General features: G+C 38.5%; 2 protein-coding genes and 1 long non-coding RNA gene across 4 annotated transcripts; 2 read left to right on the top strand and 1 right to left on the bottom strand.

Annotated features, from left to right (window-relative positions):
• Positions 1-4,196: 4,196 nt before the first annotated feature.
• Positions 4,197-5,682, top strand: LOC105446260. The gene is made up of 2 exons (XR_004062117.1): positions 4,197-4,706; positions 5,172-5,682. It is a non-coding gene; the product is annotated as an uncharacterized LOC105446260 (long non-coding RNA).
• A 3,604-nt stretch (positions 5,683-9,286) lies between these two features.
• Positions 9,287-27,102, top strand: LOC575281 (double-strand-break repair protein rad21 homolog). Its single transcript, XM_030973754.1, has 13 exons — positions 9,287-9,455; positions 10,761-10,985; positions 12,230-12,354; positions 13,791-13,895; positions 14,572-14,678; positions 16,292-16,516; positions 18,633-18,770; positions 19,172-19,282; positions 20,158-20,387; positions 21,017-21,128; positions 21,883-22,145; positions 22,621-22,737; positions 24,009-27,102. The coding sequence occupies exons 2-13, from the start codon at positions 10,842-10,844 to the stop codon at positions 24,162-24,164; spliced, it is 1,833 nt and encodes a 610-aa protein (XP_030829614.1). The 5' UTR covers positions 9,287-9,455; positions 10,761-10,841; the 3' UTR covers positions 24,165-27,102.
• Positions 27,103-33,366: 6,264 nt separating this feature from the next.
• LOC575208 (death-inducer obliterator 1) lies at positions 33,367-55,152 on the bottom strand. 2 transcript variants are annotated; one of them, XM_011665292.2, is made up of 18 exons: positions 54,918-55,152; positions 53,248-54,073; positions 51,013-52,690; positions 49,715-49,862; positions 47,763-47,884; positions 46,868-47,139; positions 46,180-46,437; positions 45,413-45,593; positions 44,505-44,695; positions 43,487-43,785; positions 42,179-42,341; positions 41,660-41,776; positions 40,776-40,895; positions 40,054-40,279; positions 38,784-39,090; positions 37,424-37,643; positions 36,849-37,134; positions 33,367-36,240 (listed from the first exon to the last, which is right to left on the bottom strand). In XM_011665292.2, exons 2-18 carry the CDS (start codon positions 54,040-54,042, stop codon positions 34,220-34,222), a joined length of 7,404 nt encoding a protein of 2,467 aa, XP_011663594.2. In that variant the 5' UTR covers positions 54,043-54,073; positions 54,918-55,152; the 3' UTR covers positions 33,367-34,219. The 2 variants fall into 2 exon arrangements, with proteins under 2 accessions (XP_011663594.2, XP_780718.4); XM_775625.5 differs by having other exon boundaries at positions 53,350-54,073; positions 54,918-55,150.
• Positions 55,153-57,315: the final 2,163 nt, after the last annotated feature.

Here is a 57,315-nt window from a genome sequence, read left to right as displayed (position 1 = left end):
AGGGGGAGAAGGAAAATAAGTAAAACGGCGCCATTTTTTGGAAAATCCTGGATCCGCCACTGGGTCGAACCCCCCTCCCACCCCCCCCCCCCCCCCCCCCTTGGCAAAAAGCTAGATCCGCCCCTGCTGTGCAGTTGGGTGTAATGGTCTGAATATCTTTTTTAAAGATTTGTGAGGTCGCAGTGCGAAAAATTACATCTCATAAAGAGGAAAAAACAATCCTAATCACGAAAAACTGAAAAGATCTTTTATAAGATACAAATTATATTAATTTAAAATGCGAGCGGGCACAGCGAGCAAGCTTTGGGTAAAATTGGAAAAAGTTTATCTTAGGTCTAGAGCACATTTTGTGGTGAAAGAAAAAGGCCAGGACACAGTCATATCCAAAGTTAAAAAGAGAATTATTAGAAAAGAAAAAGAGCGCGTGTCAGAATTCGAACCTGAATTATCAGAGGTGAAAATGGGGCACTACTCGCATCTGATAAGGGGCACTCACCAGAGATGGAAAAAGGCACTTTTACGAGAACAAAAAAGGGCACTTATTACTTATGAAAAGAGGCAATCATCAGAAGGAAAATGGCACTAATTAAAAAGTATAGGGGCATGTGTCCAAATTAAAGGGCACTTATTACAAAGTTAAAGGGGGCACCTCTCAAAGATTTGAAAAGAGGCAATTATAAGAGGTGAAGGGGCACTTATCATAGGTGGTAAGGGGGCATTTCTTGTATCTAAGATGCAAACTTTCAGCACTTCAAAAAACTTGTTCCTCCCTATTATATAATTACAATGCTGCCTCGAAACCAAATAGACGCTCTATTTTTAACACTTTCTTAATACTGTGAAAACCTGTACAATATAGCCAAAGAAAGCAAAGTGACAATGCTTTCATCTTTATCAAGGGGTGGGATTGGGGCAACATATAGTTATTGTTCCCATCGCAGTAAAGCAATCGGCTTGAAAATGCTCTAACATGGAAAGTTTTACCATTCCAAAACCTTTTTTTTTTTCAATCCCACTTGGTTGCTATATAATACGATCCCTTATAAAGTCACATTGTACATGTACATCAGTGTTGGGCTCAAGATCTGGTCATTCAAGATAGAGATCAAGATTAAGATGATGATGATGATGATGATGATGATGATGATGATTCACAGCATTTGTGTGGCGCCATAATGTTTCAAAAAACATTTAAAGGCGCGAGCTCCTCCAATAAATTTAGCATTTAAATATCTGAAAGAAGATGTGAGTTCAACACCTTCGAGATCAAGATCGAAAATATTCGAGATCAAGATAAATTTCTCCCGGAGGCACCAAATGTGACGGGGCAGATTTGTTCCTCCTTCGTGGGTAGGGGCGTCAATCAAAATAATTTATGCGCCCCCCCCCCCTTTACGAGACAATACACTATGAATATAACAGACAAAGAAAGCGGACAAAATATACAGTTCCTCAGGTAGACAAAGGAACATCCCTTCACTGCTATTATGTAAAAATGTGTAGAACAGGTGTCACATGCATATTCACCTGTTCTACACATTTTTACATAATGGCAGTGAAGGGATGTTCTTTTGTCTACCTGAGGAACTGTATATTTTGTCCGCTTTCTTTGTGAGTCATGTTCATAGTGATATCTCTCTAAAGGCTATTTGCTTTTTTTTCTGTCCTACCTCAAAAGACAATGATCAACGTCGATCACATTCTGATGCTCTAAAATACCGATGTTCAACTTTATTTCTCAGTGGTCGCGTGATGCTAAAAAGTAGAAACCCTGTTCTCCTGAAGTGCCAAAAGCGAGGGGCAGACATGTTCTGCGTTTCAAGTGAACGACTCACTCTTTTTGCCCATTCACAAGCCCACGGATTTCAGTAGAGCGATTATCTTTACATAGAGACGTAATGAGCTGTATAAATGCAATTGCAATATTCTCTATTTTCTCGTTTGCAGTAATCGAATGGACCGCCTCATTGGGTCCCTCCAAAGACAAAAGAATAATTACAGAAAATAACGTGAAGTGATTTTGTTGTTTAATAATGCTGACTCTTGCTCTATAATGCACAGTCTCAACTTTCCAAACTCAAATTTTCTCTTTCGCTCGCTCCATCTCAAGTTAATGAAAACATTGTTTTCTATACTTTAATCACAAGGTGATTACAAGGCCCCGGAATCGGGGAGGTTTGGGCAGGTGCTTCGATTATATTTTCCCCGTCTCATTTAGCAGGATAAAACTTAGTATGGCATCAAGAATTTTGCATTATAACCATTATATTTAGTGCTTGTTATACTACAGAAACACATTTTAGGTCCCTCGTAACGATATTGCATGTAATATTTTTTTTCAGTATTGATAAACATTTAAGTGCTCAAAATACAGTCATTACAATTTCAACATTGCACTTAGTCGCTACGCTCCCTAGCATTTCAATCGACAAAATTGTAACTGTATAAACTCGCCATAAACAGGGGGGATGATTCCTCAAATGAAGATGGTGTGACAAAAATAATAAATTTGTTTATTAGGTTATCATAAGAATATGGTCAACCTTATATGTTCATCATAATCTTGAAGTAGGCTGTTACATTTTCTTTAAAAGGGAAGTTTATCCTGATAATTATTATGTGGTATCAATAAGCAGAAAAATGCGAAAATCAGTGAAACCAAATTTCTTCTTCTTCTTTTCTTTTCTTATTCTTTTTATTTTTCTCTTACTAGGTCTTCTTCCTTTTCTCTTTTTTAAATTTTTATTCTTCTTGCTTTTTCTTCTTCCCCTTCTTCTCTTTCTTCTTCTTCTTTTTTCTTCTCATTCCTCTTCTATATACTTCATCTTCTTTTCTCCTTTTTCTTCTTCTTATTGTTTCTTTTTCTTCTCCTTCCTCATCCTCTTCTTCTTCTTCTTCTTCTTCTTCTTCTTCTTCTTCTTCTTCTTCTTCTACTTCTTCTTCTACTTCTCCTTCTTCTTCTTCTTCTTCTCCTTCTTCTTCTTCTTCTTCTTCTTTTTCTTCTTCTACTTCCTCTTCTTTTGCTTTTTCTTATTCCCCTCTTCCTCTCTTCCTCCTCTTTATCTAACAATGTCGAACCTTCTGAAAAGCTATCTGACAATTTTCTTATTATGGTTTAATAGTATACAAATAATGAATGGTTATGAGTTCAATAGTGCGAATATTTTCATGAGTTGAAAGATTAACATTCTATTCAACGAGGCGTCAGCCGAGTTGAATAGAATCAACGTTAATCTTTCAACGAATGAAAATATTTGCACTATTGAACGAATGAAAAACATTCATTATTTGTTTTATACAACATCGAAGAAGATCTAATAGAACGTTAATCAACAAATTATGCTTTACTCCTTATTTTAAAGATAAATTAAAGTTGGAGTCAAGCCTTCTCGATTACATTGAGATTGCCTTCGCGTCAGATACACGCAGGGATACGCGCGCGCACGACTGAGAGGTACGCAGTCTGCATATAACCAAAAATGCACGGCGCATATAACCAAAAATGCACGACCGTGCAATATACCATCTATTGAATATCATGTGACCAACAATCCTCCAATCAAATGACAAGGATCCACGTAGGTGTTGTATAAACAGAAATATTAAGGTCTCGTGCTGGGCTATCGGGTTACTATGAATATTGTTATTATTACGTTTCCTTCCCTCACAGACTGGGTTCGGAAGAGGGGGGGGGGGGGGGGGGGGGGTGTGTAAAGGGAAGGGGTGTATGAAGGTGTTATGTGTTTGTTTGACTATAATGTGTCTGTGCATGAAGGGTGAAAAGACGGGGTGTCTTTTCTTTTGTCTGTTTGGTGTGTGTGTTTTTGTTTTTTTTGGTTGTTGTTGTGAGTTTGTGTTGGTCGGTTGGTTTTGAATAATACTTCTCTATCTTGGGGGGGGGGGGGTAGTACTATGTTTGATTTAAATATTTTTAAAAAAATTATGTATATTTTGAATATTATTTTTCTGTATATGTTTTGGGTGAAAAAATAACATGTACAAATTTAATTTTGTCTTGTAACTGATGTAACTTCTGAATTTTTGATTTGTACTACTTCTGTTTGGAAAAAAAAGTCCCTATGTTTTCAGTAAGCAATATAATTATAGACTTTGTAAATACGTATCAACGCTGAATGTCCGTTTTGAAGTCACTGCTTCATTTTGAAATATTTTTCCCCGTGTTATTATTATGTAACAGGTCAGAATTGAACTGTTTTATAGTGAAACATATATATCTATTTCTAATCAATATCTCCTCAGGAGGAAAGTAAGAAGTTTATATGTTTACAAATTGTGTACTTCAAAGAAGTATGACTCACACATATTCCGAGTAGAAGCTATCAATTTGGCCAAAACAAGACATTCAACAGCTATGAGAGAGTTAATGATGTACGGTCACTTGGTCAAAGGTTAGTAACTCGACCCCCCCCCCCTTTCCAGAACACTTGTAGTAACTTAGCCAAACAAACCCCAGATTGTAAACATCGGATAAGAACCCCCAAAACAAAAGACTTCCTGTCTCCCTCCCAATAACAAGACCCTTTCCCAGAACAGGTTATGTGTGGTAGCTATACCACCGTGAGAGTGTAGCTGTTATAAAAGAAGGCAGAGGTATTTGACAGATTCACTCCTGTACTGCGCCCCATCCATGGGGCAGGCAGGGAGGTCGACTCTGCAAGCTTTTGGTGTAACATGTCATTATATAGGTAAGAAGATTATTCTTTTGTTAAGTTGGATAATTATTGAGATAATTAGTACTTTTGTAGATGTATTCTGATGTTAGTTAATAACCTTGGTATCGTTCTTAACGATATAGTTTGTGTTGAATTAATATGCATTATGTAAGGTGTGGCATATTATTTGTTTAATCATCAGTATAGGTTGATTTCGTTAGTGAGTTAAGCACTAGATTAGGATTTGGTAATAGTAATTTGAGATGATTTGAATATTACTATGTTATCCATTATATTACTTGTAATCTTTAGGAGTTTTAGTTATATAATGTGTTGTTGAGGTTAACTCCGGATAATCGTATTTTGCAAGACAGTTGTAATTAAAAGTAATGTTTTTTAAGAGTTAACAGTTTGCGGACATATAGTCTGAATCTTCTTCAGTTTTTTGTTGTGGAATATAATTTACAATGCAATTTGTATTAATTATTATTCCTTCAGGTGTTGACAAATTACAATCAACATGTAAGAAGCGGGAACGAGAGGAAACGGTCCTCTAGGCCAGATTGCCAGGGTGAGTGGGTTATCATATTCAATGTATAAACCACTAATTCAATGTAGTTTTAATTGGGAATTATGTTTGATTGTTTGACAAAGTTCACTTGATGGTTGTCTTCATTTATTTGTTGGGAAAGTTATCCATAACGATGGAAGAACTTTATTGATTAGATACTTGTTATTTTCATGCAATATTGATTAAGTTTTAATGAATGTAATATAAACAACATGTTTATCATTTATTATTATGAGTCGGCTTGACGTCATATTGTTGGAATGCGTATCTAAGGGTCAACAAATATTATGTTTATCGCTATTATGTGTGTTTTTCAAACATGTCCACATTTTTATTTAATTGTTTTAACTTTGTTTATTTGTCCAGGCTTTAGCTTTGGCTTTAGCTTACTTTAGCTTTGTTCACTTTGCACCTGAAATAAAAAGAACCGCAACACAACGGATGGTGTGATGTGTCGTAATTCTCTACCAGTTTCCGCGTGTGATCGGCGTTGTTACAATTAATTATACCAAAAGTGTATAGTAAACTCAATAATATTGACTCGTCTGCATGTTGAGCCGAAAGGGTGATAAATCTGCGTAAAATAACTAAAGGCCCATTCGAGGCAGTGGGAGTTTTCGGGGAGAGGGTGGGGGATTCGGCACACATTTTAAGCCCCCCCCCCCCCAAAAAAAAAGGGGGAAAAAAGATCATGAGTGAGTGTAGGCAAAGCGCATTATGAATGCAAGAGCTCCTAAGCCACCTCCACCTCCAAATAAAATATTTTTCTCTATAACCGCGCTCCTGCTTTTGGCTCTAAACGGAGTGTAAACAAAAAGTGTAAAAAATATGACTAATTAAAGAGAAGGGCTAAATTCCATCAATGTAGGATCTGAAATATACAAACACACAACTATATAAATCATGACGTATTGTTATTTTTAATTGGGGCGGACCACCTAATCAAAGCGCAATGCAAAGTCATTAACTTTTACATTAGCATTGGCATAGGATGGATCCAGGAACTTATATGAAAACGGCATGTTGGGGGGGGGGTGCACCGGTCGTACTTGGTGGATGACATGACATTAACAAGGGCCTTGTATAATGGAAATTGATTCAATCTTTTAGACTTCATAACCTCCCTTCCCACTCTCCCTTTCTCCGCTTTTATCGTTTACATCTCTTCCCCGGCACCTTCCCCCACCGGGTGCCCCGTAACTACGCCACCGTTGTATATTTTGACATAATTATCTATTATTTCGTTTTGTTGGCTGTTTCAGTAAATACAAATCATAACTTTAATATTAAGTATAGGTCTCTCGTAAAATAAAAACCCCCTATATATTTCGCATAAAACATTTAACGGTTCCAATAAAACTTTGTACTGAGTTTATCTTGTTATGGTTGATAACATTACCTTAAGATTTGGTCCAGGGTTTTCAGACTTTGGGGCATGTGCACCACCCATCGGGGCACGCGGCAAGCGTATTGGTGGGAGGGGGGGGGGGGGGTAAAGTACAATGTCCTTGAATTTTACTGTTATGTGTTGAGTTGATTCATCTTGAATGTAGTATAAAGGATCTGAAGTGGACCTTGGTGTCAGGGGTAGAGCCCGGGGGGGGGGGGGGCGTGCAGAGCCAATGATGATCCAAGTCTCAGCCTAAAGAAAAACACCATTTGCAGGGACGGTGCATGAAGGGGGGGGGGCGGTGATGCACCTTCCGCTTTTCCCATCTTTTCTTGATTTGTATTTTCATTATTTGTATTTGATCCTATTTTCAGTATAGGTACCAACGGGAGGCCTACTCAATAACGATTAATTGTGAGCGAGAGGAGTAATCGAGTCAAAATTTGGGCCATAATTTCGGCTAGGTGTAAAAATGTCAGAGCCGTAAAATTGTCATGGGCACAACAAACATTTCGGGTAACAATCATGCCATTATAATATCTCAGCACTTTATCACGCAAAATTTCGAGACGATAATAGCTACTGCATGGGCTAGTCTATTTATATTCTCTTCTTTCATACCATAATGTATATTTTTAAAAAGACTGTGTGTTTTGTATTTCGTACATGTTCTGAGAATAATACAATGTGGAAAATAAATTTGAAACTTGCGTAGGCTATATGAATTTCTATAATTTTTTGGTATTTTTTTGGTATTTTAAATTGGTTGATTTATGATGTTTATTTGGTTTTGAGGAAGTAAGTAGATAGAATATTAAGATTAAATGAGATAAACTGGAATCAGTTATAAACATCGCACATAAACTCCACAAATTCAGTCATCAGACGCATCATGTTCATCCTAGCCGAAAGACCTATTATGACGAGAAACCATTAATTAAATTCACTTTAATTTTATTTCATTCAGTTAAAAAGATAACATTTACATATAACCGCAATCAGATGTATAACATAAAATACACAAACATATTGGACAAGGACATAAAATAAACTGAACAGGTTGCAACCTGAAAGGAAACATAATCCTCATTATAAAGGTTGATTTTTTTTCATAGATCTAGGATCATTGTAAACAAGTTCGTATGTTAGGCCTACCAAAATTCGGGAAAGTATCACTGTATTAAGTTTAAATTAATTCCTCACGATAAAAACTTTTCCAGCTAAGTAGGCTTACTGCATAATAATATGGAGCCATTTCAATTATGTTCTCATTGCTATCTGCGACATGGTTCGGTCAGAGTGAGGGGGAAGTCAATCCTGAGTAGGTTTTAATAGAAGCGGGAAATGATAGGGCAGGTCAGTGACAGTAATTTTGAGCAAAATCCAATTAAAATATGAAAGTTATACAATTTTTGAATCAATCACACACAATGTGCAACTCTGTGACGTATCTAGAAAGCTCCCCTCCCATTTGCTCTGCCATTACTAAAACATTTGAAAGTTTAATTTTTACCATAACGAAAATTGTCAGTCCTGCATGCACTGCCCGAAATATATTGTTGCCAGGCGCGTACGCAGGGGGGGGGGGGGGGGGGGGGTTTGGGGGGTTAAACCCCCCCCCCCCCTTTGGAAATTTTTTGTGTGTAAACCCCCCTAAAAAAAACCTAAAACCCCCCCCCCCCCCCCCCACCCCCCCCCCCCCCCCTTTGGATTTTTTTTTTTTTTTTAATTATTAAAAAAAAAGAAAAAAAAAAATTATTCCCATGGCCGACCTAAAATAGGTGACCTTACCCCCCCCCCAACGGAGCAAAATGTCAAATTTCCAAATTTCGAGACCAAAAAAAAAAAAAAAGTGTCCTCTTACCCCCCCCCCCCCCCCCCCCCCCCCCCCCCCCCCCCCCCCCCCCCCCCCCCCCCCCCCCCCCCCCCCCCCCCCCCCCCCCCGCTTATTCAGCGGCTGGCTGAGTCGTTGCGAAATTTTCGGACCGATTTATAAATGTTAAAACCCCCCCTTGAAAAAATCCTGCGTACGCGCCTGTTTGTTGCAATATGTTTTATACAACCTATGTCTGAAAAAAAAAAATCTATTCCTTCATTAATAACTAGGAAATTGAAAGTTAATGACTTTTTTTTGACAGATTGAGCAAATGGGAGGGTAGCCGTATGTGTCACAATTTGTATGCCAAGTGTGTGTTTGATTGATATAAACTTTTAAACTTTATACTTTTCTGTATAAAGGAGACAACCTTTTGATTGTTAATGGCAGGATTTTAGGGACACTATCTTCACAAAATAGTTTGTATTGTCTTCTTCTGCTTAGGTTTGAAATGTTAAGATTAAAGAATATCACTTATTTTCCTAATAAAAAGTGGCAATATATCGGGGAAAATATATTACGGATGTGAAAATTATTAGACCGTGTCACACAAACATTTCTTTAAATTCATGCGCATATATGTTGTGTGCAATCTATTTAAGAATTGAAATAAATTTTAAAATTCAACCTCAATTCATGCTAGTACTGTTTCACATGTTAGATAAGACTGGTGGAATAGAGAAGATTTGTTTTTCAATGAATACGGTACTAGATTATTGAGATGTGTAATGCCTGTAGTAGCCGCATCACTCACTATTTCAAAAAGTATGTTTGGGCGGGAAACAAATTAGGGACGCCATCTTGAGCGTCGGTACTCAAAAATCGTCTGGCTGATGTTTTCAAACGCAAAAAATCCATGTTTGGTGAAATTGTAGCTGCATCTTAAACGTTATATAACTTGATGTTGTGTATATGTATGGATATACACTCGGCATATCATATTGTGTAAGTAATATCCCGAAAGGAATGAAATTTTATCGTTATTTTCACATGATTTTCTGAGTGATTGGAAGGGTGCCGTATGTGTACTGTGCGGATATGTGTACAGTGTGTATGTGTAGTAAAGTGCGATTTGTCAATGAGAGTGGAGTGCAGTGTTCGTGTGTGTACTGTAGAGGCTAGAGCATAATGCACGCAATTTCTAATGCATGGTGGCGCCGTTGCTGCTGAAATGCAAAGGCGAAGATGAGAGATTTGGCGAAGACTGCGCCAAAATTTGATTTTAAAATAACTGTAAATCTTAGCTTTGTTACAATATGTAATATTTGAGAATCTCCTGGAAAGCTAATGGGTCACTTTTTGCAAAAATTCCCTACCAATTTGGTATATTTTGTTGGTAAATCACAACCGCATTCATGGCATTTCCTCTAGAAAATGAGAAAATACCATTGCATTGCCATTGGCAATCGGCCTACCACCACCAGATCAGTGTGAGTGAGACCATATTAATTCGCGCATGTCTTAATTTAGTTCGCTAGAAGATTTCGAAAATCTGATAATGATATCACCAATCCAAGGCCAATGGAAAGGTTTGCATTAAATTACCCAGAGTCAGAAATGGAATTTTCTCTGGAATTGAGTGTGAATTAAATTATGAAAAGAGATTGGCGTATTTTGCAGTTATTTGGCTTTTGTGTCCATTGCGAAAAATTATTATCAACCTACCGATAATGCCCTTATTAGTTAAGGGTCTGGAAATCTTCATTTTGAGGGCAGATATCCTCAAAAATACTAGGACTAGACTAGGAGAAGTGGTACCAGCTGATTGATTGTATAAACCCTGTGCGCGAAGAAATTTGTCATTGTTTTTATGACTTTTTTTAGTTGCAGCGCGCATGCCGATCCGACATCAAATTTTTAGATCGCGATATCTCTGGAATCCTTTGACAATAAATTTTCTAGTTGAACCAATTTGTAGTAAGAAAACTTTGCAGTCCATAGACCTCTAGATCTAAGGCTCTATCAATATCATGATATGATTTGGTTATTTTGGTAATTTTATTTTTTTATTTTTGCCGACTCCGTAGGCAGCAAGCCAGGTCCTGTGTATATATTAAGACGCACCCCCGACTGTCAATAAATTTGTGTAGAATAGGAGAAATCATAGATCAAAAATCACATTTTCTAATATTTTTCAAAATCTTCCGCTAACTTTGGTCACCCCTTCATAGTACTAGACCAGCTACAGTTGAGTTGTGATAATTGACAATTGATTAATATTATCCCCCATTTTAATCAATTTCCTACTAGGTACCGGTAAGAGACAACATACTTCTCTGTAAGGGCTGGAAGACAAACTTTTGAAGAGGAGCTGTAGCACCAGGAGGCGTCATGTTTTACGCACATTACGTGTTGAGTAAGAAGGGGCCCTTGGCCAAGATTTGGTTGGCAGCCCACTGGGACAAGAAACTGACTAAAGCTCATGTATTTGAAACTAACGTTTCATCATGTGTGGACAGCATCATTCATCCCAAAGTAAGTGAACACTTGACTTCTCATTTACTCAATTTAGGATGTAAATTTTACAAAACCAAAAGTATTTTGGTCTTATCTTAATATATATGGAATCAAGGGGGAAATGGTTTTTCTTCCATCATAGATAACTGTACATTATGGGTAACATCACTTACTAAGTTCCTTTTTTCTCAAGGCGTTTACTTCCATTCTTGATATCATTTCTATTAATCCACTATCATACATGCCAACTGTTCAGATTAAAGAGGAACATTCCTCTTTTTGGGAGAAGATAATTATCATTTTAAAGGTACTATGTCCCTTTTGCAGCCAACCTCAAATGCTGTAGAACTTTGCAGGAATTATGAATATGTCATGTATGTCCTATCTGTGAAATTTAAACGTTAGCAGTGTCCTCATATTCAAATTTTGCAAGGAAACCCGTTTACTTGCTAGACTTCACTGTCAGACACTATTGAGTGACTGACTGGCTTTTTTTCTTCTTTGGTAATAACATACATGAAAAGAGTTGTAAAAGGTACATGACTATTTGTCTACATCAATAACCCACTTCTTTTGATGGCCAAGATTAAACTGATTGAATCTTTGCGCAGCATAAAACGTATGACCATTCGGTACAATTGTCTGAAAATCAAGACTATTACTTTTGGGCTCTATAGCCCTAAAGTCGATTTGACAACTAATAGTCATTATTTTCCCACTTGAAGACATTTTCAAGCCCCACCTTTTTAGGGAAGTTCTAAATAAGTATTATCTTTCAAATGCAGTTGGAATTTAACTTTTTCATTTTTTTTTGCCTGCAAATGGGACATAGTACCTTTAATGCAGGTGTTCCTCTTCCTGTACAAATTTGTCTGTAGTATTGAATAGGAGAGTTAGGATTGTTCCTCTTTTTTTTTGAAAATAGCATAATTTGTACAGATTTCTGATTTTCAAATGTTGGCATGTATGCACTATGTTCGTTGTAACTAAAAGAAGAACTAATAAATGATATCAAGTACATTTCATTGACTGTAGTCACAGCAAAGAAAATACATTTTCAATTTAGATTTTAAAGCTTCAGAGCCGATGGTAGTGTGAAAATATATATACCAATTCATATACCAATTCAAACTGGGTATTTCAGTATGATGATGGAGTTTATCATATGAACATCTGGAAAGTGAACAAGCTGAATAAAACTCTGTTCATGTTCTCTCTGTTTGATTCTGTGGTAAATAACTGCTATTTTTGTTTTGCTTCAGGTCAAGATGGCTCTACGAACTTCAGGTCACTTGCTGCTTGGAGTCGTGAGAATCCACAGTAGGAAGGCAAAGTACCTCTTAGCTGACTGCAATGAAGCCTTTGTCAAGATCAAAATGGCCTTTAGGTAAGTAATCTTGACTCATAGAAGTTGTATGTTTCCTCTCGTGGTGTATACTATATACATCTCCACGGTTGTATTACAGTCACAGTTTTGTGCATTTTTCCGGCAGTAAATTTTTTTTGTAGTTTGTACAACTTTATTGAGTTGATAAGTATGTTTTCTCACCAGTCATCCTGCTTTTTTATTTTGTCAAATGGTAGATAAAACAATTTACTTTCTGTCAAAGAAAGGGGAAATATTTAAGTTGCCTTTTATACCCTTTTCACATCTATTTTTCTTAACCCCGGACTATCCTTAACCCCATACTATCCTTAACCCCATACTATTTTTTTTGCTGTTCACATCTATTTTCTTAACCCCGGACTATGTGCTTAGCCGGGTTAAGAAATTTCACGCGATTCACACTACGTTCGCCTTAGCCCCGGACTATTCGATAGCTCATGAATATTAATGCTTTTGCTACCGCGCAAAGCGTTTTCCCTTTATTATTTTACCAATACAAATCAATTACCCATTTTTCATCCAATTCACTTGATAAATTTACCTACGTAAATATGACTGATAATGATAAATGCAATAAAAAATTATGAGCTACATGTTCTTTCACTATTTTTTTAAATCAATTTTATAATAAAGATTTTTTTCATAATGACCTCTGCCTCGTAAAAGACTAAACGTCAATACAGAGAGCATGCATGCGTAACGTGAACTGCATGCATAGCGCGCGATAAATGCAAATTCACGACCACACGACCACGCTGTCTGTGATTGGCTGTTGCTTAGCCCCGCTTCTCCTTAGCCCGGTTCGGATTCACACTACGCAGCTTAGCACCACAATTGCCCGGCTAACCCCGCAATTGCCCGGCTAACCCTGCTATTTTGCAGGGCCAGATAGTCCCGTACTATTTGTGGGGTTAGCCCACTTTGGCAAAACGTAATGTGAACAGAAAGCCGGCTAAAATTACCCGGGTAATTGGTGGGGCTAAGGAAGGAATTGGTGGGGCTAAGAGCCCCCTTAGCCCCACCTATTTCCCGGGGTTAAGCAATATTTGGTAGATGTGAAAAGGGTATTATAGTGGAATTGGTTGTGTTTGTATCACTTTCAAATTACATGGTAAACAAATATTAAAAATGCTGGCAGAATGGTATAAAATAAGGAAGGCAAAGGCTAATATTTCTACTACTGTTATTATTAGTCATTGTGGTTTTCTGTTGTAAATTGTATTCTGATAGAAAGACAGCAGGACTCCCCCCCCCCCCCCCCCCCTACTCACATTTAATGTAGGATAACTGCAAATGTTACAAAAGTAATGTTGATCTGTTTTTGTAATATAATTTGCCTACTAGGCCTAATTTTAGTATTGAATGTTTGCAAATTACTGTATATATGTGTCACAAATTTGTCATCGTATATTTCTATCTTCATGCTTATTTCTCAGGCCTGGAGTTGTGGATTTACCCGAAGAGAACAGGGAAGCAGCCTTCACAGCCATCACATTGCCAGAGGTCTTTCATGACTTTGATACAGCTGTTCCAGACCTCAAGTAAGTAACTTCAGTGACACAGGGAAACAAATATTTTTTAAACAATTTCGGGGGCTACTTTTCAGCTTACTTGCATGCTTCGAATTCGATGCCAATTTTTTTTTTTTTTTTTTTTTTTTTTTTTTTTTTTTTTTTTTTGGGGGGGGGGGGTCTCTTTTCCCTGCAGTGACAGTACAAGAAAACGCACCATTTCTATCTACAATCTTGGAATTATCTATACATACATGTGTAAGTAAATATTTGCAGGCTGTCACCTCTCAACATGCTACACAGTTTAGCTATTGTTGCTGTTTGGCAGGATTTAACCAGGATTGCAAAATTTGGTGTCCTACAAAGAGGTTGCCCTACCCCCCCCCCCCCCCCCCCCCCCCCCCCCCCCCCCCAGCAAAAAGAATATATTTCGCATCTGCAAGAAATATGCATCTTTTGGATGCCTGTGCCCTGTGCACCTCTGACTAAACTCTGTAAAAGCCTGGTATGAGGTTGTATACAAACTTGCTCATACTTCTGAACACTATTTACAGTATTTAGGAGAAACAAAGAAATTTATAAAAACTTCTTATTTTGAAAGTGAATCCTATTTCAGTGAAAATTTGTGGATTTGAATGAATGCATTTTGGGACCCTCCTGCCCTTCACTCAAAACGAATGCTAATTTGTTTTTTGTCCTGTTTCAGTGATGCCGAGGTCCAGAAGCAGTTTGCCCTAAATCAGAGCAGAGTAGAGGAAATCACAATGAAAGAAGATCTTGGCAACATTACTCTCACACAAGATGATGCCTTTGGTAAGTTCAGTATAAGAAAGGTGAACAAGATTTTATTTCGGTATTCTTAAGCTGCTTGGTTATTGCAGGTTCTTTCAAGTGCCTGGCAGCCTCCGTGCTAATAGGAAACGCGAGTGTTTTCAGGGGGGGGGGATTGTAAATTTTCCCAGATGAGGGTAATAATCATGTCGATACATTCTTTGATCCTGCAAACTGCTTCTCAAACCATCCCCTTCTCAAACCATCCCCTTAAACGTCTGTCATGAAGTAGGACCAAGGGTACTCAATTTCCTTCTGAGAAATCTGGCACCACCATAATGTGGTGCCAGTGCCAGAATCATGTTTAAAATATTAATGATAGTTTACAAAGCTCTAAATGGTTAACCTAGTTATGTTACTGAATTGTTGAATATCAAGTCTCAAACTCATGGTTGTAACCTTCGTAGTACACAAGATACTGTACATTTATCTTGCAAATACCCCCATATAAAACCACAGTAACCCTCGGAGACCGGTTATTTCTTCGTGCTGCCCCTAGATTATGGAATAGATTACCACTAGAAATAAGGAAAGCCCCATCACTAGGAATTATTTAATCAAGACTGAAAAACTCACTTGTTCATGTAGGAGGTATAGCACAGCATTTACAAGCTCTTGCAGCGCAGTAGAATATATCCACATACAGAGCTGCCAAGTAGTACCAGCATATGCATAGTTTTGCTATTGCTTTGTGTTGGCGATTCCTGCAGCGCGCACGCATGTACATTGCACACAATACAGGGGATGTACACCACTAAAAGACGAGCGCATTTCCCCAGGCCATGCATACACACGCTAATGACATATCAGTGCACTGCACTACACACACAGTGTCAGTACAAGAAAGTCCCGATCTTACTTCCAAAAGCCAAATTTTGCTGTCAAAAATGCGGAATCAGGGCCATATTTCCAAAGCTCATGGGGGTTTAGCCCAGTTTTAAGAAACAGCTTCACCCAAAAAGCGCTAAAAATCAAGAAATAAGCTATTTTGTTACCAGTTTTTTCGCCTATCGCAAGCCCTTCGAGTGTGATGGTAATCATGGTATCTTCAAAAAGCCAAATGAAAAACGAACACCGGACCTGCTGATGCATTGACTTTATGTACAAAGTTGATTGCAATTCTAGACTTGCCTTGATTCGACCGCAATGAAGCACCAATAGGTGCCCCAACTTCGGCATAGAACATCATCGTGTGTTGCGCCGCAATTCAGTGGCCCTCGTACTCATTGACTTAAATTCTTATAGTTTTAAATAATGGATTTTTCTGATAAAGTAGGTAAATATATTTAACAAATCGTTTTTTTTTTTTGTATTAATTTTTTTTTTGTATTAATTTTTTTTTTAAGTGACAGGTCGGCAGCTCTCAATGATAGAAAGCGTTTTTATTCAAAAAAACATGATTGCAGTAGCATTTTATAGGGAAAAAAGTAAAACAGGCAAAATATGTTTTTTCACCTAAAAATATGGTTTTTCAAGCTGAATAATATGTTTTATGAAAGTGACAGGTTGGCAGCTCTGCACATACTGTAGTTATTGCGCTTTACAAATGAATGTTATTACTATTATTATTATTACTATGTCCATTCTTTGTGTAGGTGACATCACTTTTGATGACCGTGAGATGATGCGCGATGCTCCCAACATTGATGACTCCCTCTACAAGCGAGGCTCCGATGAGTCGACTATGCTGAGTGAGATGGATAACAGGAAAGACCAGACCATCGACAACACCATGGAGAAGCCCATGGACCTGGGTCTGGATGAACCTATCAGGGATGATGGCTTCGGAGCAGAGATGGGCATTGGAAGTGGTATCCTTGGTAAGATGATCCTCGTTATCTTTTATATTTTATTTTCCTATTCATCCCAGGTAATTTCATATAACCCGTTCTCAAAGTCACCATTAGTCTAAGTTCTTGGATGTTTTAAAGCCTGTCTGTACTAATTTGGCCAGGAGGGATTAGACCACCCATGGTGGTCAGTGACAGGTGGTTATCTCATCAACTCAGCTCTCAATTAACATAAGAAAAAGAGGATCATGGGGGATCAACTAGGCATTATTTTCTGCTACAAGTAGTACAGTGGGGCTTTAACTGAAGTACATGTTAATTCTCACGTTTCCATGGGATGTCCATGAATGCACACTTCTGTAGGTTTCAAGATTCTGCCCCCTCGACTCTACCTACTTTGGTCAACTAATGGAAAATAAAAACTACATTTGTTGACTCGCTTTGCACATACACATCACCTGTTGAAAGCAAGAAGGCCATTTACATAATGTGACTAACCCTGTAAGTTGGGGCTCTGATTGGATTGGAAGATCGGAGCGACACCCTCGCACCTTTGATCGGTATCGGATCGGAAGAGCGACAAAAAAAATCGGCCGATTTTTTTTTTTTTTTTTTTTTTTTTTTTTTTTTTTTTTTATGACGAAATTTTTCAAGTTTTTGGCTATCAAATGCTCAAAAAAAGTTCATGGCTGGGAATATTTTGTCATTTGGAGTTGTTGTAGACCATGTTTGTTGATATTTTGTGCCTTTTCATGACTTTGAAATTAATAATATTGGTCTAAGAGCAGAGGCAAAACATGCAGGCCGCCATCTTGGATTATAATGTAGGTTTTTTTTTTTTTTTTAATGACGAAAACTTTCAAGTTTTTGGCTATCAAATGCTCCAAAAAAGTTCATGGCTGGGATTATTTTATCATTTGGAGTTGTAGACCATGTTTGTTGATATTTAGTGCCTTTTCATGACTTTGAAATTAATAATATTGGTCTAAGAGCAGAGGCAAAACATGCAGGCCGCCATCTTGAATTATAATGTAGGTATGCATTATAATCCAAGATAGCGGCCCGCATGTTTTGCCTCTGCTCTTAGACCAATATTATTAATTTCAAAGTCATGAAAAAGCACTAAATATCAACAAACATGGTCTACAACAACTCCAAATGACAAAATAATCCCAGCCATGAACTTTTTTGGAGCATTTGATAGCCAAAGACTTGAAAATTTTCGTCCTTAAAAAAAAAAAAAAAAACCTACATTATAATCCAAGATGGCGGCCCGCATGTTTTGCCTCTGCTCTTAGACCAATATTATTAATTTCAAAGTCATAAAAAGGCACTAAATATCAAACTTGAAAATTTTCGTCATTATTAAAAAAAAAAAAAAAAAAAATCACTGATTTTTTTCCGATCATTTTAATTGATCGGCGATCGGTAATTTTTCCCCGATCACCCCTGATCGGATCGGTATCGGCGGCCGATCCGATGATCGTTTACAGGGTTAAATGTGACAGTATATGAGTGCGGCATTCTGGCTCCATGTAGACATAACCTGGGGTACATACATTAAATTATTTGGCAGTCAATGGTTTTGTCACAAAGCAGATACATAGCCTACTAGAAAGAAAGAAACCAAATATTGGTACTTACGCTGCGTTTGCAGACTCTCCTCCCAGTCATATCTTACATCTATCCTTTATATATTTATTTTATGTATATTACTTTGTCATTGTTTATCATTAATTTGATGCATAGAAAACTTCAAACAGGTGATTAATTCTTCTCTTACCTTGCTATGCACCTAAAAGAAATCCATCCAGGAATATGCAACTGGGTACACATATTGTCGGACCTTTTGTGCATGTCTTCCCCAATGTTATCAATCTCTCTCTCTCTCTCTCTCTCTCTCTCTCTCTCTCTCTCTCTCTCTCTCTCGAAGTGCCATTTCAAATGATTTTGGCGATCATGCTGTTCCACAACCCTCGGTTCCTATCCTTCTCTATTAGCACCACTCCCAGTTCTTTCACACTCTCTCTCTCTCTTCCAACAATTTTTGCTGACTGTCCATCCACAGTATCCTCCTTCTTTCCACAATTTTTCAATCAAACACTATATATAAACTGGATATTTTTTTTCTCTCTCTCTCCATCAGGCAATGAATTCATGGGACCTGAGGATGGCTTGTTTGATGAACAGCCAGAGATCCATGCTGGTGAGGTGCCCATTGGAGGTACTGCATCGGGTGAAAGCAGTCCAGAAAGGCCAAATGAAGAGGAGAAACAAATCAGAGGTAATACTAATTCAAACTTAATATTTCCATCTATTTAACTAAAAGTTATATCAAGAAGGTTCTGGGAATGTGACTAATTGAAAAGTATAGTTGATTTCCTGTGAAGGGTAGAAACAATTGGCCACCCTTCCAAGTAAATAAATAAAATTACATGTTATTAATGGTAAGTGCATAATAAAAGGAAAGTATCATTTTATATCAAGGGTCCACAAAGACATTAACTTGAGTTAACTTTCTTGCCAACCATTTTTTTTCTGCTTGAGTGTATGTTGTGTGATTTTATTGACTGGTATACTTTCAGCCTTCAAATGCCCCATATGAAGGCTGAGTAAAGTGTGTATGAGCATCCGTACGACAGATTATATGAACTCATGTTTTATTTTCCGTTACATTTTGCATAGGACAACCAATGGAGCAGGGCGAGGATGTTGCAGAACAACCAGCTGCAGATCAAACAACACTGGTACAAAATGATGAAGATGCATTTGCCCTAGAACCCATTGACATCTCGGGTAAGCATACATAGATATTAAGCAGAAAGTTGTTGGGAGCATTCAAAGTAACATAAGGATACAGGGTATTGCATCAATTTTAAGTTAGAATGCCAGCCAGGCAACACAGAGACAGTTGCCTGGGTTGTCAAATTCAGCATCTAGTGGTCACTGACCATGGAATTAGGACAAATCAATGTGAATTATTTCATTTGTTAATTTTTGGGGGGATCTCCTGTGCTAGAGAAGCAGGTATTGTTTGTTTTGCAAGAGGATTTTAGACTATAAGTTGTTCCTGGGCAACTGCAAATTATTTTGGCCTGGAAGGAATTTTATGATGTGTAAATCGTTAGGTTTGTAGATTGAAAAAATGTATTTGCTCTCAGTAATTGACAGATATATGGGATTTCAAAAATAATATGTGTCCATAGTTAATTTAATTCCCTTTTATTTTTACCAGCATTATGTAAATGGTTTCATACAATAAACCACTTTTGAGATACTATCTGTGAATGGGCAGATAAAGGTCATTTGTAAAAAAAACGAAAAAAAAAACGCTCTAAAACCCTTTGAGATGACTACTGGATTCATGTTCATGAGAGTTATGTAGTCATTCATTTATGCACCATCTTTACATTCTATGATACACAGGTAGAAGTATTCTTTTCAAGAGAGCAAACCAAAGAGTATTCATGAAGCACCTTTATCACTTTGGCAGTGATTATTCTAAAAAGCGCAAAGTAGGATGACTCCATGTGTCAAAGACCTTGGGATATTTGTACAAGTGTTCTCTCTGAAGTGGCTTATTCTTTCACCAGTAGTGTATATTATACAATGTATTATTCCATATGAAGTCATTAGAAGAATATCCAATACGATTTGATTTCTTCTTGCAGCTGGCATGAAAGAAACCAGACAGAGGCGCAAGAGGAAACTGATCGTCGACGAGCAGAAGGAGCTCCAGGGCGACATCATCAAATCGCAACTCAAGGACACGTCGGACATCGTGGCCACCCTAGACCTTGCCCCACCCACCAAGAAACTCATGCTGTGGAAGGAGACTGGTGGTGCCGAGAAGCTCTTCTGCTTGCCAGCACGGCAACACACGTCAATATTTATTCTATCTGTAAGTCTGGCTGGCTGGCATGCAATTTTCCTCTTTATGTCATTTCTAGATGGTGCATTTCCAATGATTGAATAGCCATAGTTAAATAGCACAGATGGAACACAGTGACCTTTAAAGCCCCACCGTACTACTTGTAGCTACTTGCTCCCTCTATATAGAAAACAATGCCTAAGCGGTGCCCGTTGGTCTCCCATGAATATGATCCTCTTTTTCTGTTAATTGAGAGTCAAGTTGATGAGAAAGCCACCTGTCAGTGACCTTGCTGGGTGGTCTAATCCCCCCTAGCCAAACTATTACAGACAGGCTTTAAAGCCGCTCATTGACATCTACTCATTGAAAGTCTGCTCTTTACTAGTGTTTACATCTATTCTAATTGAAAGAAGTGTTTCAATCAAAATACTTAGTCTGATGAAAGAAAACCTCTTCTACTGACATTTGGTGAATTCTCATCAATAACAAATGTGTCACAAACTTTACCTTATTTACAAGATAGATGTTTATTTGGTGCTTATGGCTGCCAGGAATGATTTTAAATGGTTTTCCGATACGTAACTGTTGATATTAGATTCATCTTATGTGGTGTTGCTTGGACCCTAATAGTATCTCATATGTCGCGTTTTTGTTGACAGATTTACAGACGGAATCTCACCGCTGACATTCCAAAGGATCTCAAGATTGTCAGAGATGAAGACTTTGAGCTTGAGGAGCCTGAAGTACAGCGAAGAGTAGAGCATCATGACTGTAAGTAACACAACTCTCCCAAGAATGTACAAAGAATTCAATAAATGGCAACTATCTCTCCTGTTTAATTGCATATAAAAGCTTTTTTTTTGCGCAAATAAACAATTTCTATGTTGAATCTCCCTAATTATTATGTACTAACTAACAAAACAGCAAGAAAAAAAAAAATCATTGGTTGATTCGTCTTAATGTCTACAAAATCACCTCCCTACCTTGTGCAGCACCTTCTGCTAATACTTTGGACTTGAAGGGTAGGCATAAGACCATATTGATCACAGGAATCTGCTTTTGTGCAGACATGATTCAGATATACAAAATAATGCAGGGCCTAGATGAGCTGGTTCCAGCACACTTCTTTGACCATCCAACTGATAGTAGAACCTGTGGCCATGGATACAAGATCACTAAAAAACAAGTCCACTCAAAGCTGAGACATGTCTCCATTTTTCAGAGATTTATCAATGAATGGAACAATCTCTCCTCTGTAGTTGTGGAGAGCACGTCACATAATAGCTTTAAATCCAATTTGTCAAAATTTTGGTAGTCAGGAAAAGATCAATTTGAACCAGAGAGTCCTTCGCTTGTCCATGTTCGTCAACTGCTGTACAGCGCCACTAAACATGTGTCCCAACATGGATTCTTCATCCTAATGTCAACGAGAGGCAATAAGTTGTTAACTTTAAATGCCTTCTTCCAAGGTATATTTCCAAGGTATTGTGAATTACAACCATTTTGTGTCTTTCTTACCCTACAGTCACCTTGGAAGCCTCCAGAGACCAGACATCATTGTCCATTGACGAACCCTCCAGGATCGAGGACCAGCCCAGCACCTCAGCCACACCCGCTCCCCCTACTCCAGCCCACATCCCCATGTCCAGGAGATCCTCCTCATCGGACGGTGGGGACTACGGCGGTGACCTCTTTGCCGCTGACTACGACGATGATTACGATATTCCGTCCGTCGCGCCGCAGTCCGTCGGACCACAGGCCGTTGAAGAACCAGAGGAGGAGGAAGAGGTGAGGAGAAGCATACCACTACTTAGATTGAAAATTTAGGAATGGAAGAGATAGTGCTATATGAATGACATTGCTCTTGCCATTTTGCACTTCTTTTGCATCATCTTTGATAATGATTTATAATGTTACCCACAGCTCACAAGTTTTTAACACAACCCCGGTCCCTTTAACTTTGATGAAATACAAGTCCATAGAAAATTTCATCACAGAGCAAATGTCATGTCACCCCTCCCCCATAACAACCTACAAATACAGTCAAACCTGCTTTAGTGACCACTTGTATAGAAAAGCACCTGTCTACAAAGACCACATTTTTTTGTTTCCCATGAAAATGGTTTCTCTCTGAAACATGAACAAAAGGAACCTGTACATAAAGACCACTTTTCTTGTCTCCCTTGGATGATCTTGTAGACAGGTTTCACTGTACTTTATTCAACTGTTTTGTTAACATGGTTCTGGTTGTCTCCCTTGATAGCTTCAAGAGGGTGAAGACCAAGAAGCACACGAGGAGAGGAAGCTGAACAAGAGAGCACAAATCATGTTGACAGCAATCAATACCAGACTACAGACCTCATCGGAAGTATCGTTCAAGGTAAGACTCTTGGTATTTATTCAATTCTAGTACTTTGTAGCTGAAGAAGCAAGTACTAGCTTATTCAGAGATGCCAACCCTCCCGATTTCATCGGGAGGTTCCCGATAATTCACCCCAACTCCCGACCTTACGATCACCATCCTTATCCTCCCGATTTATTTATTTTTTTTTTTAAAGTTTTTTTTTTATTTTTTTTTTTATAATGTTTTTATTAATGATTTTTTTTAATATATATCTGTGAGTTGAATGAGAAATATCGTCTGTTAACTTTAGCATGTAGTAATTCCACTATGGTAAAAGACAAATTAAGAGTAGCAAAAGATTGTTTCAGCATATGGATCGCCGTAACCAATGCGTGGATATTGACACAGAATCCAAATGCCGGAAAATCAGCAAAAGAAGACCAAGAAATGGTCTCAGAAGTATAAGACCGAATACAGTATCAAGTGCCAGTGTATTCGGAAGTCTGAAAAGAATTCATCATGCATTTTGTACAATTTGTATGTTATTTTAAAAAAAAGTGGGAATTATTTAACTAAATACACATGTAAAATGCCGCAAAATAAGGCTCAGATTGCACCAGAGAGCATCTAGAACCCCAGAGCTTCCAGGGCCCTAAGGCGGGCCCTGGACCCCGGCCGCATGGGTCGGGCGCTACGCGCACATTATTGGGCGTCAGTTACAAATCCTCCCTATTTCTGTTTTTCAAAAGTTGGCATCTCTGCTTATTTAGCATCTTTGCATCGTGAGCACCATTTTGTTTCTGAGAATCACTTCAGAAGGACAGTTTATAAACTAAGATGCTTTATCAATGATATAGAGAGGTGTTTTTTTTTTCATTTTAGTTCTCCTTTCAATTTCATTTTTTAGATGATTTTTTAAAATGACATCTTCTGTACATGAGTAAAAAATCTCTCTCTCACTCTCTGTCGCTCATTTTCACGATTGATCTTGCTTTGCATTGGTTTTGAGCAATTCTGCAAATTTGATCCTGCAATCTAATTATTGATCATTAAGACACATGGGCGCTCAAAGTCTAAGTCAGGACCCCCCTTCCCCAATTTAAGAATTTCTACATAGGACTTAATGCATATAGGCCTTAAATTCAAGTCCGGACCCCAGAGAAAAAAGTTATTGTGTAGTCCTGATTAAGATTTTAAGAACACTTTAAAGATTAAATTCAAGTCTTTATTGGCTTTCAGAATGCAGAAGAGTAATAGAACCCCATATGTAATATTAATCCACATCTCTCTGGCCCTATTTGTTACAGCATGATGTCACAGCGAGACTTTACAGGAAGCAAGCTGCAGCCAAATTCTACACCCTTCTTGTCTTGAAGAAGCAACAAGCCATCGATGTCTTCCAGAACGTCACGTATGGAGACATCACCATCACGTGTGGGCCCATGCTGGAAGGTGTTGCATAGGCCTCTTTGGATTGGAGCAGTACTCTTGCTACAAACCCATCCAGTTTTCACCTCGAACAATCTCAGAGACATTGTCACTATAACTAAGCAGTCCCTTGGCATATATTCCATGTTTTTCACGTTGAAACAGTTTCCTTGCTACGCCCGTTCACCTTGTCACTATGGATAATCTCAGAGATGCATCACTGTACAGGCTCATTTTCATGTGCCGTACTGAATGAATGGCAAGTGGGGATACAAAGAAGTAGGTGCACCCAACATAGGTCCTGTGCATAATCACCTATCTGTATATTATAAGATACAGTGATGTAGAGCAAATTGTGGAGTGCTATATGCTCAAAAATTATCCGCCATGGTTTACTGTGATACATATGGATCAATCTTCTGGGAATTCCCACTGTCTGGGCTGTTGCGTACTGAAAAACCCCAGAAAGTCTCATGTGCATTTGATTTCATGAGTGCTTCAGACTTGCAAAAGTTTCTTATGGTGAAATAACCGAGTCACATCTGAAGTCGCAGAATATTGCAATTTACAAAAAGTTTTGTGTCGCAAACGTTTTTTGTTTTACAGTAGGCTTTTTAGAGTTGCCAACCGCTATGAAATGTCCTGACAAGACTTTCTTGTATTTCATTCAGTGGTAGGAATTAATCAAAGCTATAATGAGTTGCCCCACATTGTACTCTGTTCATTCAAATGCTCTGTTCCATCAACAATTTTATCTTACATTGACTCTCAATAAAATCTCTCTTGATGATAAAGTGTTTTTTGACCAATATTCTGTAAACAAATGTTTGATCAAAGGGACTGGAAGGTTGAAATAGTTGGCTTAACTTTATTATTATCTTTCCAATGGAAAGCATACCAGTTGGTATATTAATTGCGCTAATGTCTGCTTTGTTCAAGAAATGTTAGTATGTTTCAAGTAGTTGTTCTCGGTTGAAATAGGTCAAAAACGATTTACTGTAAGAGGTTGGACAAAATTTGGCCTGCAATACAAGTACTATTAGATCTGACAGAATTGCCTATTGGTCTTTGGTAGATAACATTTGATAAAAGTTTTCAAGAGTTTAGAATTGAACAGCAAATGACGAAATGAACATATTTTTATAGGAAATTTTAAAGTTTTGAGTGCGGAATTGACTTGAAGTAACAATTAATTCACAAACCTCAAATTACAAATCAAAGTGCTATGATCAAAATGTGTTTTGATCAATATGGAAGTCTTATTCTTGATCTTATATTGAGAATGACTATTTTCAGATATCGCAAAGAGTGCTTTTAATACCCTTTTATCATCATTTGAGCATTGTACAGAGAAGATATAAACATTGAATTTTGTCTGCAAGGTGTTACAAGGTGGGTGATTTGAGCAATTAAATTTGGTTTTATGCGTTTGAAAATGCCTTAGATAATCAGTTTGATATTTTAGAGAATTAATTTGTTCAACACCCTGATTTAATGAAAAGCTCGTTAACAGTTTTCTTAATCAATTCCCTGCCAAATTATTAACGCAAAGTGGTTTTACGTTTTCTCTTCTATTTGTGATGTCAATCTAGTATTTTACTGCAACGTCTTCTATTGTAAATAACATAGTTATATCTCAACCTCCATATTGTTAGAAGTAGTTCATTTAGATATTAATTTTATTTGGCTGTCATTAGTATTATTGAAAACATTACTTATTTCTCATTTCTCCAACGATTCTTGAAATATTGTTCTAAAATATGTTTGATGTAATTCTGTAAAATCAGCTCAAAAGACCATTCTTTCTGTGTCATATTTCAGCATTTCTTAGACACATTTTTTTTAATAGCTCTCTTAGATTCACCCAATAAATCAGTAAAACGTGAATCACACTACAATCCTACTTCGATCTGCGTTGGAAGAAAAATGAAGTCGTGTATTTATTAAATGCAAACTCTTCTCGGTCAAAGTTTTTGTTTGATTGTGCAGACTATTGAGCGTTGGTAACATCACAACAAAGTCATGGACTTCTGCCATCTGGTTTAAATAACGGGTTTTAGTAGGATTGAACATGGGCAAACAATATGTAACCTTGAGGCTCATAAAACTTCTGTTCTGTATAACTTAATCAAAACGCGTCTTAAATGTGTAAATGTTTGCCTTTTGTTACACAGAGATTTTACTTGCACTTCTCTTCATATATATTATACACATAGCACATGCAACAAGTTTAAATGAGCACTTTTGTGGAAAAGAATGCCAAACAAGATCTGTATACAGTCAAAAGTAGCATTTAGAGTCCTTTCTTTCATGACTGTTCTGTAGCTAAGTGTGTCTTAGAAAATGTGAATACAAATATGCATAGTAGCCTCAGGATGTGTGTATTTGAAATATAGCTGCAAAATCTAAATACATTTAAGCATGTCCTCCACTCTTCCTTTATGCACCTGGGTCATGTTTCACGAAACCATCACAGGTACAAGTTTACCAATGTCCCATTGAAACGTGTGTAATTTAATACATGCAGTGCAGTGGGTTATCAACGAACTTGTACTTAATGACCATTCGGTGAAACGCTGCCCAGATAGCATTGGTCTACACAGTCTTGCAACCTTTTTGTTTCACTTAGGAATAAATCATTTTTAAGAAGAGTTCTATTTATATGCTTGTCTTATGTTGTGAGCAGTTTACTACCAAAATGCCATTTTTGTTCATCAAAACTTTCCTTTTTGCTTTTTTCTACTGATGTAAATATCACTTTGTAAATACAGATACTCCTGTACTATTCCCTTATCATAACAGTAGCTTTCATTGAATAGTATCATTTTTTTTTGTTCCATGTTCTTTTTTAATTATTATAACTCTGTCATGACCTGTCCCGTATTTTTGTTTTTGTATTTAAGTTGAAATGTGTAAATAATAAAATGAATATGATAAAAATTAAAAGGTATTCCAAGTTGGATTTACAAGTCATATTATGTGTCTAGTGAAGAATTTATTTCTGTTGTGGATGTGTTTAATGAAGTGAGCATGCTATCTAAGCAAAATGAAAAATTACAGATTATATCTTGATATGATTTTGAATGTATTTCTATTTATTGTATGTACATGTATTTTATCATTTATTAAAGTCAGTATTTCCCCCTTCCTGGGGGTAACTGACTTTCACACCATGAGGACACTCCTTCCCTCCACTTCTTGTCCGTAGCAGCCTCTTCATTTAGACCAACCTTGTTGCTTTCCATCAAATCTTTGATCTTCCTTTCCCTCTTATGCCGTCCACTTCTCCATTCCATGCTCTTCTCACAGTTTCATCATCTTCTCTTCTAAACACATGACCCATCCATCCATCTCAATCCACTTCTCTCTATCACTTCCACCAGTTTCTTCTAGACCAAACCTTTCCACGATCTCCCCGGTGTTCTTTCCATCGGACAGTTTCACACCACATATCTTCCGTATCACGACTCTTTCGGTTCACCTCAAGATACCTTTTTCCACTGTCTTTATATTCCAGGGGGTTATTTCACAAAGATTCTAAGTCAAACTTAACTTTTAAAGTTGTACTTTAAAATTATGGAGAGCCATTTGTAACCTTATAATGAAATATGTTCAAAAGCAAAAAATTTCAAGTATTTTAGACTTTTCATAAATTCCACATCAAGAATATAAAATCTCCCATGATAATAGAAAATATGAATGATTTCAATCAACATTTTATGCCTTTTAAAATAACTTTTACACAATATTTTCAAAGATGCTAACGGCTTTCCATAATTGTTAAGTCCAACTTGATGATAAGTTCAACTTAGGATCTTTGTGAAACACCACAGGTTTCTGAACCATATACCATCGCTGTTCTAATAGAGGACTTATAGATCTTTCCTTTTATTCTCATCGTAAACCTACTACCAGCTAGGGATCGAGGCCAGAAACTACATCCATCCCAATCTGCATCTTCTTGCTATTGCAATCTCACATCCACCACTATAGAGTACCAAAACTGCGATATCATACAAATCTGTTTTTAGAATTTCTCAATTTGAACTTCATTTCCCGAAAGAGCTTCAAAAATAATGTCCAGAAGTCGAAAACCAATTGAATATAGTATTGGCTGAGATATGACCATCTGAATGAATATATTTCAATGGGAAGTCTGGTTCACAACATTACGAACCAGAGCAAAATAACAGTGATTTCCCATTGAGATCTATTTATTTGGATGGTCATATCTCAGCCAATACTTAACATATTCAATTGGTTTTCAACATTTGGACATTATTTTTGATGCTCTTCCAGAAAATGAAGATCAAATCTGGGAAACTATAAAAAATTCTTTTTAATGACATTACACTGGACCACTCTATTGAATGTATCTCTAAGATAGCAAAGCCTATAAACCCTCTTAACATCTCCCATATACATCCCTTCTTGCTCATCCACTACTCTATTATTACTAATCTCTCTACCTTTCTTGCACTCGGAAGTCTCAGCCACTCTCTTGGTAATTTTCTTCACTCTACCACATCTCACATGAACCCACTTTCGACATGCCGTGCATCAGAAAGAGTTCAACACTCTCTTGCAATACACATCGAACGTTTTCAGCCACCTATTTTGTATATTTGTTTATACATGTTCTTACTTATTCTTTCATGCTGTTATGAGTTTATGTTCATGATTTTGTTATTGATTTTTTTTAAATATTGTTCCTTATTATGTTTCATAGGGCCTCATGGAAGACCACTATTTTGGTGATGAGTCACCCTGTCTAAATATCAGAAATAAATAAATAAATAAATAAAGCAATGGACAAATCAATCTCTGGGTTTCCAACATGGTCGACATGTATTATTTCATATACATATATATACATTAAACATGTATCAACACAGTTGGCAAAGCATATACAATAACTTGTACATAGGAAGAAAAATATTCACTGCTTCAAATGGAACAAAGCTATAGTTGCATATACAAAAGCATGTAATAAGCACCTTTTACGGAATAAAATGTGACTACTTGCACGATGACAGAATGACTTGAAATGACATGGCACTAACAGTTCAACAACTAAATTATTCATACCCTTAAAATGTTATGTAATATTTTAAAGTATCGGGTATGTGTAAAAATGCTTTGTTCCAATTCACGTTTCTTGAAAATGTGACATAACACTTGCATCTATTCAACAAAGGCTCTAATTCAACCAGTCCACCTTTCATTCTTGAGTTCCCCCCCCCCCCCCACACACACACACAAAAAAAAAACATCAAATTTACAAAGAGTATGAATAGTTCAGTTGTTAACTGTAAACAATTATTTGAATATTGAATGGAAACAAATCTGACCTAACAATACAATAGCATCTTGAGAATAATGATGTATGCTTGCATTAACGTTATAAACAATTTATGTTTTCTAATCCAGGAAGAATGAACGACTGGAGTTGTAGACAATGTACATACATGTGTACGTCTTAAAGGCTTACCTACCAGCTCTAGAAAAAAACACTGAAAATTGATTATCACAGATGAAATACCTAAATGGAAATCAAAAGAAACTAGAATGATGCAATTTCCATCACATTAAATGACTTGAGATATAATTGAGTTTACATCATGGATTCATATATTCTATAACATCCATTAAAAGAATATCTCTGGTTAACGCCTAAAGCCCTAAAATAGCTCCTGTACATTTAAAAAAAAGATTTTCTACTGCAAATAAAACTCGTACTCCTGAAGAGTCGGGTCGAGTGGGTTCAACGAGCTTTACAATAGATCATTTCCAGTTTGCTCAAGAAGTTCACAACCAATGAATGAAAAGTCAGTGAGATGATTTGATGCACAAAAATTTACATTATCAAGTATTTATGAATCAATGATTATTGCCACATATTTGGCTGGAAAGTACATAAGCTGCAAATGATTCTAATTACATCGAAGATTGAAGACAAATGAAGAGTGAAATAGTTAAGATTTTTGTGTGATAGTGCATCATAAATCGATTCATATGACATTATGGAGTCTTGATATTAGAAAAAAATACTTAAGTATTCAATATTTCCTATTCATTATTCACAATACCCTCACGTTAGAAATTCAGAATCATGATGTAAATTCCAGCAAAATTCAATTCAATTCAATTCAATTCAAAATGGTTTATTTCAAATAAAACTTTCATCGCGGCGTTTAGCCGAATTACAAAAGTTTACAAACAAAATTAATAACACAATGTAATATATAACATAGCATAACATGATATATTGAATTTGTAAAATAAATCAGTATAAATACGAGAAATATAGCTTATTGCAACATATGGGAACATAATTTAGAAAGAAATCTGAATTAAATAGCATTAAATAGCACTGAAATTATGTGAAAGAAGGAATAAAGTAAGCAATAAGCGGTAAACGGAACAAGTGCAGGTGGTGGAAAAAACGAGAGTACAACTGAAAGGTAAGGAGTAACGTTTGCAAATACACTGTAACTAAGAGTGGGGGAGATTTACAGAGGGAGAGTGTTAAAAGGCTGAGAGGGGGAAGATATAGGAAGTAGGAGTAGAAAGCGACAATGGAAAATTCATATAAGAGGATACGGAAAAGAAAGGAAAAGAAGAAGAAGACGATGATGATGAAGAAGAAGAAGAAAAAAGGAGAAGAAATGGAAGGAGGGGAATATACAACCATGCCTAAAGTAGACAAGAGATGGTGGTGAAGAGGGGTGATAAACTATTGTCACATGACAGATTCAGTTAAATTCAATTAATTTCAATTCAATATGGTAAAACTAGACTAAAATGGAGTAAAAAAAATACTTTAAAAATCATGAAACAAATACAATACTTAATTGGTAAGAGTGTAAACACAGGCAGGGGCAAGGCAATCAAATCAAAAAAATGAACGAAGAAGAAGAAGGAGAAGGGAAAGAAGAAAGAAAGAAAAAAGGAAAAGAAGAAAATAAGTCTAGAAATAAAGAAAAGAAGAAATAAAAGGAGAAAAAAGGGGAAAAAGAAGAGGAAAAAGAGGCGTGTCAAAGAACAACAAAGCAAAACAAAACAAAAGGGTGATGAAATTGCTGAGCCTGAAGGGTACAAGAAAAGGAGGAACGTTCATCGTTTACTTTGGTTAAGTGCACGGATGAGGTACGGAATTGGACTATTTTGCATTCGTTTAGTTTTACATCTAAGCTCAGGAATTTGGGGTTTACGTCTTAGTGTTCTAGTATTATTTTCCGGAGGGAAATACTGTTTGAATTGATCAGTGTAGAGTAGGGTCTTTTTGAAGAACGACAAGCACAAACTCTTTCTTCTATCAGAGAGAGATTCGATTTTCAATTCATCTAGGACAGTGTCATAAGTTGAGTAACGGGCACCGATAATCACTCTCAAAACTCTCTTTTGGACTCTTTCTAACCTGGTGATTTGGTTTTTGGTGAGGCCTCCATTCCATACGGGGGCTGCATATTCAATGACAGGTCTTATGTAGCACATGTATATGGTCAGCAAGTCATCATAGGGTAGACCATGACGTTTCAATAGTCTAAGCATATGAATTTTACTGTTTGCTCTCTTTATGATATTATTTATGTTTTGATCCCATTTTAAGTCATTCTGAATAATGACTCCTAATATTTTGGTGGCTTTCACAGTAGCCAGTTCATGATTTCCAGTAGAAACTGCAGGATCGATTTGGGGAACCCGTAGGAAACAAACATTCATTTGAGCACATTTTGGGGGGTTCAACTTCATATGATTATGATCACACCAGGTTAGAAGATAGTCTATAGACTTTTGTAATTCAGATGGTTGGTTACAGTTCCTACATTCAACAATTGAAAGGTCATCCACATATTTGAAGGTAGTTGAGTTCTGGAAAGATGGATTAACGTCATTTACCATTGCTAGAAATATTATTGGACCTAATTTAGTTCCCTGAGGAACACCTGCATGTAATGAAACCCAATCAGAACATGTTGAATGGTATCGTACACACTGCTGACGGGAACATAAGAAATCTGCAATCCATGGAATAATGGCACCCCTGGTGCCAAGGTCGATAAGCTTTCTAATGGCTATCGTGTGGTCAACCCTATCAAAGGCTTTGGTAAAATCAGTAACAATTACCGAAGATGTAGCTTTTGGTTTATCCGCATTTTGGAATAAGAGATGTAGCATATTTATCAAGTAATGGTTTGTTGAGAGGAACTTTCTATTACCAAATTGATTAGGGTCTATTTTGGATCTTATATCTTGTAGAATCCACTTTGCCATGAAACCTTCAGCAATTCAGCAAAATTGTTCACAAATCTTATCTGAAATCCAAGAGTCATTTCTATATTTACGTCAAGTGTCAAACGAAATCATCTAGTAATCATTGAATAAAATGGTGACACAAAATGTTGTCATCTGTTTGGAGCCAGAAGGGCACTGACCCATATAGAGTGGTGAAGTGTGACGTCATCAAAAAAAAAATCTATTTTTGGAATTTCTCAATTATTTCTTCATTTTCCGATAGAGCATCAAAAATAATGTCCAAATGTCGAAAACCAATTGAATAGGTTGAGTATTGCCTGAGATATATATGACCATCTGAATAAATAAATTTCCTATGGGAAGTCAGTTTTATATTGTTCTGGTTCATAACATTACATATCTCAGCCAATACTTACATATTCAATTGGTTTTCGATATTTGGACATTATTTTTAATGCTCTTTCGGAAAATGAAGAAAAAAAATTGAGAAATTCAAAAAATAGATTTTTATGATGTTACAGCTTCGGTACTCTATACTTTAAAGGGATCGTTTAACAATGGTAAATCTGAGATACACGGCCCTACGTGTTACCAGTGTCTGTGGTATGGTGTAATATTGAAGCCCTAAAAAAATTGCGCTTCAAAATGATCAAGAAGTGCCTCAAAAAAGTAAAAATCTTTGAGTGACCGGTTTTACCATACTCGTTTTCCCCAATAGACTGTAGTGTAATGAAAACCGTCAGGCGAACGGTTTTCAAAATTTGTAATTCCAATCATAAATATCTTGATAATCAGACAGGCGATTGGCTTGTAAAAGTCATGGGGTTCCTGACTGACCTAAAGGTTTATAATTATCATTGCATCATGAATTTTATTTCAGAATCTGAGACAAAGTTACCGGATCCCTTTAACAGAGTTAATGCCCTTCTGGCTCTCAACACACAACACATCATCTTTCAATCATAAACAAGTTGTTGCTTTATTATTTTGTATATTAGTATTACAAATAATACTTCAGTATATATTTTTTTAATTAATAGACTTTTGAAACATATTAATCAAATTTGCTTCTCCTACTTTTATGACATGACCACAACTATGGATGGAAGGCAAGCACGTAAAAAGGGTAAAAATAGCTCTGAAGATGTACATGATTTTGATAATTTTACAGAAAGTATAACAAAGGTATCAACACTTTATACAGATATCAGGTCTATTTACAATTTTACAAGCATGAAAAAGAAAGTGCCAACAGTCCCATTATTCCATAATTTTTTAACACCGGTACCTATTTTTTTATAAGTGTAACTTTGACTGCATTTCTTTGTTTGATCATGGATACCTAGGTTGAAAGCTTGAGGTATTTTAGTAAGAGGAAAACATTCAACTGTATCTTTGCATAAGAAATACAACAGGACAAACTACATGGTTGTTTGACACATGCTCCTACGAAAAAAATTACTCTGCATCAATTCCCTACACTCGTCAAATTTGGAACTTCAGACATGGACTCAACACTATATCTAAGCCTAGCCCTAACCCTGACCCTAACCCTATAAATAACCAAAAATATTTTTGCAACCCTAACACTAACCCTATACCTTTGACAGATGAAGTTCATAGGAAGTGTCACAGGAGCCAATCCTGGGTCACTGATGAGAACAATCCTTGTAGAAAGTCCACAGTATTTTGTTCCATACGTTAACAAACACATTGCAACAAATTTAGTATATCTTGTGATTTGAATTGAAAGCCTAAACGTAGCTAGAACCTGACATGATATCCATGAAATTAAAACTTAAATGCAACCACTAAATGTCTTGGTCATAAACTATCTTGGTCGAGCCCCATGTCCGTAATCTCTTGATATAGGCCTATCATGACCCACCCTTGGGTCTTTGAGTAACCGTTCCTTTGGTCTATGCTGGTAATCAGTTGTATATGGATGACTATCCTCTCTTGACCAGTCATCATACCCCCTACCCCTGCCCCTTCCCCCCGTGGGCCCCCACTGCTGACTTGGCCAGGGTTCCTTTCCTCCCCTCCTGTCCTGCTCCCATTGTTCTCTTGCCCATGCCTCCTGAGGTTTATCCTCTCCCCAAGGCCTCCTCTCTTCAATGTCCTCAAAATGGCCCCCGCTTTCCCGCAGGTCTACATCTCTCCTGTAGTCCACTTCTCTATGGGGTTGCCTTCGCTGACCAATTGGGCCTGGATCTTGCCCATGCCCGACCCCGCCCTTATCATCATCCCCGTACTTCCATCCCTCCTCCCCGGGAGGCGGTGGCTCCAGTTTACGTTTCTTGGTGACCGGTACAGACGAAGTAGCAGCTGGTGGTGGATGATGCGGGATGAGTGGTTGCCGGGGAGCAGGTGGATGTTGTTGTTGGTGTGGTTGGTGTGGGATAAGTGGTTGGTGAGGGATGAGTGGACGGTGGGGGGCTGGTGGATGTTGAGAGATGGGTGGGGCTTGGAATGGTGCTGGGGGCTGCCCTTGGGGTGGGGAAGGGTGAGGGTGAGAGTGGCCTATAGGGGCGTGGTGAGGGGCAATGGAATGTGGATGATGATGAGCTGGCTGTGAATGTGGCTTGTTCTGATTTAACAATGGATCAGGATGCCTTGGCAAGTCTTTTTGTAGATAAGCGGTATGCTGCTCACTCTGCATCATATGATGAGGATGTTGTTGCGGAGGATGATGTTGCTGAGGATGTTGTTGCTGATGGCTAATGTCTTGGGTCCATGCATGAGATGTTGAAGAAGCTGTGCTATCTGTTGTGCTACCTGTTGCCACTCCATGCATAACTTGCAGCTCCGGTTGGTTCATATTCGGGCTTTGTTTGTGCGCAGCTGCTTCTGCATTAGCAGTCCACAACACTGCTCCCACTGCAAAGGGAGGCAGATTGGGCGGTGGGCACAATGGTTGTATCTCTTGTTTACTCTTAGACCTTTCCTGAAGTAAATCTGCTCCAGGTCCTCCTGGAGTGCTTGTAACATCATCCTTGGGAGTCATTGTACTAGAATCTGCTTGGGCTAATCGGACATCCGGTGAGGTACCTGCTTCATCAGATGTCTGTTCATTGGTCTTGCCTAATTTGCCTGTAGCTTTGTTGATCTCCGACTGCAGCGACTCTATCTGTCGGTCCAGAAGGGCCTTCTTGGCTTCCTCCACCTGCTTGGTGAGTTGGATCAGTAGCTGCTGTTGTTCCGTGAGACCCGACTGTTCACTGAATGCACTCAGAATGTCCTGGGATGCATCGGCTGCCACACTGGCAATGTCTGCTGCCTTCACCCCGCTCTCTACACCACCACCATCCCCTTTCAGGGGATTCCCCTTTTTCTCTTCTGGAATAACCACTGGAGGAACTTGAGGGAAAGCAGCTTTAGGGATCACAGCAGAAGAAGGCATGCTACGCCCTTGAAGCCAGTCATCCATCTGATCCGACGGATCATACGGCGCCTCCTGCTCCTCCCTCGTCGGTGAATACGGTTCCTCCAACTCTACTTCAAGTTCCTTCGGGTCCACGTTGGCGTACTGCGCCACGATAGGATCAACCAGCTGCTCCTCGGTCACATACATCTCCTTCGTCTTGAGATCTTTAGGGGTGATGAGATCTGAAATTTCCCGCATCGTGGGGACACTGGACCGGAATGACGACATGGTGTTCTCAGGAGGTGTGATGTCTAGAGCAGACTGATGATGGTGTTTCCTCTTAGAGGCGTGGTGCGCTGGAGGCTCCCGGGGAGGTTGGCCGATGGGTTTTGGGGCCAACTCTCCATCAAGGCTAATTGAGCGTTGCTTCTCCTTGTGTCGGACTACTATGCCCAGCAACATGTGTGGTCGATTTTTTGGCAGACCTGTGGGTCAAGAGGAGAGAGAATATAATTTTCATTCACAAGTTCACACTTGATAGATAAAATCCTCTCATTTGCTACCAAAATCATAATAAGGAAGTTGATTGCTAACAATCTTTAAAGAAAATGCTTTTGCTTAAAAATACAGTGTTGACAATTTTCACATGGTAGTTTTAGATTGCCCTTTGAAAACTACATAAAATTATGACATATAATGGAATTATAAAGCAATAAGTCAAAAATTTCACACTGTTTCTATCGATTTCAATGTCCATACCAGTTTAATTGATTGGTGCCATTGGGACAACACTATAAACAACGATGCCTTTCTGCACTGGAGTCAAGCTGGAAACCATTAATATGCTAGAGGAATGATTCCTATATTTTGAACTTCAAACTATTGTTATGAAACTTAGATTTCTGCTTTTTTTCTGATAACTAGTGAATAAACTGCATTCCTAAATTTGCCTAGAGGAAATTAAAGTATTTTGCTATGGAAGGTTGGTAGGTAAGGTGGAATCATCTCTTGTACATGGGAAACTCTGAAAGCTATAACACATGCAACCTCAGGCCCTACAGCTCTACATCCTATCCAAGGGATAACAACGTACCAGGTCCGTTGAACGGCAGGATGTGGTGGGGAACCTTGTCGCTGGATGGCAGGGCTATCAGGTAAAAGTCCTTGACGTGAGGCCGGTTCTTCCCGACCACGCCAATGCGCTGCCGCGTGTAGAAGTAGTCGAAGAGCGAGAAGAAGGCCGCTTCCTCGTCGTCCTGCCAGACATGGAAGCGCATGATGGTCATCTCCGTCGACTGCGACTGCTTGAGCTTGCTGAAGTAGTCCCATACTATCTTGTAGGGGATACGACCACACACCTCTAGTGTGTCTTGCAGGTCCTGTGGACAGACAATGGAAGCACAGATAGATAGATACTCTATTATTGCAAACCTCATCTTATACAACTAACAAAATAACGTTGGGATAACCAACCATTAAAAATTAGGAAATCACAAGTATATTCAAATAAAAACTTAGTACATATTTTCATTTAACTTTATGTTGTAGATTTAAGCACATCTGGAGCTCTTGCAGCGAAGTAGAATATATATTTGCATGGTGCCTGCACTTTGTAACTGGTTATCATTATCATTACATTCCCTTGGAAAACAGGCTGGGATTACTCACCATGGGTATACTCTCGGCGGGGCCGGACACATGGTGCGCCACGGCAACAAACTTTGACACTTCCTGCATGGAGATGAACCCTCTCCAGGCCGGTGATGATGTCATTGATGCCGACGACATCGACCTCTTGACCTGCGAGGGTCGCGATGCTTTCTTCTCCTTGACGGGTTTGGGAGCGGTGTGCACTTCTGCAGGTGGTGTAGGACTACCTGGGGGTGTTCTGCATAAAGAGCCAGTGCATATCGAGGGGTCAGTGACACAAAGACGGAACTCCCTATTTTGCCAAAATGAGTATTTGATATCAAATGTTCAGACAAATGTGGGCTCTCCAGGAAACAAAGATTTAACTAAACCCAGTCAATGGCTAGTGAAACATAGACTTAACTCCTTTAAGGCCCAAGTGCTCAGTGACACATAAACTACTTTTTACCAAAATGGAGTTACGTCTTTGTGTCACTGACCCCTCGATATGAAATCAATCTTTAATCCTCAAACCCCTTTCATATTTTATTGGTTGGTTATTGGATGTTTTTTGATGAATTCATAAAAGTTTAAAGAAACCTGGCCTTGATCAGAGCTTGACAAGAACAGAGCCAACTAATTGCTTATTGGGTACTGGTACCTTAGGCGGACAAATTTTTTGTTGCTTCAAATTAAGCAACGGTAAGACACATTTTAGGAATTGGAGTCCCAGGAGATCTTGAGTAAAGAGATAAAAAAATATTTTTTAAAGCCTCACTATCACTGACATCTTTGATGAAAATTAAATCAAACAGATTATAATTACAAGTAGCACAATCCTCATACAAACTCTGCACTGAAGATGTCTAAAAAAGGGGTAACAGCTGGATTTTATTCAGTTTGCATGAAAAGGCCAGAAACAGAGATGGCAGGTTCTGACATCTGGCAAAATCCTAAAAAACAGGCATCCCTGTCATATCTATAAATGTCACATAGCTTGGAGGCCCGTTGAGGCAACAATAAAATGAACCTTGAGACACACAGGTTCTGTTACTTCCCGTCTTCAGCTGTTCTTGCAGGGATGATAGTGAGCACCCCTCAACCCCCCCCCCCCCCTCTTGAGTAAAAAAAAAAAAAAAAAAAAGGATTTGGGGGGAAAACAATGGCATCTAACAACATTACTCTCCTTCAGAATAAGAAAATTGAGAAAAAATAGGGAAATAGGGGTAAAATCAGGAAAAATAAATTAATACAAAAATCAGGGAAACAAAAAAAAAAAAATTTGGAAACATGTCTGTCCACTACTTGATGTTATCAGTCCACATCCCAGTTGGTCTACCCCTCTTTATTCTTCCAAGATGGTCGACACAAGACAAAAAAAAAAATGCCTATAACTTACTTGGCCTCATCAACCGGCTCTCTTATGATCACTGCAGCATCCTCATCATCATCGTCATCATCGTCGTCATCGTCACCACCACCAACAGTCTCCATCAGGTCATCGTAGAGGTCTTCGGTGACGGATTTCTCTTTAGGTTTCTTTTCCTCAATCTCCTCCCCAAAGAATTTGACCGGTTTCTCCCTGACGGCTCCTCCTCCTTTCTTCTTTTCTTCTTTCACCACCACTTTCTTGATGATCTTGGGGGTTTTCCTCACAATGGCCTTCTTCTTGGAGACCTTGTCCTCCTTAGGAGCCGGTATTTTACCTACAATAAATGGAAATGTTTTTATACAATTGAACAGAGCTGTCAACCTTGTGCGACCAAAAAAAGGAACCATGATGGCAAAACAAAAAAGGAATTTCAAGGAAAAAAAAGGAATTCATTAAAACAAAATTTACAACCACATGCGACACACTTCCAATGCAGAAATGTCAACTCCTCATGCTGTTTTTTCCACATTAGGAACTATAGTTTTTTTACAATTAGGTTTTTTTGTTGTTGTTATTTTGGAATTATTGGCATTTTTAAGTATGTTTTAACCTTAGTTTTCTAATGAATTTGTGATCAAATCAACATTCTAAGGCAGTTGTTTGACGTGCGGTATGTAAAAAAATAAAAAATAAAATAAAATTTAAACACATATTTTATGGAGAAAGAACGTAATACCGTAAAATACCGTAAAAACAGAATAATCCCGGGAAAAACGTTATGGTTGGCAGCTCTGAATTGTACCATGTGCTACAAGCAGAGTACACGTCTATCACGGACTGAGCTTTAATTTCTCACCATACAAATGTGAGGTTTTAACAATGCAACAGACATTCGTGCAACTTCACTCAGACGCAGTATGACCTTGGTTCATTCTGTAATGCTGAAAGACCTTGTGCAACCTAAATAGGACACATGACTCTACTACTCAACACGACCCCAGCATATTAGAAGAACCATGTAACAGAAAGCATTCAGACTATGCCAGAGCTTGTTATGAATTAGATTTAAAGTCAGTCTGCACTCGTTTGGCCAGGCGGGATTAGACCTCCTGCAAGGTCACTGACAGGTGGTTGTCTCATCAAATCAGATCTAAATTATCATAAGAAAAAGGAGATCATGGGGGACCAACAGGCACCGATTAGGCATTGTTTGCTATATATAGAGGGCGCAAGTAGCTATAAGTAGTACAGTGGGGCTTTAACATCACCAAAGTGGGCACACGGCATTACAACTTACCGGTACAGATCTTGCAGTTCAGATCAAAGAGATGTGCCTTGTGTTGGTCGGTGGTGTCCACGAGCATGATCTTGGGAGTGGTCGGGGAGGTGGGCGTGGTCGGGGAGGAGCCCCCAGGATGACTGGTAGGAGAGGTAAAGGAGAGTCTGGAAGGGCTCTTGAGATCCGTGCCCGGCGATGAGCTGCTGGACTGCTTAGAAGCTCCCTCCTCGTCTTTGGAATGGGGCTACAAAGAAAACACAATCTTCATCAATCGGACGTCATCTTCAAACTTACTTAAGATCTTCAGTAAAATTTCATATCTGCGAGAAATTTGTCATTAGATGCTATGTTTATTGCCTACTGGTATTTTGAATTCATGAACACTTCATATAGATATAAGTAAGCCATTAAGATGCTTAAATAATACCTTTTAATACATAGTTCTTGGTGGATACTACTATATCTGCCCAGAATCAAGAAAGCTTTATGCGAGGAAATATAAAAACTCTTTTCTCAATTGTTTTGAAAAGTGCTCCAGGACTGAATTCCAAAGTTACTTTATACTAAACATGGTCTATCCTACCAACTAAATGAAACTGGTATATGAGACCCCCTTCACAAGTTACACATGTGGTATTCAACAAACTGTGCATGTGCTTGAGGAAGCAATGCAACAATCTACATTAGCATCTAGATGCTTCTATGCATCACCATGGAATGAATGAATGGATGTAGCTTACTACCAATTCTCCTAGGTTGTCCTCCTCTCCCAGTTCTACCTCTCCTTTATGTGTCTTCTTGACGATGGTCATGTGCATCCCCTTCTTATCTTCCTCTGTCTGGACTATCATGTCCAGCTCCTAAGAAGGAAGAACACAGATCAATATTGGATTGGGAACAAATGATTATCGTAATTTAAAGTTGCTCAAGCCTGGGTATATAGACGGCAGGACACGGACGTACGCACAGGAGTGTAATACACATTGGCTCAGTGTTATGTAGTGATCGGGAGTGATCGCCAAGTTCGCTACTTCACGAACGACGCTACATCCACGCCAAAATAAAATATTTACAGTTCATGAATAATGATGAAAACAAATTTTACTTTACTTTTAGATCATTTTGATACCTAAAAGAACAAGAATCAACTAAGAAAGTATCTAAAACTACATCATTGATTCTGGAATGAACCCCCTGTCAGATAAAGTAACGATTTGCAAAGAAATTAAGATTGAGCATTGAGTCTACATGAATAGGTTGCATGATAAATGTTCTTGCAATAAATGCTCCACGATTATTATCCTACACTCACCGAATTCATATCTTCATCTCTAGACTAAGACTAAACCTAATTCTAAACATAAACCTAACCATAATCCCAATTGCAAACTCAACCTTAACCCCATATCTTTGACAAAATAATGCTTGAAGCCAATGTCGGTGCACCGTATTATATATAAAGATTGATTATGTATTTTGTATTGTACAAATTGTATCATATTTACTTTGTACTGCATTTATTTAAATGTTTTATGATGTGAATTCCACTCAACTCAACTGTTAAGTTGCCATGTGGTTTTTGATAAATACCTTTTCAAATCAAATCAATTCAAATATTTCTTACATGTTTAGCCTCCTGTTCTCTCCATTTCATGAGCTCTTGTGATGCCAGCTGATCGGATGACATGCGCACCAGGTTCCTGGGAGAGATCTCTCCCTTTAAGATGTGACGAAACAAACCCTGACACACAAATACATAGAGAGTAAGAACAATGTTAGAAACATTAAACATGTACAGTGATACCTTAGGATGAACACACAAATGAGGGTTTAACTCATTGACTCATTCTCATAGGCTTTTGGATCAGTAGATCAGAATAGAAAACCATGATGGATGAGGAATGCTCAGACAAAAACAGGTTCGGAACTCCATTTTGAGAAAAAGTGGTTAATGTGTCACTGAGCACTCGGGCCTTAAGGAGTTAAGTCTATGTTTCACCTGCCATTGGAGTGAAGTCTTTGTGTTTCCTGGAAAGCCCACAATTTTCTGAACATTTTGATATCAAATACTCATTTTGGCAAAATATGGAGTTACGTCTTGAGGGGTCCTCAATTTCTTGTTCAACTTCAAACCAGTACTGACCTTGTTCTTCATGTCCTTGATGTTGAAGATGAGAGTCCTGTACTTGGCTTTGTACTTGGCACCTGTGTCATTGAAGAGCTTATAGAGCTCAAACTCCACCTGCTTGGATACCCTCTTCACATCGTCTGCTGTTACATTCTTCACATCGGGAGCTTTCTTTACCCTGATAACAAAAAACAAAACAAAACAACAAAATTCTTAGTAATATACTCAGCGTCACAAAGGACAAAGCATTCACACATCTATCAGCAGTCAATATTTCACAACTTGAAGTCGATACAATTTTATCATCCTCATAGGGAAAGGTAAAAATCCTTTACCCTGTTTACAAAACAAAAACAAAAAAACAAAAAAAAATCAAATTTTCATTCATTGTAATATACTCAGCGGCACAAAGGACAAAGCATGCACACATTTATCAACAGTCAATATTTCACAACTTGAAGTCGATACAATTTTATCATCCTCATAGGGAAAAGGTGAAAATGAAATGATTTTGCCTCAGAGGCATCCCAGTCTGGCATCTTTTACAAAGAAAAGATACACAAATGGAAGACAAACGCTCTGCAGACCAAGAGAGAAGCTTAAGTCATTGCCTAACCCTCTTTTTCTCTGAAAGAACTTTCAAAGGGTTTCATTCAAAGTTATCGCTGACATAGTCTTAAATGGGTAATGTACAACAGCCAGACCTTGAAGAACCTTAAAGGGATCCGGTAACTTTGTCTCAGATTCTGAGATAAAATTCTGGATTTAGGTCATGATGCAATGATAATTATAAACCTTTAGGTCAGTCAGGAACCCCATGACTTTTACAAGCCGATCGCCTGTCTGATTATCAAGATATTTATGATTGGAATTACAAATTTTGAAAACCGTTCGCCTGACGATTTTCATAACACTACAGTCTATTGGGGAAAACGAGTATGGTAAAACCGGTCACTCAAAGATTTTGACTTTTTTGAGGCACTTCTTGATCATTTTGAAGCGCAATTTTTCTAGGGCTTCAATATTACACCATATCACAGACACTGATAGCACATAGGGCCATGTATCTCAGATTTAACATTGTTAAACGATACCTTTAAAACACACTAAAAAGTCACCTCCTTGATACATGATAAAGATACATGATTTCAATATAGGGCACTTCTAGATATCTATTACTTTATCATTTCATTAGAAAGGCCTGGTTTTCTCAGACATACACAAAAATTAAGGCATTGATATGTTATTTGATGTGCAAAACAAGTGATTTAAGAAAAAAATCTAAAATTTTGGTGAATATAATTTTAGTAATGAAAAACTTACCTTGTAAGGAGAACATCCAGAAGAGTCCTCTTAACGTTAACCCTAACACTCTCGGACGCCTGCCCTGCAAGCTTACTGTTCTCCGCCTGTTGCCTCTGACGGTCTTCCTTCTCTCTCTTCTCCCTCTCCCTCCTCTCTCGATCTTCTTTCCTCCTCTTCTCATCCTCTCTCTTCTTCTTCTCCTCCTCCTCCCTCTTCTCCTCCTCTCGTTTGCGTCGGCTCTCATCCATCCTCTTCCTCTCCAGGTCCCTCTCTATGGCCTCCTCCTCCCGTCTCTTCATCTCAAGGAGCAATCGAACCTGAAGAGAGAATAGATCGAATGATATTACAGCTTTAGTTTTTGAACTTCTTATGGCTACTTGCGCCCTCTATAGAGCAAACAATGCCTAATCGGTGACCGTTGGTCTCCCACAGTCCTCTTTTTCTTATGTTTATTGAGAGCTGATTTGATAAGATAACCATCTGTCAGTGACCATGCAGGGAGATCTAATCCCTCCGGGCCAAAGTGCAGATGGGCTTTGAGAGTTATCCTCTATCTCTGGAAATGTACCTTCATGTGGGGAGACAATTTTTGTCAATGAGACATTCCGAATACCTTATCTGGCAGTAATGTATATTAATTACGCTCAGATTTGTGCACTCTTACATGTGTAAATGTATACTGGATACATACAAGCACCTCAAATAGGATACATCTCTAGCAGTTAACCTTGTCAGATGGACAAGATGAAGAAGAGCTTGATTACTTGCAGGAAAATAACACTGTCCTGGGGACAAATGGTCAAAAAGAAAATAGAATCCATGTTGTTGCTGTTCTTGTTGTTGTGGTAGTAGTAGTAGTAGTAGTTGTTATAGTTGTAGTTGTTGCTGCGGTAGTAGTAGTTGTCATTGTTGTAGTTGTTGCTGCGGTAATAGTAGTTGTCATTGTTATTGTTGTTGTTTGTTTGTTTGGTGTGTCTCAGACTCCCCCAGTACTTTTCATTCTCAACTTACAAAGTCAGGCAGTGCATCTTCTTACCTTTTCTCTCCTCTCTCGCTGTCTTTTCTCAAGGTTGTCTGCCCCAGCATTTCCACCGTCCTTGTTGGGGCTGGTGATCTGCTTGGTGCTTATCTTACGCTCCGTGTCGGAGGACGAGACATTCCTGATAGGGTCAACGACCTCGTGTGAGAGCCTCCTTGATTCAGGTTTGTGCTTCGACGATCCTTTACCTGTAAAATGACATACAGGTACATGGTAATTTTGAAACCTGTCTGCACTAGTTTGGCCAGGGGGGATTAGACCTCCCTGCAAGGTTACTGACAGGTGGTTATCTCATCAAATCAGCTCTCAATTAATATAAGAAAAAGAGGATCGTGGGGGACCAACAGGCACCGATTAGGCATTGTTTGCTATAACGAGGGCGCAAGTAGCTATAAGTGCAAAGGTCATTGTGGGGAATTGGGTAAATGCCATAGGATTCTGTGTACGAATTGGATGTATGGGCAACTTTAACAATGGAATTCAAACAAGTTCCAAGTGTAATTACCTGTTAACAAATTGTTAATGATAATTATAATTCCTGTAATAATAACAGTTTTTTATAAAGTGTTTTAGCAGTTACAATGTAACCAGCCAAAGCGCTTACAGTATCATTACCCCATTCACTGGCTTCTATTATTATTTTGAACAAAAAACAAAAACAAAAAAACAAATTCAATTTTTATGCACTCTACTAAAATTTAAACAATTATAATAGCTGTCTTACTATTTATCAAATTTTTCAACTGAATACAATGAATTTATTGTGTATCCTATATCCTATATTGTGTATCCATGTTTGATGTTCAGCCTTATTTCTTCAATAAGTTTTACATTCATAGATTCATTTACTATCTTTTCTTTTCTTCTTTTTCATGAATCATTTACAATCATATTAAAGCTTTTACCTGAGTGGAATGAAGATGTTGTGTATCCATGTTTGATGTTTGGCCTGAGTACTTCATACGTTGGATGTCTACCCAGCCAGTAGGGCAGTTCTTCATACGTCGGTGCTGTAAGCCCTGTGCGTAGCCGCCCTGTGTGACGCTCTATCACAGATATGCGCTCATCCTCTCTCAGCTTCAGTGACTTCAATGGATGGAGAAATGAATTCATGAAATGTATGTTTTGAACATTCTAAAATCAAGAGTAAGCTTGTGATAAATAGTTCTACTAATGACCATCAGAAGCAAGAGAAATTAGTTGTCTTTTTTTTTTTTTACTGTTACCAGTTCATACAAATCACAGCCACATCACAATTTTGATCAAGTGTTAGGCTCAAAGCAAAATATGCACTGAACAATTAGAAATGTTACTAAAATGAACACTCCCCCCCCCCCTCCCAAATAGAAGTTAACGTTCCAAAACAATGTTTGACCTTGTCATATTACACATCAATTCAATGTTTCCTGGTATTCAATATGCAGATCTTTCATCAAAATTTGTTTTGCTCGCTATCGTAAGTCAACAATTTTCTAGTCAAATATACTAATGAACATACAAAAAAATAACAAAAACATATAAAGCCTTAAAGCTCATCTGTACTAGTGCAGAGGAGGAATTGGACCACCCAGCAAGGTCACTGGACAGGTGGTTATCTCATCAAATCAGCTCTCAATTAACATGAGAAAAAGAGGATCATGGGGGACCAATGGTCACCGATTTAATTCCTTACCTGCGTGGAGCTGCTAGTAGAGCCACCTGCAGAGTCTCTCCTCGCTTTGAGCCCTGTTGCCCTCTCTTTCTCTGCAGTGAGTAGGCGCATACTCTCTTTAGCGTGCTTCACTATGCAGCCCGGACTGCAGTAGACCGAGCCCGACCGCGCCCAGTTCTCACAACGCGGCCCGATGCAGTGCTGCTTGGGGGGAGGGGGTCGGAAGAACTTGAGTCGCTTCTTCTTGCTGGCAACCTCCTCTTTGGGCTCTTTCTTTGACTAGAAGAGATAAAATAATACCATATATTCTTTTGAATTTCTCAGAACAGGATTATTATGAAAATTCAACAGAATATTCACAAAAAAATTGTCTTTTGAATTCCCCCATTTTACAAATTTTTAGTTGTATATTCTATAACCTACATATGATTTTCCTTTTATCGCTACCTTTTCCTTTAGACTGCACAGAATCTTAAAGTTTTTGTCCTTTTTCAAAATGTGAAAATACCCAGTCATCTGGTTTAGAGCCTAACAAAGTCTCTCCTTTTAGAGCTCAAATACTTAGGAAGATAGGTGGAGGGTAAATTGATAGCTGATGCACAAAATTGTAAAACATATGTCCAGAACACAGACTGCTTTGAAAAATTTGATGAAAGGTCTTTTGAAATGAAGAGTCAAGTAGAAAATAAAAACAAGGCAAATGCAATACCTCAGAGTCTTTCCTCGTCCCTGCATCGCTCTTCCTTTTCCTCTTCTTGTCATCGGACACCTTCCCTCTCCTCCCCTTCTTCTCCTCTTCCTCCTCATCATCATCCATCTCCTCGTCCTCTTCTTCTTCTTCTCTCCTCCTATCGCTGCTCTTCCTTCTTCTTTCTTTCTCCTTTGAGCGTGCATCCCTCGGGTCCTCTGAGTCTTGCTTGGTCTTCTTACTCTTGTCATCCTTTGCCTTGGACTTGTCTGCTGCCCCATTCTTTTCTTCCTCTAAAAAAGCAAGAGATTCAAAATGTTGTCGATTGAACACTTGACATGAGTGATAAGAAAGCATTGTTTTGCTTACAAAAGACTACAGGGAACCTACAGCTGTAGGTCCTATCAGAAGGAATAGGTAATCAGGTATTGCAGGCTAACCAAGGGGATAATGGAGCATTGAAGAGATCTAAAATGTAGGCAGGGTTCATCACTTACAGGGATCCCGTATCAAGATCAGCCAAAGATTCTAACTTCTGAACACCTTAAATTAAATAGGAAAATGTCTTCTAAGTAGTTGAGCATTAAAATTTTGAAGAACAAAAGTAAAAGCTGACAATACTCTGAATGAAATCAAAAGGGACTTGGACCAAAATTAATAGAACCTTTCAAATTGAACTGTTCATAACAGAATACATGTGTATATCAACTACTTTAAAGTTGCTCAAGCGTGGGTACATAGAGGGCAGCACACAGACGTAAGCACTGGAGTGTAATACCAGTTGGCTCAGTGTTATGAAGTGATTGCCAAGTTGCCTACTTGACGAACGTCTGTATACCCATGCATGAATGAACATCTTTGACAAGCTTGATTTTTAAATGATCAAAATAGTACATTAACAATCACAAGTACTCACCAGTACACTTCTGGCACATCCAGCTGAGGTTCTCGCTCTCCATGCGCTTGCCTTCTTTCTTAGTGATGTTGACACACTTGCCATGGAACCAATCCTCACATTTATCACAGCAGATCATGAACCTGGGAGAATCAGGGAATCAGAGAAGTCTCATTTTTAGAGGAATCCAATCAAGGACAAAGAGGTCAGGGGGGGGGGGGGGTGTTTCACAAAGATCCTGAGTAGAACTTAATTCTATGTTGGACTTTAAAATTATGGAAAGCCATTTGTAGCCTTAAAATAAAATATATTCCAAAGCGAAAAATCAAGTATTCTAGACTTTTTATAAATTCCACATCAAGAACATGAAATTTTCCTTGATAATACAAAATATGAACGATTTGAATCAACATTTTATGCCTTTTAAAATAGCTTTTACAAAATATTTCCATAGATGCTAACAGCTTTCCATAATTGTTAAGTCCAACTTAAGATCTTTGTGAAACACCCCCCTGGTCCGCCTAAAGCGATACTGAGCTGATGAACTTTCTGCCCTAGTTTCTTGTACAGCGCTGTCTCATGGTCAACTTGCCAACAATGCGTAACTTAATACTTTATTCCCACTTTGCAGACAGAGGACTTGATGCGAGTACCAACAGCGAGCTAGGGAAGCAGCAAGTTACAGGTCCATGCTGCTACAGCTGACCTGAGATGGCGCTATAGTATGGCTTTAGTTAAATCTTTTACACATAAATGCAGCCACAATCCTAAGACAAATTGCACATTTTAAACAAATACAGTGATTCCAATAGCTAAGGTAGCAGGGATATTGTTGGCTAAACCAAAGTGCTACATGAAGTAAGTGATCAAACAGAAATGACGGAATTTCTGCTTGATGCACATGATGCATACATGTACCAGCATATTTACTTGTAGGGAAAGATATTCATGTATAACTAAGAAAATGAAGACTCCCCTCTGGTTGAGTTTAATATACAGCACACATCCGTTATGTGTCAATTAAAGTTTATTGGAATTTTAAGTCAAGCCGTAACAAATCATTTCACGCAGCTGTTTCAGCAAATAATCCTCTTTCATAAGCCAATAACTTCTATGCATGACTTATGCCAGACAAGCTTCAGATACATGTATGTAATAGACCGGGTTTACTAACACAATCAAATTGTATGCATACTTTTTAAACAAAGATTGTTCTTGACACACTAAAAGCTTCTAGGCTTGCCCAACATAGCAACAAGTAATATATGCAGACTGGATTTCCAGTATTGTAGTTCATTTATCAATGACAGGGTTAGTGGAATACATGTACCTCGTCACTAGGTCCCAAGGAAAGAAACATCCATAAATTTGAATATGTTAGTTAACTGGTCTAATGAGGTTGTTATAAAAGCCTTTATTCAGAATATGTCCACATGCATTGTGTGCATTCTACAATGAGCCTGCTGTTTTGGGGAACATGGCAAAATGTCATTGAACCAAAAGGTCATGACCTACTTCAAAGGCACAGCATGCTTTCACATCCAGAGTTAACTAGCAACTTTTAATTTTGAAAGTCATCATGGGTACACCATTCCAACATTTACAGCTAGATCATGGAATTGGAAATTGCTCATTTAACAGTGTGCATGCTCATACTTGTGCACAAAGTCGATGTAGGAGAAAATAGGACTCTGAAACAGTAAGAATCAGTCAAATACAAACAGGCAAATCCATGATTTCCGTCAGGAACAGTTCTCCTTTTCTTTTCTGTTGAGAACTATCCCAAATGTTTTTTCTTCTTGGTGAAGTAACAGACAACATTTATGCAAGGGGTGTGTGTAAACATATGTCCAATAACATAATTATAGCACAAATACAATAGTAAAATTTCTTTGGAGAAAAAGGAAAGTAATGAGATTCATTAGAATAAAATAAAATGGAGAACTATACTTGTGAGTCTAAAGGTGACTTACTTTCCGTCATGGGGCTTTCTGCATATACACCATAGTTTCTCTGGATCATCGTCACTAGTCCAATCACTGCCTGAATCATGCTCGCCCTCATCGACCACATGCTCCTCCTCTTCAGATGAAAATGGAATATCACTCAGTTCATCATCACCTGAAAAACAAGATGAAGAAATTGATTTTTAAGGAGTGGATTGATGCAGACCTGCCAACCTCTAGAGTTCAAAAACTGTATCCTTTAATCCCAAAAGTTGTATTTTACTGACAAAAATTGTCATTTTTGTATGGATCATTGGTTGAATATGCATGATTTTTTTCATGACTGGTGTGTTGATGAACCAATGAACATCCCCAAATTGTCGATGCGAGATGGTTGTAGGATGCTTTACAGGACAGAATGGGCATTTTGCCATCGTAAATGGAACAAACACACACAAAATACAAAAAAAAAAAAAAAAAAAAAAAAAAAAAATGGTGGGCAGCTATGTTGATGTTTCCAAATAACAGTTGCCATTTAAATGGCACATTTAACTCTTTATAATAAAATGGAATGTTGCTTAGTTCATCCTTACCTGAAAAACAAGAGTATGGATAGATTAATTTTTAAGGAGTGGATGTTTCAAAATAACAGTTGCCATTTAAATGCACAAAAAAAAAAACAGGCGGCCTCAAAAAAAGGAAGTGGGCGGGGACGCTAGACATGATTTTTTTTCTTCCTTCTACAAAATATCCACAGCTTAATTATAGCTTTGCTAAAAGTTAGCGGCAATATTGCATTTAATCTTCGGAATCAAACAATTTTCCATTCACTTCAATGCAAATGTTCTTCAAATAAAATACCCAGTTTCTTCTACTTTCTTACAAAATGAACAAGTACATTTTCAAAGAAAAACACTTGATATTAATTAACTGTAGCACACACAGAACTACACAGGCAAAATATATTATGAACACGTCACCAATATGCGTGTTTATTTACTGTAAATTAACTGCCATTAACTGAAACTGAAACAATGACGATCAGTCTCCTGGTTTAAAACTTGTTAAATTCTGAAAATGAATATCAATGTAATGTCAACTCCAGTTCATGAATTAAATCATTGAAAGACTTGAGTATGCAATTATGAAACTGAAAGCATTATTCTATTACATCTTGGAATTAGACCCCTTCATTTTTGCTGTAGACACAAGCAAAGTTGCAGCCTGAAACTAGTTACTTAAACAAAACTCTATCCACATCAAATAAATACATGTATAGACAAGAAAAAGTAATTAAAAACGAATATGGAAATGAGAATTCTTACCAAGTTTTGTTTTCTTGACTTCTCTAGAACTTTTAGAAGACTTCTTCTTTCTGGACTCGTCCTTCTCCTTGTCCTTCTTCTCGTCCTTCTCCTTGTCCTTCTCCTTGTCTTTCTCCTTATGTTTCTTTTTCTTCTTATCCTTATCTTTGTCATCCACAGACTTTGATCTACTCTCACTTCGATGCCTTTCCTTCTCTTTACTGCTACTTTTCTCTTTTGACCTGGAGCGACCGTCCTCTTTGTCCTTATTTCTCAATGATTCCTTGTCCTTGTGATCACGTTTCGATTTAGACTTCTTATCTTGCTTGGTCTCTTTGATCTCTTTCTCTTTTGACACTTTTGATTCTCGTCGTGAAGACCGCCTGGGTTTTTCTTCATCTTTCTTTTCTTCTGTATTATCAACAGAACTTTCTTCGGCGCTCTTCGCTTTCCTGGTATCTCTTCGAGTGCTGCGTTTTGTAGGGGAATCCACCGGGGCTGGTGCAGGTACACTACTTGTCGTTGGTAGAGCCTGACTCGCAGCATAGCTATGGTCCATCCAGTACACACTGGTGTTGGGTTCAGCATGAGCTTCTTCATCATCGGACAATTCACCCGTTTCCTTCTCCTCCTTCACCTCTCCCAACTCCAATTCATCCTTTTTATCTAATGACTTTTCCTTCACTTCACCAATGTCTGCATTCTTTGACTCTGCATCAGATGTTCTTTGACTACATGTAGATGCATCAGGTTTCTCTTTCTCCTTGTCACCCGCTGTGGTTTCCTTCACAATGTCTTCCTTCACTTTTTTCTTTGACGCATCCCTGCCGAGGCTTTCAAATAGATTAAGACTTGTTTTCTTTTCTTCCCCTGTGCCACCCTCCTGCTGTTTCTCATCTTCTTTCTTTCCTGTTGATCCTTCCTTCTTTACTGCTGGATCTTCCTCCTTCAAATCTTCCTCTTTCTGAGCTTCACTCTGCTTAATCTCCTGATCAATGACCATCAGGTATTTTGCAATTTCACTACTTATATCCGCCCCTTTTTCCCCTTTCTCCTTCGGTGCATCTGGAGAGTCACTTCCACTTTCCACAACCGTCACGTTTTTAGAATCCTTTGCTTTCCTTTCTTCTTCTTTCTGCCGCTTCTTCTCCTGTCGCTCTCTCTTCTTCTGCTCTTTTTCTCTCATGGACTGTCTCAGGGTCAGATCATTTGCTGTTATGTGTGCAATCCTGGAAGACCTTCTCTTGAGGTTATCCTCCATCTTCTTCTCCGACGTTGAGTCCGTGGTCGATCCGTTCTCCGATTCCCCGTCACTGGTTGTCTGAGGAACGACCGCTGCTGCAGCAACCATGATCCCATCATCACCTATGGCTTCCATGAGTATCTCACTGCTCATGACCTGGTTCATCAGATGCTTGGTGCTAAAGCTTCCAGCTCCAATGTTGAGCACACTGTCGATGTTGAGTTGAATCTTCTCTTCTTCTTCTTCTTCTTGCTGGTGATCCTCTTGGTGATCCTCTGGTTCTTCAATGGCCATGCTTTCGATGCTATCTTGAGGAGGGACTTGGAGAAGTGGGTTGGGCCCCGACTTGATCTGCTCGGACTTCAAGGCAGCATCGATCTTGAGGATCTGGTCCTGGGTCAATATCGTTGAGGCACCGCCTAGATCCAAGGGAAAGATGCTTCCCGTCTCCTTTCCCTAAAAGTAAAAACAAAGGGTGTAAAAAGATTACTTTGAGAAAAACAAATTAAATTATTCACAAATGCATGAAAAAGAAAATGTTCTTTAAGAAAGCAAACAATTTGTAAAATTAAACTCATCCAAGCTCGTAAAGAAAAACTGAGACTTGTAAATATGTGAGTAACTCATAAGAAACAAGTGTAAAATAAATCAAAAATTATGAATTTCAAAGACAGCTTTAAAAAGTGATTTAAATACTCTGTATTCTTATTAGGCTCCATAGATCTATTTAATCAAATTGAATCCAATTATAACTCTGTAACTCCTTTAAGAATAACATAACTGCAACTGTGTACCTAAGGAAAAGGAGTTGTGATTAACTTGCGATCAATTCAAAGCAATCTCAACTCTTTATAAGACCGGGCCCAGGGGTGGTACTCTTCTATGTTGGTAAAACAATGTTAGTTTGCATATCCCTGGGTAATAATGATAGTGAACAAAGAACTATGTTAGTCACATGCTTTCACACAAGGGTGTAACTTTGGAAAGGAAGCCAAACTTTGACTGAGACCAACCCAAGCAGACGGCGCCACCTCACTGATTCCTTCGCTTGCATACAATGGGGCAAGATCGGGATACATCGGGAGATCGGGAGAGATATTTGGGAGGGAAATTACCTCCCCATCGACATCGCCACCAGTCGCTGTCAGGTTCCACGACATCAGCCCGCCACCGACCTTCTCCACGACAACATTCGGCGTGGTGCTGACAACACACACAGAGTGCCCACTACTACTTCCAGGGGACTTCTCCTTCACAGTTTGGTCCACAGACGACAGGGTTGTTCCATCTGAAATGCCATCTGATCCTGCATCGGCTTCTAAAGGTGCCTCTGAAGGTTCCTCTGAAGGTTTCTCTGAAGGTTTCTCTAAAGGTTTCTCTAAAGGTTTCTTAAAAGGTTCCTCTGAAGGTTTGTCTGAAGGTTCCTTTGAAGGTTTATCTGAAGGTTCCTCTGAAGGTTCCTCTGAAGGTTCCTCTGAAGGTTCCTCTGAAGGTGCCTCTAAAGGTTTGTCTGAAGGTTCCTCTGAAGGTATCTCTGAAGGTTTCTCTGAAGATTTCTCTGAAGGTTCCTCTGAAGGTGCCTCTAAAGGTTTCTCTGAAGCATTGTCCACAGTTACAGAAGTTGTCCCATCTGAAATACCATCTGAGGGTTTTCCTTCAGTACCAGAAGCTGTAGAATGGCTTGGAGTTTCTTCTGCTGCAGGGCTTGGATCTTGGCCGGTCGTGTCGTCCTCAGTGGGTGTTGCTACAGCGGGTTTAGATTCACCTTGAGGAACTTCACTTGAGGTCTGTGTATCCTCACCATCCATCCTGGAGGCTAGCTTGTACAGTTCCACAAATCTATCAAGAAAGAAATGATTAAAAAACATTTTTATCATCAAAATACAATAAAGCACTGCATGTACAGTGTACTCAGGATGGTCCACACAAAAAAATGCAAATGTAAACTGCAGCATGGGGCCAATGTGGACTATTCTCAAAATTTGCATGATGCATTTTACATTGACTTTGTACAGAGAGATTCACGTTATGAGTGATAATCCTCGGGAAGACGGACAACCCATTTAAGTAGACGGTGCCAGTGCACGGATTGGGAACCCAAAAGTCGCAGAGTGCAGAAGAAGAAAAAACAATGCAGACGATCCTTATTTTTAGGACGAATTTTGTCAGCGTTTACGAGGATATCCGAATTTTATTTGGACAATCTTCATTCTCAAACCAGCGCCCCTACTGGACACTGTCGGGACTGTGTCAGTGTGCAAATTTTGCCGGTGACATGCAGGAGAATAAGTACGGGTAAATTTCGCAAGAAAGCCGAGACTATTCTGTATTCATTGATTGATGCTAGTTACTAAATGAGTCTAGTTCAGCCCTAGTTGCAGGCAATTAAACATTGAGTCATACACAGTCAAATTACAATGCAACTCCAAGCCAACAATTACATGTAACATTACATGCAAGTTGCAACATGCAACATGCATTCTCCCTACCTGCTGGCCATGGCTGGAGCGCGGCGGGCCTGGACTGGGCTCCGCCGCGCCGCACCGCATGCCGCACATGCACATCTCATAGACACAACACACATAACAAACACCACCATGAGATTCGAGGATCGAGGACCGAACTTTCATTCACACACCTCGTTTTCACGCATGCATACTAAAAACAAGTTTCTTTTCATTACCTCTCGATGCAAAAACTTCAAAGCAAATTAATCTCCGCGTCTTTACGAGCTCCAAATCCGGAATTAAAAAGAATTTTAACATCCTCTCCGCGTCAACATAGCCTGGTCAACTCCCCAACCCTGCATGTTTTTACTTGGAATGCGACGACCAAATGTGTTGTGTAGGTACGTACGTGCAAAGATCAATTAAGCTTTGCTTGTGCATAATTTTTGTGCTAAATTTTTCAGTGCTAATATATAACCTGTCGGCTAGTTCGACAAACGGCAGACATAATATACAAGCAAAAGACTCTTTCCTTTAAAAAAAAAAAAAAAAAAAGGGGGGGGGGGAGGAAACTCACAAATGTTCTTATCTTTAGTCCCCAAAATAACATTTGATATGTGTATTTTAAAAAAAAAGAAAAAAAAAAAGATGCATTCTAGCTATATTTAATTGCCCTTCCATTTAAATCGAATGGCAAAATGGAAAAGTAAAAAAAAAAAAAAAAATGAAAGGAAAAAAGGCAAATTGATCGGCTATACAATTCCCTCCCAGCCCCCCCTCCCCCATTTTCGTCTTGTTTTACCAGGTTTTAAAACACCTCCCTGGTTTTACCTCTCGATCATTAAGCTACAGTCCCATATACGTCCCGGACCGTCCCGGACCATCCCGGACCCCATCCGGGGTGATCCGGGATTCGGTCCGTGTTGACACCGTGTTGGCACCGGGGTGATCCTGGATGGTCCTGGATGGTCCTGGATGGTCCTGGATGGTCCTGGGCGGTCCGGGAGTCGACCCCGGATGTTTTTGACTGTCAAAAACTGCCGGGGTGGTCCGGGACGGTCCGGGACAAAAGTTTGATCCGGGGTGATCCGTGTAGCCACCGTGTTGGGTCCGGGGTCATCCGTAGTGGCGCCGGGGTGGTCCGTGTTGATCCGTGGCAGTCCGGGAGTGAGTTATTGACCGCCCAGGACCATCCAGGACCATCCAGGACCATCCAGGACCACCCCGGTGCCAACACGGTGTCAACACGGACCGAATCCCGGATCACCCCGGATGGGTTCCGGGATGGTCCGGGACGGTCCGGGACGTATATGGGACTGTAGCTTTTAAAGCATGACACTTTTTTGAACAAAACATCCCGGACCATCCCGGATCACCCCAGACCATGGTCCGGGATGGTCCGGAGTGGTCCGTGCTCGTCCGTGCTGGTCCGGCTTTATATGGGACTGGGGCTTTACTTTTCTTTTTTACCTTTTGGGGGGTGCAAATTTTTCCTAATTATCTCCCATCTTTCTCTTTCTTCCGGTTCCATCCTATACTCTCATGACTATATTGAGACAGGTTGCAACTAAGAGCTTTCCCTTTCTCTTTCTCTTTCTCTCTCTCTCTCTCTCTCTCTCCTCCTCCTCCTTATGATTTATGATGGAGACCTCTTCCATTCTTTTGATCAATACTACTCCATCATTTTTCCCGATTGTCCTTTTCTTCCATCCTTCTTTCACTGGTTATCCTTTATATTATTTCTCCCCTTCTTTAGCCCTCTTTCTAGGTCACTTAATTATATCTGTGATTTTATTGTAATCCTTCTTATAGTCCAAGGCATCATCCTTAACCCCTGATATCCTACAAATACCTAATTCCTAACTTTATAACCCTGCACCTAACACAATACTAAACTATCTAACCCCAAACCTATCATAAAACCAATTTGCAACCTGAACTGTAACTTTTATGCATTCATCTCAAATTTCTAAACCAAACCTTTTTTTATCCTTTTCAAAAATACATTTCACCTCCCTCTCTCTCTCTCTTTCTCTCTCTCTCTCTCTCAGGCAGTCTCTCTTCCCAATTCCCATCTCTCCTTTTTCCTCTCCCTTTCTCTCAATCTTCCATTATTCATAACTCAGTATTAGTTCTTTGTTCTCATCCACAAGGTCTCTCTTTCGCTCTCTTCTAAGGTACTTGGAAATAAATAAAACTAAACTCATTTATAATTTCAATCTTCAGTGTTTTTTTAATTCACATTTCCTAATTTATTACAAAATTATAAGAATACAACATCTGTGTTGATAAAGAGCCAATGTAATATTGATTCGAAAAAGAGAAGCCACATCATGTTTTTGTTGAAGAAACACACATTAAATCCAAATAGCTTTTCAATTTCGCAATACTATTGTGTGTCTTTCGCATTCTTGAATTGAATATTATTGTACCAGCTTAAATTCATATTTTAAATTAAATTTTTGTATTTCATTTAAGTAGTTATTTCTGGTCAAAACTAAATATCATCCAGTCAATAGCTGCAGTATATTTCTATATGAAATGAAAATGATAATTTACCAATAATGAGAAATATTGCACATGCCCTACCATATTGGGAAGAAAAACTTGCAACCTGATTCTTTTCTATTTTTC

The sequence above is a fragment of the Strongylocentrotus purpuratus genome, unplaced genomic scaffold (genome assembly GCF_000002235.5).
Source record: "Strongylocentrotus purpuratus isolate Spur 01 unplaced genomic scaffold, Spur_5.0 spur5_scaffold_7, whole genome shotgun sequence".
Taxonomy (NCBI): domain Eukaryota; kingdom Metazoa; phylum Echinodermata; class Echinoidea; order Camarodonta; family Strongylocentrotidae; genus Strongylocentrotus; species Strongylocentrotus purpuratus.
The sequence above is the reverse complement of the archived record's forward strand: the minus strand, read 5'-3'. Positions and strand labels throughout refer to the sequence as shown.

Bases quoted from the DNA above. Each gene is read 5' to 3' on its own strand.
- LOC575281 (XM_030973754.1), top strand. From the start codon at position 10,842: ATGTTTTACGCACATTACGTGTTGAGTAAGAAGGGGCCCTTGGCCAAG. The intron at 18,771-19,171 runs GTAATACTAATT...CATTTTGCATAG, and splicing joins AGAGGAGAAACAAATCAGAG to GACAACCAATGGAGCAGGGC. The intron at 22,146-22,620 runs GTGAGGAGAAGC...CTCCCTTGATAG, and splicing joins AACCAGAGGAGGAGGAAGAG to CTTCAAGAGGGTGAAGACCA.
- LOC575208 (XM_011665292.2), bottom strand. From the start codon at position 54,042: ATGGATGGTGAGGATACACAGACCTCAAGTGAAGTTCCTCAAGGTGAA. The intron at 39,091-40,053 runs GTAAGTTGTAAT...CATTTATTGTAG, and splicing joins GAACTGCAAGATCTGTACCG to GTAAAATACCGGCTCCTAAG. The intron at 36,241-36,848 runs GTACGTTGTTAT...CTTGACCCACAG, and splicing joins CCTGCCGTTCAACGGACCTG to GTCTGCCAAAAAATCGACCA.